This window comes from Emys orbicularis, chromosome 4 (assembly GCF_028017835.1).
Source record: "Emys orbicularis isolate rEmyOrb1 chromosome 4, rEmyOrb1.hap1, whole genome shotgun sequence".
NCBI lineage: Eukaryota > Metazoa > Chordata > Testudines > Emydidae > Emys > Emys orbicularis.
The window spans coordinates 111573861-111642837 of record NC_088686.1 but is presented as its reverse complement, the minus strand read 5'-3'; the positions used below and the strand labels follow the sequence as shown (position 1 = coordinate 111642837).

At 47.9% G+C, this 68977-nt stretch overlaps 1 protein-coding gene across 1 annotated transcript; it reads right to left on the bottom strand.

The window, feature by feature from the left end:
* Positions 1-14228: 14228 nt before the first annotated feature.
* DRD4 (dopamine receptor D4) lies at positions 14229-55147 on the bottom strand. The gene is made up of 4 exons (XM_065404077.1): positions 54821-55147; positions 33047-33159; positions 29555-30108; positions 14229-14431 (listed from the first exon to the last, which is right to left on the bottom strand). The coding sequence occupies exons 1-4, from the start codon at positions 55145-55147 to the stop codon at positions 14229-14231; spliced, it is 1197 nt and encodes a 398-aa protein (XP_065260149.1).
* Positions 55148-68977: the final 13830 nt, after the last annotated feature.

Genomic DNA, 68977 nt, shown 5'->3' with positions numbered 1-68977 from the left:
CAAGACATTGTTTATTCTGCCAAAATAAGATAAAGTGCAACTGTGCCTTTCCACAGCATCTCACACCAGAACACAGAAGAGAGGCTTTAGGTAACAGGAAGATTAGTTTGACAATAGCACCTTTGAGTGTTAGTATTGAAGACTATACATGCACTTTGCTTTGAGACTTGAAATAACTATTTTCATGACTCCCCCCCCCCCCCCCCCCCCCAGGTCAGGTTCATTATATTGTAAGGGACTTTATCCACCACCACAGAGAGAGAGAAATAGTTTCATACTGCTACTGTTGGAGGAATAGACCCATCTGTTGTGATTTACAGAGGAATATAACTGTAAGGAACTGCAAAATAACCTTTCAACAGGGCATACCAAGGCACTTATAAAAGCTACATTGTGCCGTCAGTTAATAAGAATGTAGGATTTTCCATATTAGAATAGCCCACAAGTCCCATATCTTATCAGTGGCCAATATCTGATTCATCAGAGGAAGACAAAATCCCATCATTTACGTGCTCGAATATGTATGTTTCTGCCAAAATGTAAACTGGAGGTGCAGATAATTTGTAAGTAAAGATCTGGTGGCACTGCCTTGTAAGAGTCCTGCTGTTCCCCAGACATTCCACCCAGAAAATTACTAGCTGGTTTGGTTTTTTGGTTTGTTGTTTTTTGGCAGGAATTAAAACTTAACTGCAAATGTCTGATCAAAACATTTTGATCAGTTCTAAAGGTAATCAAAATACCCAACAAGTTTCAACAAAAGATTTTTTTTGTCAATTTCTTCCCCCCAAAACTCAAATTTTCTAGAAAAATATTTGTCAAAAACTGACCATCTGGATCAGCTCTAATAATTTATATTCTTTCCCTAAATTCCTTCTGCAGCTTAATTTGGAAGTGGTGTTTTTCTGCACTTCCTATCCTAAGCTATTGCTACATGAAGTTAAACGAAAGGGAGGCTGCAGGTTTTCAGGAGGGGCAGAAATGATGTCTGGTTTATACAGTCTAGTCTTCTAAAGTACTTTGGCATCCTTTAGTACTTTGTGTGTGTCTGTATAAAAGCTGTTATTGGGCCGCATCTTCAGTTCCTACTCAATCCTTAGTGTAATAGGAGTGTTTTATGAATAAGGACTGTAGCAATAGTGAAGCACTAACAGTTCCCATTTCAAGGCAGGTAAAATTATAATAAATATTGAGCAAAGAACAGTCTGTATTACTAAATCATAAGGGTAGCTTACATGAGTTTCTAGCTGTTGAGTTTCAGTGAATTGGTCAGTGGTGCCTGTATATTATGAAAGGCTAGTGATTTCTTCAGTCTTTTGAGTTGTCTCTCTGGTATCCACTTCCTTCTGACTGGAAAGGCCACCAGGGCCATTAACTGTGTTTGAGAGACTTTGACCTTTATCTGATGGAGATTAAAGATAGCTCATTTTTAATAAGGTTTAAAAGGAGCATTTAGCATATGCGGGAACTACATGTTTTCTGTTCCCATCAGATTTCCCATGATTGGTGTGAGACTCTGGCCTTTATCGGATGGGGACTAAAATTCCAGCTTATTCATGTGAGGTATAAGACTGTCTGTTCAGTTGTAATATGATGGAGGATAAACACAGTATGTCAATGTAGAGCAACTGGAAAAGTGGGCAGAGCATGATGATTTTGTGTGTATGCAATATCTATATTAAGGGGTATAGGCTTGAGCTGAGCTGAAGTCCGGAGCATCCCTGTTTGTGAGAGCCCACAAAATGATTTCCAGGCATAAATCTGAGTAGTTGGCACTTCTAGGCTATCTGATTTGTCCCTGCAGTTGAAATGCAGGCACAAATGGTACCCATGGATGGGTCTCAGGGAGGCCCCCCCTTCTGAAAATCCATTTCTAACTGTGAAGAATTCTTTCCAAGGTGGTGAAATAATTGCTTCATAGAGCACGTGAGGTTTTTTGGCTCTTGTGCCCTTACCAACATATTACACAAATATTTTGAGTTTGACTCTTTTTCATTTTAAAATGCCCAATGCAGTGCTAGAGTATATTGTGCTTTATACACCAGGGTTTTCAAAAGTAACTAGATATTTGGAGTGACTCCGTTTTTGGGTCTCCAACTTTAGACACATTAAAGGATTTTGATTTTTCAGCCAATGTGTTGTGTCCACTATCTGAGGATCAGACTCATTTAAGGCATCTGAAATTGGGCACCCAAAACCATGAATCACTTTTGAAAGTCTTGGCCATAAAATATAGGAAATGTCCTACACCTGGTCCAAGTTGGATAGTTTAAAAATAGCTTTCTGCACATTAGCTTAGCTATTGTATTGTCTAATTTTTGAGATCTTTAAAAGAGTCAGTTTCTGAAAATTTCTCTCTTCTAGTTTTCTTAATGTTAGATCTGTAGGAGTGCAGAGCTCACTCCTTGATAGTGATCAGTTTTTCTTTAAAATGGTTTCTTCTTACACTCACGTCAAATGAAAACCTTTATAATTTAAGCATAACAAATATGCAACAAGGCGGAAAAAAAAAAGTTCTACTGTTTTGCCCCAACACAGAATATCAGTAAGATATTCTAATTTAGCAACAGAGGGTCCTGTGGCACCTTTAAGACTAACAGGTTAGTCTGTTAGTCTTAAAGGTGCCACAGGACCCTCTGTTGCTTTTTACAGATTCAGACTAACACGGCTACCCCTCTGATATTCTAATTTGTTACCATGGTGTAAATCTGGAGTAACTCCATTGAATTCCATGAAGATTATACTCTTGCTATACAGTGCTGTAACTGAGCAGATTTTGGTCCCTGTTCATAGTTATAATAATAATAATAATAGGATAACTCCATATATTATTATTATCTCCTAGAACTGGAAGGGACCTTGAAAGGTCATTGAGTCCAGCCCCCTGCCTTCACTAGCAGGACCAAGTACTGATTTTGCCCCAGATCCCTAAGTGGCCCCCTCAAAGACTGAACTCACAACCCTGGGTTTAGCAGGCCAATGCTCAAACCACTGAGCTATCCCTCCCCCCATCTTGCATTTGTCGACCCTTCCCTGCAAGAGCTTCTAAGCTCTCTGCACATGTGAATTCAACTTAACTTGACCAAGGTATTATCCCTATTTTATAGATGGGGAAACTGAGGCACAGACTTTGAGACTTGTCCAAGCTAACATCGTGTGTTAGTGGTGAAGCCATAAATCGAATCCAGTGGTGAAATGGAGGCCCTGCTGAAGTTAATGGCAAAACTCCCATTGACTTCAATGGGGCCAGGATTTCACCCCTGCTGTTTTGACTCACCCACATTCTCCTGCTCTAACCACTTGACCCCACTGTCTCCTCTGTCTTTTTATTGTTAAAATACTTTCATATCCCTTCATTCCGGCCCCAGTTTCCTGCTTTCCCCTGCCAGGCTTCCCACAGCCCCGAGCTTCTTATTTGCAAAATCACTTGGATAAAAAGGCCGGAAACACCAGTCAAACGTCTCATCTAAATTCAGCGGGAAATAACACCCGGGAGATGCTAAGCATTTTCTGGAACACTTGTGGCACGGCATGAAGTCCCTCCTGCCGGGATGTTGTGGGGCTGCACACTCGGATTAGCTCAGCCGCTACAATTAGCTGCACATAAAGGCACCTGCCATGTTGGGGGAACCTGACGGGCACAATTGTGTCACTCAGATTGCAGAAGGAAAATATTACCACCACCCCCCGGCATGCCACTAATGACTGCAGCGCCTCTGCCCGGCTTCAGGCAGCAAGGGAATTAATTCTGAGGCTGCTATCAGAGTGCCGGTGCACGACAAAGTGGGCCAGACTTGCCCCTGGAACAACTTAGAGTTGCACTAGGGATGGATTTGGCCCACTGTGGCTCAGGAAGCAAGTGTTCTTGTGGTACAGTGGAAGTCTGCAGCCAAAGGGTATGTCTACACTACGGGATTAATCCGAATTTATATAATTCGAATTTGGGAAACAGATTGTATAAAGTCGAATGTATGCGGCCACACTAAGCACATTAATTCGGCGGTGTGCGTCCATGTACCGGGGCTAGCGTCGATTTCTGGAGCGTTGCACTGTGGGTAGCTATCCCATAGCTATCCCATAGTTCCCGCAGTCTCCCCCGCCCATTGGAATTCTGGGTTGAGATTCCAGTGCCTGATGGGACAAAAAACATGGTCGCAGGTGGTTCTGGGTACAGCCTCACCCCTCCCTCCCTCCCTCCCTGCATGAAAGCAACGGACGGCAGACAACCATTTCGCGCCTTTTTTCCTGGGTGAACACTGCAGACTCCATACCACGGCAAGCATGGAGCCCGCTCAGCTCCAGACAGCAGTCATGAACATTGTAAACACGCGCGTTCTCGTGGAGTTTATGCTGAGCCAGGACCAGAAAAACGAGGCGAGGAGGCGGCGGCAGCGCAGCGACAAGCGTGATGAGGACATGGACATGGACATGGACATGGACACGGACACAGAATTCTCTCAAACCGCGGGCCCCGGTGCTTTGGAGATCATGTTGTTAATGGGGCAGGTTCTATCCATGGAACGCCGATTCTGGGCAAGGGAAACAAGCACAGACTGGTGGGACCGCATAGTGTTGCAGGTGTGGGATGATTCCCAGTGGCTGCGGAACTTTCGCATGCGTAAGGGCACTTTCATGGAACTTTGTGACTTGCTGTCCCCTGCCCTGAAACGCCAGAATACCAAGATGAGAGCAGCCCTCACAGTTGAGAAGCGAGTGGCGATAGCCCTGTGGAAGCTTGCAACGCCAGACAGCTACCAGTCAGTCGGGAATCAATTTGGAGTGGGCAAATCTACTGTGGGGGCTGCTGTGATGCAAGTAGCCAAAGCAATCACTGAGGTGCTGCTACGAAAGGTAGTGACTCTGGGAAATGTGCAGGTCACAGTGGATGGCTTTGCTGCAATGGGATTCCCTAACTGTGGTGGGGCGATAGATGGAACCCATATCCCTATCTTGGCACCGGAGCACCAGGGTACCCAGTACATAAACCGCAAGGGGTACTTTTCAATGGTGCTGCAAGCACTTGTGGATCACAAGGGACGTTTCACCAACATCAACGTGGGCTGGCCGGGAAGGGTTCATGACGCTCGCGTCTTCAGGAACACTACTCCTGTTTAAAGGGCTGCAGCAAGGGACTTACTTCCCGGACCAGAAAATAACCGTTGGGGATGTTGAAATGCCAATAGTTATTCTTGGGGACCCAACCTACCCCTTAATGCCATGGCTCATGAAGCCATACACAGGCAGCCTGGACAGGAGTCAGGAGCTGTTCAACTACAGGCTGAGCAAGTGCAGAATGGTGGTAGAATGTGCATTTGGCCGTTTAAAAGGTCGCTGGCGATCATTACTGACTCACTCAGACCTCAGCCAAACCAATCTCCCCATTGTTATTTCTGCTTGCTGTGTGCTCCACAATCTCTGTGAAAGTAAGGGGGAGACCTTTATGGCGGGGTGGGAGGCTGAGGCAAATCGCCTGGCTGCTGATTACGCGCAGCCAGACACCAGGGCGATTAGAAGAGCACACCAGGAAGCGCTGTGCATCAGAGAAGCTTTGAAAACCAGTTTCATGACTGGCCAGGCTACAGTGTGAAATATCTGTTTGTTTCTCCTTCATGAAAATCCGCCCCCTTTATTGACTCATTCTCTGTAAGGAACCCACCCTCCCCCTTCCCCCAGCTTGCTTTCAAACCAAATAAAGTCACTATCGTTTAAAAATCATTTATTCTTTATTCATAGATTATAAAAAGAGGGAGGGAACCCGGGTGGGGTTTGGGAGGAGGGAAGGAAAAGGCCACTAAAAAAAGGTTAAAAAAAATGACAGCCTTTTGCTTGGGCTGTCCACTGGGGTGGAATGGGAAGGTGTACGGAGCCTCCCCCCCGCGTTCTTACACGTCTGGGTGAGGAGGCTATGGAACATGGTGAGGGGGGAGGGGGGTTATACAGGGGCTGTAGCGGCACTCTGTCATCCTGCTGCCGTTCCTGAAGCTCCACCAGACGCCGGAGCATGTCTGTTTGCTCACGCAGCAGCCCCAGCGTTGCATCCTGCCTCCTCTGATCTTCCTGCCGCCACCTCTCATCTCGAGCGTCCCTCCTGTCCTCACGTTGGTCCCTCATGTCCTCACGTTGGTCCCTCCTGTCCTCACGTTCACTGGCTTCTTTCCTATACTTTGAAACCGTGTCCTTCCACTCATTCAGATGAGCTCTGTCACTGCGGGTGGATTCCATGATTTCTGCGAACATATTGTCTCGCGTCTTCTTTTTCCGACGCCTTATCTGTGATAGCCTTCGGGATGGAGGAGGGAGGCTTGAAGAATTTGCAGCTGCTGGAGGGAGGGAAAAAAGGAGAGAATTTTTTTAAAAGATACATTTTGCAGAACAATGCTTATACTCTTTCATGGTGACCTACACTATTCACATTACATAGCACATGTGATTTCTGTGCAAGGTCGCATTTTTATCTTAATATTGAGTGCCTGTGGCTTTGCTGCTAGAGATCACAGATGCAGGTCCGGGCAACAGAATTCGGCTTGCATGCAGCCATGGTAAGCCATTGTCTTTCGGCTTCTGCGCCCTCCTTTCCCACATACCAAGCAAAGCCCGTTGAGTGCTGCCGTTTTCCTGTTAACCTTCAGCAGCAGAAAACAAACTAACCCCCCCCCCCCATCCAATTCTCTGGATGATCGCTTTATCCTTCCCCCACCGCGTGGCTGGTATCAGGGAAGATCCCTGCAGGAACCAAACTAACACCCCCCACCCCGCCATGAATTCTCTGGGATGATCGCTTTACCCCTCCCCCCACCGCGTGGCTGGTATCAGGGAAGATCCCTGCTAGCCAAACGGGAAAAGCTCTGGGCCAATTCCCCCTCCCCCCCCCCCCCCCCGCGCTTGGCTAACTGCAGGGAAGGATTTCTTTTCAGCCACAGGCAAACAGCCCAGTAGGAACGGCCACCTCTGTCCCCTTAATTAAATTCCCGTATTTCAACCAGGTTACCATGAGCAATATCGCTCTCCTGAGGATTACACAGCAAGATAAAGAACGGATGTTGCTTGAATGCCAGCAAACACCGGGACCATACGCTGCCAGGCTTTGTCATGCAATGATACCAGATTACTTGCTGCAAGCATGGCGCGGTCAAGTGTCCTACCATGGAGGACAGAATAAGGCTGCACTGCCCAGAAACCTTGTGGCAAGGCTTTTGGAGTACCTCCAGGAGAGCTTCATGGAGATGTCCCTGGAGGATTTCCGCTCCATCCCCAGACACGTTAACAGACTTTTCCAGTAGCTGTACTGGCTGCGAATGCATCCCAAGTCCTCAGGGCAAAGTAATCATTAAAAACCCTTGCTTTTAAAACAAGTTTTATATTTTAAAAGGTAAACTCACCTGAGGTCCCTTCCATGGGGTCGTGGTCTTGGATACTGGGTTGGGAGGGTTGGGAGGGTACTTCAGTCAGGCTGAGAAAAAGATCCTGGCTGTTGGGGAGAATGGAGTGCTGGGTGCTCTCTGCAAGCTCGTCCTCCTCCTCCTCCTCCTCTTCCCCGTCCACAGAATCCTCAGGTGTAGCTGATGAGATTATCCCTGCCTGGGAATCCACGGTCAGAGGTGGGGTAGTGGTGGCGGCCCCCCCTAGAACTGCATGCAGCTCGGCGTAGAAGCGGCATGTCCGCGGCTCTGACCCGGAGTGACCGTTTGCCTCCTTTGTTTTTTGATAGGCTTGTCTGAGCTCCTTGACTTTCACGCGGCACTGATCTGAGCCTCTCTCCATCATGCCCTTGGAGATTTTTTCAAAAGTTTTGGCATTTCGTCTTTTTGAACGAAGTTCTGCTAGCACTGAATCCTCTCCCCATATAGCGATCAGATCCAGTACCTCCCGTACGGTCCATGCTGGTGCTCTTTTTCGATTATCGGCCTGCATGGTTACCTGTGCTGATGAGCTATCTGTGGTCACCTGTGCTCTCCACGCTGGGCAAACAGGAAATGAAATTCAAATGTTCGCAGGGCTTTTCCTGTCTACCTGGCCAGTGCATCCGAGTTCAGATTGCTGTCCAGAGCGGTCACAATGGTGCACTGTGGGATAGCTCCCGGAGGCCAATACCATCGAATTGCGGCCACACTACCCCTAATTCGAAATGACAACATCGATTTTGGCGCTACTCCGCTCGTCGGGGTGGAGTACAGAAATCGATTTTAAGAGCCCTTTATTTCGAAATAAATGGCTTCGTTGTGTGGACGGGTGCAGGGTTAATTCGATTTAACGCTGCTAAATCCGAATTAAAGTCATAGTGTAGACCAAGCCACAGCAGCATAAGAGCCGACATGGCCCTTCAGGCCACAGTCAAAGTACTTTGGGGCCCTGCAGTGCCTGGGGAAGTCTGTGTTGGGAATGTGGATACATCTTTCTGTTCCCAGCACAAGGGCTAAGAGCGGGGGAGCAGTGGGGAAGAATGTCCTGGGATTCTGTCAGCAGCGAGTGGCAGTGAGAGGTGTGGGGGACAAGGGAAGGAGTCCAGACGGACTCTGGGGGACAGTGTTGGAGTTAACAGAAAAATGTGTCGCAGCCCACTCAGAATGGTAGAGCTGGCTCTGCTCAGTGAAGCGTCCAGCTCTCCCAGTGTAAATGCAGCAGCTGCTACAACGGCCTCCAGCTGCTCAATGTGCACTGGGGGGTGCACCATGCTCGCTCTCTCTCTTCCCTCCCCTCCCCCCAGCTCCCCAGTGGCCACGCTGGCTGCTCCAGCTGTGTGAAAGGAGGAGAACTGAGGCCAAACTGGTACAGGGAGAGGGCCTGGAGCTCCCTCCTCCCACACCCAATGGCCAAAGGAGAGCTTCTTCCCTCTCCCAATAGGTAGGTGAGAGCACCTCCATTCTTTGTTCACTTCCCAGACCTGCCCCACAGGGGACCCACTCACAGGACAACCACCGCCAGTGCTATGGTGAGGAAGAGGGAGCCGTCTCAGTGAGGTACAGGGATGGGGGAAGCATGGTAGTGAAGGGATATTAGGCCAGGGATGGGATGGAAGAGTTGCTGGATATGCAGGGAGGGAGGATTTGATGGATAGGGATGGATTTTTGGGGTGAAGAGGGTCTTACCCAGGGAAGGTCATGTGTATCCCTGGCTGAGGGGGCAAATTGTTAGTGTTTAGCCGTAACCTCACTACGGAAGGTGATGGCTGTAGTGTCTTCAAACTCAGCAAAGACAAAGACCGTATTCCCAGACCTACTTTTCCATTAGCACCAGCCATGGGAGGGAAGGAAAGGAGCTGATTTCCAGCTACTGCTTTACATTGCAAATCTGAGGTTTTTCAGTCTGCCTCTCTGGATTGTTCAGCGCTTGCGTCATTTTAAGCACTGTTCTGCTCACTTCTAAAAGTGAGCTGCAAAAATAAGTAAACGGGCTTGTGCCCTTTTTTTGTGCTGCTTTAGGATGGATAAGCAAGCCTGAAAGAGTTTAATGAAGGGGGGGAAAGTGCTTGCTTTTTACAGTAAAAAACGATCCCCTATGACATAGGGGAAGTCTTCTCCAACTTTCCCCCTAATGGGAATTTTATGCTACCTCCACGTCAGCTGAACCAGTGCCAGCATTGGTGAAAGTGCGAGTCTAGACAAGGCTTTCTGCATCATGAATTAAACTCAGGGAGCTCATAAATTCATGACAGCTTGATGGGGTAGCCTTTGAGAGGGGCTGCTGCTTTCAGTGAGACGTAAAACCTTAATGTCCATTTAACTCCAATGCCTAATTAACACTAGTCTGCATTAAGTGTTCAGTGCTCCTAGCCCCTTCCATTAGGGTGTGAATTTGCCCAATGAATCTCCAAGACACTCCAGCAAAGGCAGAGGAGACCAGATGTGACAGTCCTGATATGTATATGGCATAAAAAGAAACTTTTCGGGGACTGACTGTGTTGGGAGTAAGCCCTAGGGTAATCTGTTATAAAAATGAGATCATTGGTTTATCGCTGAGCCTGGCCCTCTTTGCAAAGACGACAGCTAATTAGAAAGGAGCTTTAGCTAGCCTGCAAATTGGCTTTCCTCCACTACTTACCACCCCTGTGCATTTGTCAGGAAGCAGCAGGGTCCCTCTCATCAGAGAGTTTGCTTAGTATTTCAGGAGCTCATTAGAAAGAATGGAAAATCCAGCTGTGAGAGTTTAGGGGGAAATGAACATCTGGAGTCTAATGAAACGCAAAGCATTTAACAGCTTCATATGCAACAGTCTGATGGCTGTGGTACTGTCTGACTAAAATCCTCTCTCTGGGGCAGGGCAATTCCCTCGTCTCACAGAAGCAGAGCACTTGTATTTTGTTTGTTCTCCCTTTTATTTCATTTTCAGTGCCCAGATCCTAATGCTCAGCATTTATAATCATCACTCACACATGCACACACACTCTCCACTCCCCCTGCCTCCAGTGAGGTAACAAGGATTCTCCCCCTTTCACAGCTGGGGAAGTCAAGGTATCGAGAGGTAATTGTGATCCAGTTTTCAGTGGTGTTGAACACCTGAAGCTCCCATCAAGTTCAAAGGAGAACTTGGGCTGCTCAACATCTCTGCCAAATCAGGCCCCCATAAGGGGTGTGTCAGTGTAAATCAGTGACAGAACTGGGATTAGAACTGGCCTGGTCCTGGCTCCTCACCTGGAGCTCTGTTTGCTAGGGCACAGCTCCCTGACACTGCAGTATGTGGGCTGTGTTGAATCTGATGTTGCTCTTTTTCATGTTTTATCTCCTGTCAGAAACCTTGAGTGAGGCTGGAAGACCAGGTGCCAGCTCTTGCCAAGGCTTCAGGCCTCATCTAAGCACTGAAGAATGCATTGCTGGAAACTAGTCTGTTTCACTCATGTGTTAGTATGTTAGTGTGTTTAGACCTTGATATGCTTGTAAGTTGCTGCATGCATTAATCTCACTTATAATGTCTTTATCACATGCTATAACATATTTAAATTTTTGCTTTGTAACTATGAACCCAGTCAGACGCGATTGTCTCCTGCCCATCAAAACTGAATGGGTCATTTTGGGACATCACACCCATGAAGAGAGAGGTGCAAAAGGGCTCGTCCCATCAGCTTGAATTCTTGCAGAAGGCAATACAAATAAAGAGAGGAAAATTTTCTTGTCAGCTTTTTGCTGTTTGGACTCTCACAGAGCTGGAGCTACAAAACCGAAGCAGAGATCCCCACAGTCAGCCCTAAAAGACATGCAGAGCTGATGGATTACTGCAACTCTGTCACCTTTTGGAACCATAGACTGTAACTCATTTGTGTATATATTAGGGTTGTTGATTAATCGCAGTTAACTCACACAATTAACTAAAAAAATTAATCGTGATTAATCGCACTGTTAAACAATAGAATACCAATTAAAATTTATTAAATATTTTTGATGTATTTCTACATTTTCAAATATATTGATTTCAATTACAACACAGAATACAAAGTGTACACTCCTCACTTTATATTACAAATATTTGAACTGTAAAAATGACAAACAAAAGAAATAGTATTTTTCAATTCTCCTCATACAAGTACTGTAGTGCAATCTCTTTATTGTGAAAGTGCAACTTACAAATGTAGATTTTTTTTTTTGTTACATAACTGCACTCAAAAAAACAAAATATAAAACTTTAGCGCCTACAAATCCACTCAGTCCTAATTCTTGTTCAGCCAATCGATAAGAGAAACAAGTTTGTTTACATTTACAAGAGATAATGCTACCTACTTCTTGTTTACGTCACCTGAAAGTGAGAACCAGCGTTTGCATGGCATTGTTGTAGCTAGCGTCGCAAGCTATTTATGTGCCAGATGCGGTAAAGATTCATATGTCCCTTCATGTTTCAACCACCATTCCAGAGGACATGCGTCCATGCTGATGACGGGTTCTGCTCGATAATAATCCAAAGCAGTGCGGACCGACGCATGTTCATTTTCATTATTTGAGTCAGATGCCACCATCAGAAGGTTGATTTATTTTTTTGGTGGTTCCGGGTCTGTAATTTCTGCATCAGCGTGTTGCTCTTTTAAGACTTCTGAAAACATGCTCCACAGTTTGGCCCTTCAGATTCTTAAGCCTTGGGTTGAGTGCTGTAGCTATCTTTAGAAATTTGATATTGGAACCTTCTTTGTGTTTTGTCAAATCTGCAGTGAAAGTGTTCTTAAGCAACATACACTGGGTCGTCATCCAAGACTACCGTAACACAAAATATATGTCAGAATGCGGGTAAAACCATGGAGCACGAGACATACAATTCTCCTCCAAGGAGTTCAGTCACAAATTTAATTGACGCTTTTTTTTTTTTTTTAAAGCATCATCAGCATGGAAACATGTCCTCTGGAACAGTGGTTGAAGCATGAAGAGGCATACAAATGTTTAGCATGTCTGGCACGTAAATACCTTGTAATGCCGGCTGCAGAAGTGCCATGAGAATGCCTGTTCTCACTTTCATGTGATGTAAATAAGAAGCGGGCAGCATTATCTCCTGTAAATGTAAACAAACTTGTTTCTCTTATTGATTGGCTGAACAAGAAGTAGGACTGAGTGGATTTGTAGGCTGTAAAGTTTTACACTTTTATTTTTGAATGCAGTTATTTTTTGTACATAATTCTACATTTGTAAGTTCGGCTTTCATGATCAAGAGACTGCACTACAGTATTTGTATGAGGTGAATTGAAAAATATTTTTGTTTTTTACAGTGCAAATATTTGTAATAAAAAATGTGAGCACTGTACACTTTGTGTTCTGTGTTGTAATTGAAATCAATATATTTGAAAATATAGAAAACATCCAAAAATATTTAAATAAATGGTATTCTATTATTGTTTAATCGTGATTAATCGCTTGATAGCCCTAGTATATATGTTTGCCTGCTTTAACCTTGTAATAACTATAATTTCTTTTCTTTTAATCTTTTGTTAGTTTATTTACCAGGCTGGCTACAGGCATTGTCTTTGGTTTGAGTTCAGTTGACCTGGGGTAAGTGACTGGTCCTTTGGGACTGGGAGTAACTTGACTATTTTGTGATCTTTGGTGTCTATTACTAAGGCCAGCTTGCCTGGGTAGCAAAATAGAGTGGAAAGTGCAAGGAGTGTCTGTGACACCATAGTAGGACTGTTAAAGTGCGTTAGGAGTTCACACATTTCACCAACCCCATAACAAGTAATTATAGAACATACAACCAGTTTGAGGTCCCTGCTCTGCTTCTTGACAGTCTGCCCTGAAATTGGCAGGAGAATCTGTGATTGGATGGATGGATGCTGGCTGCAACAAAGCAGATAGTTTCACAGTGTGGCTAAGAATCTGCCTTGGAGGCCTGTCCCAGTGCAGTGGGGCTGGAGGGCCCCAATGTAGCAGAGAGCCAGAGGGGGCCAGGATTTCTCCAGGGGAGCAGTAGCTCTGTCGCTTTTAAGGGAGAGTAGCATTCACCTTGCTCTGCACTTGGCCAGCTTCACACTTGGCACAGCAGGGGCACTAACTACACTCCCGAGGAGCAAGGAGTACTTAGCAGAATGGTTTAATCGATATGGCAATCATCAGGGTTTAAAATATTTTCTCTTGTGCTCTAACACATGAACCTGCACTTTCCACTATTTCCCTGATCAGTACATAATCCCCACTGAGTCACACTGCAGCAGTGCCAATAGGGGACGCTAATCTGTTAGTATTTAAACTTGCACCTCCTTCCCTCTACAGTAGGTCACCTGGTCAACTTGCTAAATGCTACAGTGAGCGCCATGGGGCCAGTGCACTTTAATGTCTATCCACCAGGATGCTGGGGTAGCCATCAAAGCAAAGGGGGTGTAGGAAGACATTAGACCCCTCTCAATTGTCTTCCCCCAAGGGTATGGAGAGGCACCGTGTGCCAGTCTCACGTCTTCCTCTGAAGTATCAGGCATTGGCTAGTGGAAGAGCGAGAACAACAGACCATAGGCCACTTTGGCTGTTACATAGTCTCTCTCTTTTGGCACCTTCCAGATCTTTACACTGCAAACTGACCAGAGGCCCAATTTTTATTCACGCATATTAACAAGTGCATCAGGCCGTGGGTACTAGACTCCATGGACAATTCCTCCCAGGATTGGGGCAGGCTGTTGTGCTTTCAGTGTGCATGGGAAAAGTGTAAAACACAGGAACGTAGCAAGAAATCAAACTTTAATGAACTATACAAAAAAAACCAACACTGGGTCATCTTTACTCCCTGCTGTGCCCTGTGCTTCAGTTCCTCCCTGACTCCAACAGGTGCCAACCTTAGCAGAAGACGTGCAAAGCTTTGCGGAAGAATTTCCTGAACTCTGTGTTGAAGATGGTGTAGATGATGGGGTTAAGGGCACTGTTGACGTAGCCCAGCCAGGTGACAATGCTGATGACCTGACTGGGGATGGTGCAGGATTTGCACAGGGCTCTTGTTATGTGTACTACAAAGAAGGGTGTCCAGCAGAAGAGGAAAGCGCCTGTGAAAGAGAACAGACAGCAACGTCAGACACTGCACACAAGTACCATGGGATGGAGTGGGGTGGTATAGGTAGATCGTGGGTTGATAGATGAGGCTGTGTAACCCAGTGGAGGGGTCACAGGCTAAATGAGGAGACCTGGCCCAAGTCACTTCATTTCTCTGTGAAATAGTTCCTCTCAAGACACAAATAGCGGGAGGGTGTCTCTTACAGCGTGTCTGTACCATGAGGTCTAGGCATGATTGTCAAAGACAGATTACAGACTGTACCCTCTGGGTATAGTATTGATACAGACAACAGAGCAGGTGAGCCAACATCTAAAGAGCATGAGAGCCTGTGGCCTTGGCTACACTTGCGAGTTGCAGCGCTGTAAAGCCGCCCCCAGCGCTGTAACTCACTCCCCGTCCACACTGGCAAGGCATTTGCAGCGCTGTATCTCCGTGGTTGCAGCGCTGCATGTACTCCACCTCTCCGAGAGGAATAGCGAGTGCAGCGCTGCCGCTGCAGCGCTGCGGCACCAGTATGGCCGCCCAATGCGCTGTGAATGGCCTCCAGAATTATTCCGCAGTATCCCACAATGCCTGTTCTAACCACTCTGGTCATCAGTTCAAACTCTACTGCCCTGGCCTCAGGTAACCAACCATGTGACCGACTCTTTACATTCCCCAGGAATTTTAAAAATCCCCTTCTTGTTTGCTCAGCCCGGCGTGGTGTGGAGTGCTATCAGCGAATCTTTCCAGGTGACCATGCTTCCACGCGCCAAGCGAGCCCCAGCATGGAGCAATGGCGAGTTGCTGGACCTCATCAGTGTTTGGGGGGAGGAAGCTGTACAGTCCCAGCTGCGCTCCAGCCGTAGGAACTACGATACCTACGGGAAGGTATCAAAGGACATGATGGAAAGGGGCCATGACCGGGACGCCCTGCAGTGCAGGATTAAAGTGAAGGAGCTGCGGAGTGCCTACCGCAAATCCCGCGACGCAAACGGCCGCTTGGGTGCTCCTCCTGCGACCTGCCGATTCTACAAAGAGCTGGATGCGATACTTGGGGTTAACCCCACCTCCACTCCTAGCACCACCATGGACACTTCAGAGCCGGGGGGGGGGGGGAGGAGGAAGAGGAGGAGGAAAACGGGAGTGATGGTGGTGGGCCGGATGGAGACACCCCGGAATCCCTGGAGCCATGCAGCCAGGAGCTCTTCTCGAGCCAGGAGGAAGGTAGCCAGTCGCAGCGGCCGGTACTTGGTGGAGGACAAACAGAAGAGCAGGTTCCCGGTAAGCGGGTTTTTTTTTCAGGAAGGAATTTTTTCGGTGCAGGCTCTTTGGGAAAGGAGGGTTAGGCATGCATGCCTAGATGCGGAATAGTGCATTGATGTGGTTTCACATCGCGGTAATTGGCCTCGGTAATCTCCTCGAATGTCTCATCCAGAACGTGTGCAATGCGCTTGCGCAGGTTTATCGGGAGAGCCACCGTGGTCCTTGTCCCAGCCAGGCTAACGTGTCCGCGCCACTGTGCCGCGAGGGGACCATTGCTGCACACAGGCAAGCTGCATATGGGCCAGGGCGGAAGACGCATTGCAGTAGAAGACCCTCCCTTGCTTCCCAGCAGCGAGATATCGTCCAGGATGAACTCCTGTGGAAAATGTTGGGACAGTGTTCAGTGTAGGTGCCCCCTGAAGCTGTTGGCTCTCCCCAAGGCACAGAAACCCAGAGGACAGTGCAGCCCTGAAACAATCAGTCCCCCTTACTCACCATTTTGAGGCTCCCGTGGGATATGTGTGCGCTGTTTTGGACGGGAAAATTATGCTATTGTGTAGACCCTGTGTGTTTTCTACTCCTTAAGTGCGGGGGGAATCATTACTCTGTCTGGTATAAACAATGCTGCCTCTGTTAAATGTTGCATTTTGCCTATACAGCTGCATCAACCTTGAGACCTCAGCCGTCCCTCTTATCGCCTGCTCAGAGACTGCAAAGACGACATGCTGCAAGAAGTGATGCGGCAATCTATTAAAGAGAATGAGAAAGCACAGGACTGGAGGGAGAGAGAAAGCAGGATCCGCCAGGAAAACGCAGCGCACCGGTGGCAAAGCACCACGCACCGACAGCAAAGCACTGATAGGCTCATAAGCATCCTGGAGCGCCAAGCAGATGCTATCCAGGAGCTGGTAGCCATGCAGAAAGAGGAACAGTACCGCAAACGCCACCCCCCTACAGCCCTTGTCCCAAAACTCTTTCCGTTGTGCCCCACTGTCACCTCCAACCCACTTTCCCCAACTTCCGTGTTCTTCACGCCACCCGCTGCCTCCAACACCAGTATCTTCACCACCCAGCCCTGAAAAGCACGACCCTTACCCTCTACACTCAACCCCCATCACCATGCAGTATAGCTATCCTGAAGTGCAGCACTCACTACACAGCACACCAGACAGGACATACGCGAATCTGTGATTGTACCGTTCCCCACTCCACCCCCTTGTTTCTTTTCAATAAAATTTTTTTTTTTTCTTTTCAATAAATGGATTCTTTGGCTTTGAAAACATTCTTTATTATTGCATAAAGTAAAAGACTCCTTAGCCCAGGAAATAAACAGGCACTGCAAGTCTGCTTGTCTGCTAAGCAGACACTGATTCCTAAAGATTGGAACTACTGCACTTCACTCCCGTGCAGGGCACCAGATATCACTGCTGGTTTTCAGCCTTAAATTGCTCCCTCAAGGCATCCCTAATCCTTGCAGCCCTGCGCTGGGCCCCTGTAATAGCCCTGCTCTCTGGCTGTGCAAATTCAGCCTCGAGGTGTTGAACCTCGGAGGTCCATGCCTGAGTGAAGCTTTCACCCTTCCCTTCACAAATATTATGGAGGGCACAGCACGCGGATATAACTGCGGGGATGCTGTTTTTGGCCAAGTCCAGCTTCCCATACAGAGATCGCCAGCGGCCCTTTAAACGGCCAAAGGCACACTCCACAGTCATTCAGCACCGGCTCAGCCTGTAGCTGAACCGTTCCTTGCTGCTGTCAAGGCTCCCTGTGTAGGGTTTCATGAGCCACGGCATTAACGGGTAAGCGGGATCTCCAAGGATCACAATGGGCATTTCAACTTCCCCTACCGTGATCTTCCGCTCTGGGAAAAAAGTCCCGGCCTGCATCTTCCTGAACAGCCAAGTGTTCCGAAAGATAGGTGCGTCATGCACCTTTCCGGGCCAGCATGTGTTAATGTCAATGAAACGCCCACGGTGATCCACAAGCGCCTGGAGAACCATAGAGAAATACCCCTTCCGATTAACGTACTCGGATCCTAGGTGGGGTGGTGCCAGAATAGGAATGTGCGTCCCATCTATCGCCCCTCCACAGTTAGGGAACCCCATTTGTGCAAAGCCATCCACTATTTCCTGCACATTACCCAGAGTCACGGTTCTTCTGAGTAGGATGCGATTAATGGCCTTGCAAACTTGCATCAACACGATTCCAACGGTCGACTTTCCCACTCCAAACTGGTTTGCGACCCACCGGTAGCTGTCTGGAGTTGCCAGCTTCCAGATTGCAATAGCCACCCGCTTCTCCACTGGCAGGGCAGCTCTCAAGCTCATGTCCTTGCGCCGCAGGGTGGGGGCAAGCTCCTCACACAGTCCAATGAAAGTGGCTTTTCTCATCCGAAAGTTCTGCAGCCACTGCTTGTCATCCCAGACTTCCATGACTATGTGATCCCACCACTTGGTGCTTGTTTCCCGAGCCCAAAAGCGGCGTTCCACGGTGCTGAGCATGTCCGTGAATGCCACAAGCAATTTCGTGTTGTACGCGTTACGCGGCTCGATAGCATCATCGGACTCCTCACCCTCACTCTCACTGTCACTTTGGATCTTAAGGAATAGTTCGACAGCCAAACGTGACGTGCTGGCGAGACTCATCAGCATACGCCTCAGCAGTTCGGACTCCATTTCCCGCAGACAGATCTCGCTGCACAGAAACCGTTGAAAGATGGCGCCAAAGGTGGACGGAAACAAAGGGATTTCTGGGATGCGAAGAGATGCATCACGGGGCATTGGGACAGGACCCAGAATCCCCTGCACCCACGCCCCCTTCCCACAACCCACGGCACCAGAATGGGAAAAGGTGCTCTGTGGGATAGCTGCCCATAATGCACCGCTCCCAATAGCGCTGCAATTGCCGCAAATGTGGCCACGACAGTGCGCTGGGCAGCTATCAATGTGGACAGACTGCAGCGCTTTCCCTACTCAGCTGCACGAAGTCAGGTTTAACTCACAGTGCTGTACATCTGCAAGTGTAGCCAAGACCTGAGATTGTATTGTGCTATTAGAGAATTGCCATGCACCTGTCTGGCTTAGTAGGGTTTGGGGGCTAAAGAAGGCGTTACAGAGATGGAAAGAGAGACATATACACAGACATAAATGGAGGAAGTGGGAACCAGGACAAGCATTAAGCAACCTCTCTAGCCATCTCTTCCTGCATCATTACAGGCACAGATCAGCATCAACTTGCACATCAAAAGGGGGGGATACCAATCAATCACCTAGTGCAGGGGTTTTCAACCTTTTCCATTGCAGGATGGTTAAGACCCACTGACTTTGTCATGACCCCCAAGTTGAGAACCCACAGCCTAGAGGAAAATAAGTATTAGGGTATTGGGTTCAACCTTGTGGTTACAGGTTGAGTGTAACTGCTGCCTTTCATTCAGAATGTGTGTGATTGAAATAGCAGTCTCCAGCCCCCAACCACAGGCAGACGCAAGACTGTCCAGTTCTGCTCTCCTGGGCAGAGTGGTTTGCTGGGTACTGTTGGGGGGTAGGGGGAGTAGAAGCGAAAGAACAGACTGGAGAAGCAGGGTGTGTGTCACACACTGTGTGACCCTGACAGAAGTCTGGAAAAGGGGCTTCTGCTCTGGTGCTGAGGGCTTGTCTACACTACAAAATTAGGTCGGATTTATAGAAGCCGGTTTTATAGAAACCGGTTTTATGCAGCCGATTGTGTGTGTCCCCACATAAAATGCTCTAAGTGCATGAAGTCGGCGTACCGCGTCCACAGTACCGAGGCTAGCGTCGACTTCCGGCGCATTGCACTATGGGTACCTATCCCACAGTTCCCGGAGTCTCCGGCGCCCATTGGAATTATGGGTTGAGATCGCAATGCCCGAATGATGCAAAGCAGTGCCGCGGGGGGTTCTGGGTACATTGCGTCAGGCCCCTCCCCTGCCGTCACAGCAACGGCAGACAATAGATTTGCGCCTTTTTACCTGGGTTACCTGTGCAGACAACATACCACGCCAAGCATGGAGCCCGCTCAGCTCAGCTCACCGTCACCATATGTCTTCCGGGTGCCGGCAAACGTGGGACTGCATTGCTAAACAGCAGCAGCAGCTTACTGCCTTTTGGCGGTAGACGGTGCAGCATGAGTGGTAGCCTTCATCGGCGATCGGGATGCTGGTAGCTGTGGGGCTGGCAGCCGTAGGGCTGCATTGCACCAGCCCCTTTCCTTTTGGCAGTAGATGATTTATTACGACTGGTAACCGTCCTCGTCGGACAAATTTACAGGTTGCCTGAAATGCTCATAGATTATTGTAGCCTGAGCGCCTTTACCGATCCTTCTGGCTACTGCCTTTAACCGTCCTCGTTGGACGATGATGGCTACCAGTCGTAGTATACTATTTTCTGCCAAGTATTGTCTGCTAAGCACCCAGAAAAGGCCGAGGGCGATCTGGGTGCTGGCAGAGATGTGGCTGGCACACGTAGGGTTACATTGCTACCAAGCACCCAGAAAATGCCAAGGGCTATCAGTCATGCTGCACTGTCGTCTTAAGATGTAAAAAATAGATTTGTTCTGTATTCATTTCCTTCCCCCCTTCCTCCGTCAAATCAACGGCCCGCTAAACCCAGGCTTATGAGTTCTATCTTGGGGGGGGGGGGCATTCTGTGTGACAGTTGTTTGTATTTCTCCCTGATGCACAGCCACCTTTCTTGATTTTAATTCCCTGTACCTGTACGCTATGTCATCACTCGCCCCTCCCTCCCTCCCTTCTTCCCCTGGTCTTTAGATACTAGTTTCGCGCCTTTTTTCAGACCAGACGCCATAGCTATCACTGGGATCATGGATCCCGCTCAGATCACCGCGGCAATTATGAGCACTATGAACACCACGCGCATTGTCCTGGAGTATATGCAGAGCCTGGACATGCCAGAGCAAAACCAGGACCAGCTGAGGAGGAGGAGGAGGCGATTGCAGCGCGGCGACGATAGTGATGAGGAAATTGACATGGACCTCTCACAAGGCACAGGCCCCAGCAATGTGGAAATCATGGTGTTACTGGGGCAGGTTCATGCCATGGAACGCCGATTCTGGGCCCGGGAAACAAGCACAGACTGGTGGGACCGCATCGTGTTGCAGGTCTGGGATGATGCCCAGTGCCTGCGAAACTTTCGCATGCGTAAGGGCACTTTCATGGAACTTTGTGACTTGCTTTCCCCTGCCCTGAAGCGCCAGAATACCAGGATGAGAGCAGCCCTCACAGTTGAGAAGCAAGTGGCGATAGCCCTGTGGAAGCTTGCAACGCCAGACAGCTACCGGTCAGTCGGGAATCAATTTGGAGTGGGCAAATCTACTGTGGGGACTGCTGTGATCCAAGTTGCCAGGGCAATGAGAGACCTGGTGATATCAAGGGTAGTGACTCTGGGAAACGTGCAGGACATAGTGGATGGCTTTGCTGCAATGGGATTCCCAAACTGTGGTGGGGCAATAGACGGAACCCATATCCCTATCTTGGCACCGGCGCACCAAGCCACCGAGTACATAAACCGCAAGGGGTACTTTTCAATGCTGCTGCAAGCCCTGGTGGATCACAAGGGACGTTTCACCGACATCAACGTGGGCTGGCCGGGAAGGGTACATGATGCTCGCATCTTCAGGCACTCTCTTCTGTTTCGAAAGCTGGAGGAAGGGACTTTCTTCCCGGACCAGAAAATAACCATTGGGGATGTTGAAATGCCTATTGTGATCCTTGGGGACCCAGCCTACCCCTTAATGCCATGGCTCATGAAGCCGTACACAGGCAGCCTGGACAGGAGTCAGGACCTGTTCAACTACAGGCTGAGCAAGTGCCGAATGGTGGTGGAATGTGCATTTGGGCGTTTAAAAGCGCGCTGGCGCAGCTTACTGACTCGCTGTGACCTCAGCGAAAAGAATATCCCCATTGTTATTGCTGCTTGCTGTGCGCTCCACAATATCTGTGAGAGTAAGGGGGAGACATTTATGGCGGGGTGGGAGGTAGAGGCAAATCGCCTGGCCGCTGATTACGCGCAGCCAGACACCAAGTCGGTTAGAGCAGCACAGCAGGGCGCGGTGCGCATCAGAGAGGCTTTGAAAACTAGTTTTGTGACTGGCCAGGCTACGGTGTGAAACTTCTGTTTGTTTCTCCTTGATGAAATCGCAGCCCCCCCACCCACCCGGTTAACTCTACTACCCTGTAAACCAAGCACCCCACCCTCCCCTACCCTCCCCTCTTCAAGCACCACTTGCAGAGGCAATAAAGTCATTGTTACTTCACATTCATGCATTCTTTATTAATTCAGCACACAACTAGGGGGATAATTGCAAAGGTAGCCCGGGATGGGTGGGGGAGGAGGGAAGCAGCACACAACTAGGGGGATAATTGCAAAGGTAGCCCGGGATGGGTGGGGGAGGAGGGAAGGAAAAGGACACACTGCACTTTAAAACTTTAAAACTTATTGCACTGGAAATCATGTAGGCTGGAGTGATTGGGTGGCCGGAGGCCCCCCCACCGTGTTCTTGGGCGTCTGGGTGAGGAGGCAATGGGACTTGGGGAGGAGGGCTGTTGGTTACAGAGGGGCTGTAGCGGCGGTCTCTGCTCCTGCTGCCTTTCCTGCAGCTCAACCATACGCAGGAGCATCTCACTTTGATGCTCCAGCAGCCGGAGCATCGACTCTTGCTTTATGAGTACAAGTTGACGCCACTTCTCCTCTTCAGCCCGCGTTTCAGCACGCAACTTCTCCTCTTGAGCACGCAACTTCTCCTCTTCAGCCCGCCACCTGTCCTCTCGCTCATATTGGGCTTTTTTAAAATCAGTCATTGACTGCCTCCACGCATTCTGCTGTGCTCTGTCAGCGTGGGAGGCAGTCTGTAGTTCAGTGAACATTTCGTCACGCGTCCTTCGCTTCCTTCTTCGAATATTCACTAGCCTCTGTGAAGGTGAAACATTTGCAGCTGGTGGAGGAGAAGGGAGAGTTGTTTAAAAAAGATACATTTTTGAGAACAATGGGTACACTCTTTCATGTTAGATTTTGCTGTTCACATCACACAGCACATGTGCTTTCGTTACAAGGTCGCATTTTTCCTCTTATATTGAGGGCCTGCCGGTTTGGTGTGAGAGATCACTCACGCAGTGCCAGGCCACAGATTTCAGCTTGCAGGCAGCCATGGTAAGACACAGTCTTTTGGCTTTTTTAACCTTGTTAACAAGTGGGGATGGTTTAAAACAGTACTGCTCTCATTAACCATACCAAGCACCCGTTGGATTGGCCATTTAAAATGGGTTTGCAATGTAAAAGGAGGGGCTGCGGTTTCAGGTTTAACATGCAGCACAAACCCAACTAACTCCCCTCCCCCACACACCCAATTCTCTGGGATGGTCACTTCACCCCTCCCCCCCACCGCGTGGTTAACAGCGGGGAATATTTCTGTTCAGCAGAGCAGGAAGGGGCACCTCTGAATGTCCCCTTAATAAAATCGCCCCATTTCAACCAGGTGACCGTGAATGATATCACTCTCCTGAGGATAACAAAGAGCGATAAGGAATGGATGTTGTCTGCATGCCAGCAAACACCGGGACCATACGCTGCCATGCTTTGTTATGCAAGGATTCCAGACTACGTGCTACTGGCCTGGCGTGGTAAAGTGTCCTACCATGGCGGACGGGATAAGGCAACCCTCCCCAGAAACCTTTTGCAAAGGCTTTGGGAGTACATGAAGGAGAGCTTTCTGGAGATGTCCCTGGAGGATTTCCGCTCCATCCCCATACACGTTAACAGACTTTTCCATTAGCTGTACTGGCCGCGATTGCCAGGGCAAATTAATCATTAATCATTAAACACGCTTGTTTTTAAACCATGTGTAATATTTACAAAGGTACACTCACCAGAGGTCCCCTGTGTGCCCACAGGGTCTTGGGTGAGTTTGGGGGTTACTGCTTCCAGGTCCAGGGTGACAAACATATCCTGGCTGTTGGGGAAACTGGTTTCTCCGCTTCCTTGCTGCTGTGAGCTATCTATGATGTTCTCTCCATCCTCATCTTCCTCGTCCGCTGAACCCGCTTCCCTGTTTCCAGCGAGGGACTGATAGCACACGCTTGGGCTAGTGGTGGCTGCACCCCCTAGAATGGCATGCAGCTCCTCGTAGTAGCGGCATGTTTGCGGCTCAGCCCCGGACCTTCCGTTTGTGTCTCTGGCTTTGTGGTAGGCTTGCCGTAGCTCCTTAATTTTCACGCGGCACTGCTGTGCGTCCCTGTTATGGCCTCTGTCCTTCATGGCCTTGGAGATCTTTTCTAATGTTTTGCCATTTCTTTTACTGTTTCGGAGTTCGGCCAGCACTGCTTCATCTCCCCAGATGGCGAGCAGATCCCGTACCTCCCGTTCGGTCCAGGCTGGAGCTCTTTTGCGATCCTGGGACTGGGACTGGGACTCCATCACGGTTACCTGTGCTGATGAGCTCTGCATGGTCACCTGTGCTCTCCACGCGGAGCAAACAGGAAATGAAATTCAAACGTTCGCGGGGCTTTTCCTGTCTACCTGGCCAGTGCATCTGAGATGAGAGTGCTGTCCAGAGCGGTCACAATGAAGCACTGTGGGATAGCTCCCGGAGGCCAATAATGTCGAATTCCGTCCACACTAACCCAATTCCGACCCCCCTAAGGCCGATTTTATCGCTAATCCCCTCGTCGAGGTGGTGTAAAGAAACCGGTTTAAAGGGCCCTTTAAGTCGAAAGAAAGGGCTTCGTCGTGTAAACGTGTCCAGGCTTAAGTCGATTTAACGCGGCTAAAGTCGACCTAAACTCGTAGTGTAGACCAGGCCTGACTAAAGAGGCTTTGGACTGCAAGCAAAGAAGCTCTCTCGTGTTCAGGCAAACGGGACTTTGTCTGTTGTTTGTAATAAACCCAAGAGCATCAAAGGACTCCCTGCCTCCATTGTCAGTTTCTCCTCACAGAAACAACTCAACACTTTGACTAGATGCGTGGGTTGAATGAGGGCAGGTGAAAAGGTGGAACAAGCGTGGAAACTAGAGGGCAGATACTGCCCTTGGCAACACAGCCTGAGATTGCACGGGGGAGCTGTGCGGCAGTATCTAAGCACAGCTTTTTACCTGTGGTAGGGGGTGGGATGTTTTGGTGGTAGCTGCTGAATGTATTACACACACCTGTGTCAATAGGCAGTATATTTCTCTCGCTGTAACAGGAGGAACGCGACCACGTTCTGCGGCTCACCCTCTGACCTACAGCAGCGCAATGGTGGCTGCTTCACAAGGAATTACCGGCCCTGAGGTTGCAACACTGTGTTTGGTGAAATCATCCCAGGAAGTGCTAGCAAATGCAACAAGCGTGCTCCTTACTTCATCTCATGCCCTACTCCTCCGCTGTGCTTTCCCAGCTTCTACTGCCAGAGAAATGCATGAGCAGGCTGGCACTCCGCTTGCCAGGACAGTGAAAATCAAATGCAGCCCTATTCAGCCCCCACCTAGGGTGTCTGATTCTGCAATCCTGCACCAGCAGGAATTTAGGGCTTCACTAGCCTCTAGGGCAGTCCCTCCCTCCAGGGAGAAGGGCCTATGTATCCACCTGCTCAGGGATGGACAGGACTTGCCCCCATCACAACATACTGGATTTTAAGTGATGAGCTGTTGTTACTCCATCCCCCACAGAGGAGCTGTGCTCCAGGGCCCCTAAGGCAGGGAAGCGGCTGTCCCTGAAGACTGCCCTCCTGCAGAGCGCCGAGTTCAGAGCCTCTTGGGGGATAGGATTTCACCCTCTTCGATCAAAGGGCCAGCTCTGGCTGCCTTGCTGTTTCCAGGCCCTTTTACTGCAAAGAGGGAGGCGCTCATGGTGGGCTGAACTTTACCCCATTTATAGTGACTGATGAGCAGGACAGAACAGGCCCCAAGTAGATGGGCTGAGGGAGGAAGCCTGGGCTTACTGCTCAGGCACTGGCCTGGTCCACAGCAGGGTGGCTTTCAAGTCCCAGCTCTGCTATAACGGACCTGTGTGACCCTGGGCTTGTCACTGAATCGCTCTCTGTGCCTTAGCTGGCAAAGGCGCTACCATCCCTTGGAGGTAGGGTAGTTTAAATTCATAACTGTGTGGCAGATGCTCAGATCCTACAGAGGCCACAGAAGCACTTAGGTCTGTTTCCCCTAGCAAAGGTCATGTGAAGTGCCAGCTTCCAAGTTTCCTCCACTAAAAATCCTCATCTGACCTGCTGACCCACTGGCTTGGTTTGGATTGCAGCCATCCGTGCTCTACCCCTTCATCAAGTTGTAGATTAAGGCCCATTAGCCCATCCAGAGGGCCCTCCTTCAGCTCGGGTTTTGCATAGTTGAGACACAAAAACTACCCTGAGTCATGCTTTGCTAATCAAAGGGCCTGTAATGCCAGTCTGATTACAGTTAACTGGAGTCTTAAACTGGTTTCCTGATCACTGTAAAGCATTTCAGGATCCGAGTCACACAATCTGGTAGTTGGAAGAGCATAAACATTACAATAGGCTGGTGCGTGGATTGGGTCTGGCAGTTCTCAGGGGCCTGGCTTTGTTCCCTAGCTTTGCTGCCTGGAAGGCCTAAAAAGTCAACATTCTCTCCTAGTGCTCTTGAACCAGCGAGAGATTGTTGTTATTAACAACAGTGACTTCTTGAGCATGCAGGACAGAACAGTGGGGGGTTAAGGGGGGGTGGGGGGAGAGAGGGTGCAACCCCACTGTCGTTGTGGCCCTTTGACACACCTGTGATGAGGGTCTCAGTGCTGCTGCAGATAGTTGTACGTGATACTCTCATGGAGTTACTCAAAATCTCTCTGTTGGTTGTGCATGGATCAATTACAAGAACAGCTGGACTCCTGGCCTTCCTGGAAAGCTACTTCAAGAACAAACTGACCCCCACCCTCTAGACCAGGGGTGGGCAAACTACGGCCTGTGGGCCACATCCGGCCCTCAGCTCCAGCCGGGGAGCAGGGTCAGAGGCTTGTCCCGCACCGCGCGGCTCCCAGGAAACAGCCAGCATGACACACCCCCCCCCCCCCGGCTCCACGATTCCCAGCCAATGGGAGCTGCAGGGGTGGTGCTTGCGGACGGGGCAGCGCGCAGAGCCGCCTGGCCGTGCCTTGGAGCCGGACGGGGGCCATGCTTCTGGCAGCTGCTTGCGGTAAGCACCGCCCAAAGCCTGCACCCTGAGCCTGCCTCTGCGCCCCAATCCCCTGCCACAGCCCTGATCCCCCCTCCTGCCCTCCAAACCCCCAGATCCCAGCCCAGACCCCCCCTTGTACCCCAAACCCCTCATCCCCAGCCCCCCGAGAGCCCGCACCCCCCCATGCCCCAACAGCCTGTCCCATCCCTGATCCCCCTCCCACCCTCTGTACCTATTGGTCCCAGCCTGGAGCCCCCTCCTACACCCCAAACCTCTCCCCATCCCAGAGCCCGCACCTCCCCCCCGGTACCCCAACCCGGAGCCCCCTCTTTCTCTCTGAACTCCTCATTTCTGGCCCCACCCCAGAGCCCGCACCACCTCCTGTGTCCCTACCCCCAATTTCATGAGCATTGATGGCCCGCCATACAATTTCCATACCCCGATGTGGCCTCAGGCCAAAAAGTTTGCCCACCTCTGCTCTAGACCCATAGGGACGTACGGACACACCCCCCAGCCTGCATCCTGCCCTTGTGACCAGACAGGAGGCCGAGCAATAACACCATGTCTAAACTAGCAAGCTTACAGCGGCACAGCTGTACTGATTCAGACGCACTGCTGAACAATCGCTTGTGTAGCCGCTCTATGGCAACAGGAGAGAGCTCTCCCGTTGACATAATTACTACCACCTCCACGAGCGGCTGTAGCTGTGCACACTACTACTTATGCCAGTGAAACTTGACGCTTGGGGCGGGGGGGGGGGTTCACACCACTGAGTGACAAGTTTTGCTGACTCAAGTGGTAGTGTAGACATGGTCTAAGTGATGGAATAAGTTGTCCTGCTACATCATCCAATCCCTGCCTTTGTGTACAGTGCACGTCAATAAGAGACAGCTCTTGAACCAAACGTATCTCCTGCAGCATGTGGTGAACAGTCATGATGCTGATGCCTGAGCATTTAGTCCTCACGTGACAGAAAAGCCTCCAAGGAGACAAATAAGGGCAGAAAAGGCCCTTGAGTCATTAGCTTTTGGGGATTCACAGATTTTAAGGCCCAACAGGACCATCTCTTGCCTAGCATGAGCTCTCTACGTCACCTCATGGCTCCTGCAGCAAACCCAGCAGCAGCTTGTGGTTGAGCTACCGCAAAAGCTTTTAGCCAGCAAGCCAACTCTGATTTAAAGACTCCACCACATCCCCACTCCTTAGTAGTAAAAAGCTGTGTCAATTTCCAGTTTGAATTATTCTGGCTTCCAGCCAGGGGCTCTCACTATGCCAGTCAATCACTGCGCTGTCGAATGAACTCACACAAGAAAAGGGTAAAAGACAAACACTATCACCTGTAGGTGAACACTTTTCACAAAGCGATCCCTCTATATCAGACCTGTCAGCCCTCATCCTCAAAGGAAACCTGCACAACAATTTCACAAGACAAGCCTGGGAGCTTAAATTCATTACTCTGCTAGAGCAGGTCTACACGTAAGCGCTACAGCAGTGCGTAGGAACTGATGCAGCATTTTAAGTGAAGACGCTCCTGGCGGCACAGTTAATCTACCTCCCCAAGAGGCGGTAGCTATGTTAATGGGAGAAGTTCTATATCGGGGATTTGACTGGTATAAGTACGTCACTCAGGGATGTGGATTTTTCACACCCCTGAGCGACATGGTTCTATCAATAAATATCTGTAGTGTAGCCCTGGCCTTCATGGACTGAACAGAGACACTGGATTTATGGTTTATTACAACAATCTGTAACCCACTAACCCTCTCTTTTTGTCCTCTGACTGCGGAGGTGTTAATGGACCACTCTACCCTGAATGGTGCCTTACAATATGTGCCAACTACTTATGCTAAACAATTTGTCCCACCTTGTGTTTTGCTGTGATGCTGGGAGTTCCCCTTTCTCAGACCTGAAGAAGAGCTCTGGGTAAGCTCAAAAACTTGTCTCTCTCACCAACAGAAGCTGGTCCAATAAAAGATAGTGTCTATCTATGCCTTCAGCTATCAGATTAAAGAGCTGTAAAGGTTTTAGGATAAGCATCATCATTAGCCATAACAAGAGAGGCCAGCATGGATTTCCATGTGGGAGTATGAGTATTTTCAGACAGGGGAGATGAGATAGGATTACCTCTGGTCAGAGCAGCTTTGCTTCCCTCACTTATTGCATTGCAGGTCACAGCAGTTGAGCCAGGACGGCTAGAGACTCATTTCTAGTTCTAGGTGCTCGATTAGTCATGATGATCAAATCAAACCTCCGAAACTGCAGGGCTAAATCATAGCTCTGCCCTGCACCCCACACAGGGGGCAGCACAAGAAGCTGACTTTGGTGGGGGTGGGAGGAGGAGGAGGAATGCACCTGGCAGGGCATACCTTCCCCTGGCGTGTGCATGAAACACCAGGTGAGATCTTAGTCCAGGTGTTCCGGAGGCAATCAAGTGCTAATCCTGGCTAAAGGGTGGGTGGGAAGAAGGCTACTGGAGCCCTGTTAAAATACAAGAGCCCACCTGGGGCCAGATTTTCAACTGCACTCAGGACCAGATTTACAGGTGCTTAAAAAAGCCAACAATTGGGGGCAGATTTTCAAGACAGCACCTGAATTAGAGACCAATTTTTAAACACAGACAGCTCCCAATGTACCAAGCCTTTCTGAAAATCCCAGCCCCAGTGTAACCCTCTCCCCCCCTCCACTGTTCTAGCATCCACGTAATGAGGACCATCCACTCACCGACCACAACCGGCAGCACCTTCATAGCCTTCCTCTCACGGCCATTGATCTTGGCCTGTTTCTGTTTGTGTCCTGGGTGGGAGTACTTGAGGTGAGGGTAGGAGACAGTCTGGATGCCACTGTTCATCACGTACCCCCTGGGGAAAGAGCACTCGGAGCGGTCATACAGACTGCGCTCCTGCAGCTTGATCTCGGCCTGCTTCCTCTCCATGAGGGGAGGTGGGCAGCACAGCTTCCTGCCGCCCGCATACAAGCTGCTCTTCAGCTTTGCCTTCCTGGCCTCCTCCCACCGCTTGAGTCCCTGGAACATGGCACAGTAGAGGACCAGCATGACTGGACAGGGGATGAAGAAGGAGCAGATGGAGGAGTAGACAATGTAGTTGTTGTCCTCCAGCTGACACAAGGTGGGGTCCCTGTCTGGGACGTTGTTGAGGCCGAAGATGACCGGGGATGCCACGGCGAAAGCAAAGATCCAAGTGGTGGAGATGAGGATCAGCTGCCGCAGGTCGATCTGCTGCCGGTTGTAGTTCAGCGGGATGGAAACGGCGATGAACCTGTGACATAGAGAGAAAACAGGGTCAAGGCTGGTAGCATGGAGCTGCCCTGAGCTGGGAGAGTGGTGCCAGCAGAGCATGTCCTCTTCTCCCACCGATCACTGTGCGAGCTGCCTGGGCAATGACTGACAGTAAATGGAGTAGTCAATGTTCTCCCAAACCCAACCCTGTATCAGGCTGAGATCCTGCTGTTGGCTGGGACCCCTTCTTCCCCAGCACATTTAGGAGAGCGCCATCAGACCATTAGGCCCCATCTACCATGAGGCCATTCCCAGCAGTATCGCTATGTTGATGTACCCAAATCCTCCTCACTCACATGGCACTGGCACAAAGTGGAACAGGCACAAAGTGGAACGTGGGGAGGGATAGCTCAGTGGTTTGAGCATTGGCCTGCTAAACCCAGGGTTGTGAGTTCAATCCTTGAGGGGGCCACTTAGGGATCTGGGGCAAAATCAGTACTTGGTCCTGCTAGTGAAGGCAGGGGACTGGACTCGATGACCTTTCAAGGTCCCTTCCAGTTCTAGGAGATAGGATAACTCCATTAATTAATTTATTTATTTAGCAGCCCAGAGCCAGCTGCACCAGCGTCAACCCCCCATGGCACCTGTGCAGTGTGGCACAATATGGGTTTGTCCTGCTGTCTCTACATCCATGGTGTTTCACTGGTGTGAATTCCCTTAACATAAGCTTCTCTTCAGGACAGGACAAATCTCATCTCATCCCTGGGTGACTTTCTATGACTTGTGCAGGAGCTCAGGCTGGCTGGTCACCCAATGGTCCCTTTTGGCCTTAACATCTATTACTCCTGCCATTTTGGGGGGCCATGTTTGGTGATCAAAGGATGGGAGGGAAGGTGAAATCCAGCCATTTGTTTGGGTGACATTCACTGCTTTGTTCTAGGGTAGCTGCTCCCTCGGCTCGTCCCTGACCCCACTTCGACACCCGCCTCCTTCACCGCCCCATTCTCCATCTAGGGATGCTCATTTCCTTCCCAGGCTGTCACTTCCTCTAGCACACTGGCTGCTGAAGCCCTATGTGGTGGCACTGCCTCTCCCCTCATCATTCCCAAGAATATGGTGCATCATACCCACAAGTGCTACTCGGTGCATGAGCTCCTGATCTCACTGCCACCTCCCATCCCCCGCATGGTATTTATTTCCCACCCTGCATGGCAGAAGAGAACAGCATGGTTCCCCGACAACAGGAAAGGGGCACTTTCTCAGCTGCCTTCCCCTCACCCTAATCATTACTAAGAGTTCCCACAGTTTCCGCTTTCTCCCCTAGAGAGAGGGTGGCCATATCATTCCCAGGTTGGGTTTCCCATATAGCAGTGTAATACACGTCCACACGATCTGCTTTATACAGAATGCCTTGCCTGTGTGCCCCACCACCACCTAGGGTGACCAGATGTCCCGATTTTATAGGGACAGTCCCGATTTTTGAGTCTATTTCTTATATAGGGTCCTATTACCCCCCACTCCCGTCCCGATTTTTCACATTTGCTGTCTGGTCACCCTACCACCACCTGGGATTTTAGCGTTCACCTCACCAAGACTCCCTCAATATAAAGCCTCTGCAGCGTGGAGGGGATAGTGCATTTTACTGTAGGTCACCGAGCATGTGCCAGATGGCGGCGGCCAGGTTATTAATGTGGATCAGTCAGTTCTGAGCCAGCAAAGCTTCTCCTTTCCTCACCTCGGGTTCCAGACAGCTGTTGTCACTTGAATTCATGAGGCAGATGATGTATGTGCAATAACCCATGGTGTTTAAGACACTGACCATGGATTAATAGCCACAGCTTGCAATGGCGATGTAGCGAATGTACTCTCGGACAGAGTTATTAATCCTCCGTAAATAGGTTCTCAACTCTTATTTTGCTGACATGCCATAGCCGGCCTATTGAAATGTAAATGAAATGAGCGCCTGGGGCTGTAATTAAATCTTTTAGGGAGCTATTCTTGTTACACGCGTGCTCCCAGGAGGAGGTCAGGCTGGTGTTTGGAGCACTGGAACCACAGAGCAAAGAGCGAGCTGAGCTCTGCAAAGGGCGCTCTATGACCAAGTGATCACTTCCCAGCTGTTTCTTACTCATCCATTCACTGGCCCGGCTAACGGATTTCTGTTCAGGAATCGACCGTCACCTCCAAATCCCCAGGAAGGACAACCTTCCTGAACAATAAACAGCCTTTTGTGATGCAGCAATAACCTGCCGCTGCCACCCAAACCATCCAGACCTGCTACGCTGGGTTCTGCTCTGCTTATTTCAAAGTGACAGGCAGAAAACCAACACGGAGCCTTGCCACCAAGGAACAGGCGACACCTGACCAGCTTTCCCAGCCTCAAAAACAAGAAGGCATCCAACAGCTGTTTGGTGGCCTGTGTGAAGCGTGTTTGGTCTGAATCCAGCTTCTAATGGACTGGTATCTATTGGCCGTCCAAGCAGAGAGGCCAGGACTGAATGGGCCCTGAGACTTAACGCTCCGCTTACCCCAGCTTGGTCCTCTGAGCTGGGAATTAGGGCAGGACTCTGGAATCCAAGTGGCTGAAGGCTTATTCTAGACATAGTTCACTCTCTCAAGTCAAACCCAACAAGGGATAGCTCTCATCAGCCTGATTTCTGCCTTTGGCATCACTATTAACTGCTCCCAGACTGCTTGGGCTCCAAGCCTTGGAGAGATGAGGGAGCGAATCTCCACCAAAACTGGGGCTGGAGATAGGGGAAATAGATTCAATCCAAGAGAGACTTCCCTAGGGGGAACAGGGCTAGGGATTCCCTGCATGGCAATGAAGAAAGCCCCAGCCAGTCTGACCTCAGCACTGCTTCAATGCAGAAGGCAGGTGGGGAAACATCCCTTCAAATGATTTCCCAGGGGAAGGGCTGTAAAGCCCAGACAAGAGACAAGCTCGGATGGGCTAAGTAGCTGGGGGAAGTGCTTACCGATCCACACTGATAGCACAGAGGTTGAAGATAGAGGCCGTGCACAACATCACATCCATGGTCATCAGAGCGTCACACAGACCTGTGCTCAAGGCCCACACTCCTCCCTGGAACTGAAGGCAAAGAGAGAGGGGCAGTCAGTGCATGTCAGACCCTGACGCCGCACAGGGCTTTGCAGGTCATTATGGGTAGCCAGATTCGCACTCCTCTCTAAAAACAGCTGTGCGGATATTGCAACTCGGGCAGCAGCTTGAGCTAGCCACCCCAGCTCAGATTCAGGGGGCCAGATTGGCTCAGGCCTGTGCGATTAGTAGGGATCTGTGCACCCTGGAACTATAAGTATCACTTCAACATGTTTTAATAGGGGATCCTAGACACATTCACAAGGTCTGGGATTGTCCTAGGGGGAAAGAAAAAAGGTTTAAAATCAGGTAATCCCTGCTCCGTCCTAGCTATAATCCCCCACTGAGATGACGTCCACGCAGGTGGCTTATTCACACGTTATAGATCACAGCTTTGTTATCCCTTAATTTTTAGCCAGGCTGGAGGTTCACGCTAGGGTAAGGTTAATGTTTCCACCCAAAACACCACCCAGCAGAAGAACTGGGATACAATACAACCACTGCTGACTGGAGTGGGGGGAAACCCACCTGAAAGTCATTTTTCATCAGGGTTCATAACCAACACCCCTGAGCCCTCAGAACAAACAGGTAACTGATTTAATCTGAGATGGGTTCCCTAGTTAATTCACAGATCCTGAACCCCAAAAAGTAATTCCTCTTTCGCTTGGTCTAAGTATGAATGCCCCATTTGTAAAAACTATGCAGATAAATTACTACTCATTACTACACAATTATTTTATCCTACCACACTAGGTAACGAGCAAACCCTCTGGGAGTATGCTAAAGCAGTTCTAGTTTTGGGGAAATGAACAACATAATATCTCTTGGTGTGATCACAGCCACCAGCCCTAGAGCAGGGCAGAGGAAAAGTGCCAGCAGCAATTTTCATTCCAGAACTTCGCCACATTTGTCTAGCACAGATTGGCTGGAGTATAAACTTTGCAGAGTATATACCCCACAATGGACCTTCCCCCAGCAGTTGAATTGATCAGGTTGTGGAAAGCATTTATGGGAAATGGGTCCATCCTGAACCCTGCAGAAAGGGGGAAAAACCATTTTGAATTTCTTTATGAACTCATTTTCCGAGTTTTCAACCAGCTTTAAGCAGCCAGCTGGCAATCACCTACAAGGATGGGTGGGCTTGATGGAAAGGAGACATTCAAGGAACTTCGGCCCAACCTTGAGCCGATAAAGATGCTTGCATGGACATGAGCAGTGCAGAAGGGACTTGTCTCTGTAATTGGCTGATGAAGGTGGAGTTTCAGGGTTACAATGGATAACACATTACTAGGAATAATACCCTTCCTAGGAATTAATTTGCAATGCAAATTCTCTTGTCTCAGAGTTGGTCTATGCTAGCAACTTACATGAGTATAACTATGTCATACCCATAACTGTGTTATAGCGACCTAACTCCCCACGTAGACAGCACTAGGTCAATGGGAGGGCTTCTCCCATCACATAGCTACACTACCACCTCTCGGGGAGGTGGAGTACCTGCGCAGGTAGGAGAATCCCTCCCATCAACATAGGCAGCATCTTCACTGAAGTACCACGCAGCTGTTTAAGTGTAGACAAGCCCTCGGTTTTTGGAAAAGTTAACAGTCAGCTAACAGAACCAATGTCCCATCACATACAAAACACTAAGAAGGTTAGCAAACAACATTTGTTATTTCAAATAGTATGGATTATAATATGGTTTTAAATTGAGAGGTTCTGTCATTTACGAGGCTCTTTTGACCTTTCTGCAATATAAGTATTGAGTGAAAAGAACAGGAGTACTTGTGGCACCTTAGAGACTAACACATTTATTTGAGCATAAACTTTCGTGGGCTAAAACCCACTTCATCGGATGCATGCAGTGGAAAATACAGTAGGAAGATATATATACACACACACAAAGAACATGAAAAAATGGGTGTTGCCATACCAACTGTAAGGAGAGTAATCAATTAAGGTGAGCTATTATCAGCAGGAGAAAAAAAACTTCTGTAGTGATAATCAGGATGGCCCATTTCCAACAGTTGACAAGAAGGTGTGAGTAACAGTCGGGGGGGGGGGGGGGGAATTAGCATGGGGAAATAGTTTTTACTTTGTGTAATGACCCATCCACTCCCAGTCTTTATTCAAGCCTAATTTAATGGTGTCCAGTTTGCAAATTAAATCCAATTCTGCAGTTTCTTGTTGGAGTCTGTTTTTGAAGCTTTTTGTTGGAGTATTGTGACTTTGAGGTCTGTAATTGAGCGACCAGAGAGGTTGAAGTGTTCTCTGACTGGTTTTTGAATGTTATAATTCTTGACATCTGATTTGTATCCATTTATTCCTTTGCGTAGAGAGTGAGTTTTCTTTCTGTTTAAACAATAGCTTTAAATCTAATCAGAGCATCAGGGTCACTCAGCAATTCAGTAATGTATTTCTTCTCTTATCGCATGCTGTATGTTTTTTTCTTGGGGGTGGGGGGGGAGGAGAGAGGTTAAAGCTTCTGAAGCCATATAAAACAGATGGCATTCTGGATGGAGTTGGAAACCCCCCCACAAAGGTGACATGGCGTGCTAGCATCACTCCCTAGAATAAACCAGATGTTTGAAGCGCTGAGGTTGTGCTCTCTGAGGGTACGTCTACACTACCCGCCGGATCGGCGGGTAGCAATCGATCTATCGGGGATCGATTTATCGTGTGTAGTGTAGTCGCGATAAATCGATCCCTGATCGCTCTCCCGTCGACTGCTGAACTCCAGCTCAGCGAGAGGCGGAAGCAAAGTCGACAGGGGAGCCGCGGCCTTCAATCCCGCGCCGTGAAGTAAGTAATTTTAATTCGATCTAAGATACACTGACTTCAGCTACGCTATTCTCGTAGCTGAAGTTGCATATCTTAGATCGATTTCCCCCCCCCAGTGTAGACCAGGCCTGACTGTGCTAGGGTAGAGCTGCCAATGCCCCAGCTCCAATAATCTTAGTCCTTATCTTCACACCCACTGCATCTGCTCCTCTCTCTCAGGGGGCCAGGTTATTTTGACCAGTGATCTCTCACTTAGGCCCCATATCTCCAGGCAGAACTGATTCTGATCTCACTGACCAGTATAAGGGCCTGATCCAATGCCATTGGAATATATCGAAAAGACTCCCATTGAAGCCCTAAATCAGGAGTAACTCCATTGAGGTTGATGGAATTACACCAGTCTGAGACCAGAATCAGGACTGCAATCTCCAGAAGTTCCCTGCTCTCCATGACTGTTATTTGCTTCCAGTAGTGCACACGTGTGTGCTAGGTGCTGTACAAACCTAAAGCAAAGCACAGTCCCTGCCCAATTTTCATCCTCACCTGGGGACGTTTATGCTTTCAGATGCAGTCAGAATCTGCGAGCTAGTCCCCACAGGCACTGAGCCTGAGTGCAGACTGAAGTCTGGAAGTCCATATTGACTGCGTGGCTAACATCAGCACAGAGGCTGAATATTTGGTGCCCAATTATTTCCATACGACACCTAATTACCCACTCAGTAACATTCGAGTGTCCTAGTTGCACTTCCCATTGCAGGTGAGCCAATGGCATTTTGAGACCCGAGTGTGGCTGGAGAAGCGGATGATGTGAGCTGAAAACAGCACAGAGTTACACAGATCTCATGGAGTGCTGTTAATTATGACATTTGCTAGGGCACAGCCGCTTGTCCACTTATTATACTGCGGAAACATCCCATAGCCGAGCTGAGGAGTAACAGTCACTCTCTTATACAGCCCTGGTGCAGTGGCTGCCTGAATATCTCATTCAGTTACTGCATTAGCAGGAAGATATTGATGGAACTGGAGGGAGTTGAGAAAACAGCAACAAAAATGATCGTGGGAGCTGAAGAGCTAGAGATAGTGTCTGGGGGAAGATAAAGAGCTAAATATTTTTAAGGAAAGAGCTAAACACCGTTGAGACATGCTAAGGATCTGTATGTGCCTGGGAGATGAAGAGGAGTTCTTTAGCAGGATACGCAAGGGTAGAACTAGGAGCAATGGAATGCTGCTCAGAAAGGAAGGAATTTAGACTGGATATCAGGAACAGCTTCCTGGCACTGAGATATTTTAGCAGGTGGAACGGTTTTCCCGGGCAAGAGACTCCATTGCTTGGGACAGGTGAACAAAATAGACAGCATCAGGAACTACGGGACAGTGCAGGTATCTCATGGGAGGGAGGCTAGAGAGTGACTTGGATCAGGTTAGGAGCTCTCTCTGTAAGACCAGGCCTCATCCCTTATGTCGTTCGTGGGGTTAAAGAAAACCATTTCACTAAAACCTGAGACTCCCAGCTTCCTCGGGAATATCACAGGAACAATCTGGCAGAGAGAGAGGTTGGGTGAGCCAATAGGCCTCTTTCAGCTCTAGCTTCAATGACTGTGACTGAGCCCTGCACGGCTGTGCAAGGAAATCAGGGGACATAAGGTTCCTCCTGCTGTGTAATTGTGCAGGGCTGGCCCAGGAGTGGGCAGGCAGAGCAGCTGCTTCATGTCAGACACTCCTTTCAGGTGACGGTGTGGGCAGGGCCGGAGATGGAGAAGACTGGATGCAAGGTGGCAAGCAGGCTCAAAGGGAACTGAGACTTGGAATCACTTTGGCTTTCTGGGGTGGCAGAGCTTCATGCTTTCCCTTGCTCAGGGCTGAAAGTACACACTCAGTCTTGCCCGTTGTTTGCTATAGAGGGGGACTTTCGCACCAGCGAATCCTTCCCGGCACAGTAATAGGCTATCTCGGAGCCAGACTGGCACGTATGCCAATTGCTGTACATACTCTGTATATCTGAACAAAATTCTGCTCCTTCCCAACCCTTCTCCCCCTCTCTTTGTCCATCCGTCAGTGAAATCTCAAGGCTGATTCTGCAACATTGCAGGTCATTTACAAGATGTGTGTCCCAGACCATGGACAGGGGTCAGAAGGAGAAACTGGGCTGTTTTTTGGTAAAGCACAAACATCTTCAGTCATGGAGGGGGTAGGCAAGGGGCCATCCAAGTAAATACTTTTTGTAAAAATGTCCTTAAAAAAAAATTATATATATACACAATATATAAAAATACATACACTAGTGTCTAATGGACCAATGCACCTTGCACCCTGGCCTCCACGGCACGTGACAGAAGCTCGAGGGGAATTACAATTTATATAATGAAAATCTTGCTCCAGAGTGAGCACCCGCCTCCCCCGAGTCAGATTTTGCCACTGTTACTGATGCTTAGTCATCCCTTTCTCTGGGGTCAAAGTGTGGTTTAACCACAAGCCCTGTATAACTGGCAGCACAGTTGTGCTGCCCCAGGAGCAAACCAGCAACCAAATTATGATTTGTGACAGTAATGCTCTGGTTCCCCCATTCTCCAGACAGATGCCCCTGATCTCGGTGAGGGCCACTATAAATACAAACAATGGGAACTAAACTTTGAATCCCTTCATCTCTGAGCTGAGCTTTGATGTGTGACAGTCTAAACCCTATGCTCATGCACCATCCTTTTCAACAGAAGCAACGACATTAATACCATATCCCTTCGAGTCCCCCAGAATAGGAAGGGACAAAGTTTAAAAGAGAGGCAGGGAAATCCCCAGTTTGAAGCTGCTCGCTGTCACTAGGCAAGTCTCATTCAGGAAACCCAGTAAGCCTCAGTCCAAATAAATACTACATTGCCATTTCTCACGTCTTCCTGCAAAGTTAAAGAGATGCTGATGCCCCATGGAAAACCATCAACAAACATCTGCTGTAATAACTTCGATTTTATTAACTCAGTTTAAGGAATTGTTTAATCCAAAATGCCTCCATCCCAAATTCTGACAACTTTCCTTCCCTTGCTCTAGTTAGAAGGATGATCCATGAAGTTAGGTCTAAGATTTTGCACACGTAAGAACCCTGCTCTCTTTAGAAGTGATAGGTTTCAAAGTCTAGTTCCCATCAGAGCTTTGATTTTATTAACATTGTAGGTGTCCCCTGAGTTCTTTGCAAACTCGAGGTTCTACTGTATTCAGAATCCTTCCCAAACACATACTTTACAAGGGAAGGGAGCTGCACGAGGATTAATAACAACCAGTTGTGATGTCAGTGCAAGGTTGTGATTTCTGCTGAGTAGGACCAGATGGACTCCAGGGAAATGGTTATTTTTGTGCAAACACCCTGACCAGAACCTTGGAGCCAGATCAAGGTTCAGATCAGACTTAACATTTTGAACCTCTCTCTAGAACTGGCCAAATACAAACACCAAACACCTTGTGGTGTTGGAAAGTGTTTTGGAAAGTGTTTTGATTCAGTTCTCAACGTCAAACCCTCAAGTCTTGCCACATTCAGATCCTGGGGGGGTGGGTCTGACTATTAGAAAAATAGGAAGTTTGGATCTGAGGGCCAAGATTTTCAAAAGTCCCTGTGAGTTTTGGGCACCTCATTTTTGGGATGCCCAGCTTTAAAGGGACCTGAATCTCAAAGGGCAGGTGCTCAGCACTTTCTGAAAATCAGACCCCTTTAAGGCACCTCAAGTTGGGGACCCAAAATCGCTAGTCACTTCTGAAAGGTCTCAGCCTGGGGTTTTAGTTCCTCTCTAGTCTCCAACAGAGAAGGAGAGAGAAAATATAAAGGAGAATCACTTCGAAATAGAAAAAGTCTGTTTTCCATGTGGTATTAGCAGCATTTAAGGATGACTTGTTGCCATGCAGCATGACCCTCCGGCTGCATTAGCTAAGGCACCCAACTGCCTCTTGGATACTTGACTGACTTGGAATTAATAGACAGAACTGGCTTCACTAGGTCATGTGATGAATTGCTACCTAATTACAGTAGATTGCAGGAGATTAGCCTGTCAAGGTACACAGTGTAAAGCTTTAAAGATCTTATATGGCTTAGGCTTCCTTTAAATAGTGCTCAAAGGCAACTTAGTTTCCACCCACTTTTATTTTCTGCTTTTTAACAGGGAAAAGTGTTCTGTTTTTTCCATGGGAAACATTGGCAGCATTTCTGCCAAAGCTGGATATCTTTCTAGTGAACATTCTCTTCACACAGAGCAGATAATGGAACTCAATGTAGAAGTGGGTTCCCCCAGCTGCCACTCCTCCCCCCCCCCCCAATACCATACAGTAGGTCTTACAAAATTCTCTAGGTATGGTTTGCACAGCTCTTGCAAGAGTTGCATCAATAACCAGCCTGCTGAAGGCTCATGAGAGGCCAGGCTAATTAACTAGTCTATTAAACTAGTCCCTATTCAAAGAGCTTTAGTTGTCTTAACATCACTTCTTAGAAGATGGACAGCCATAAGTCTGTGTTTGGCAGAGGTGATGCACACTGCCTTTAGCAGGATTCATTTTGACAGACTGTCTGGTGTATTGGAAGGCACATAAAACTAGATGCTTCAAGGCATAAGTCAATCTCTAGTTGACTGGGGTTAGGAAGCAGCTTTATTTATGGGCAGGGTCTTCCATAATGATCCAGTATGGGGTTTCTCGCACCTTTTTTTCAGGGAGGTTTTGAGGCCTGTGCTATAAAGGAGATCAGTCTAGATGATCACAGTGGTCCCCTCTGGCCTTAAGACTCAATTTATGAATATATCAAAACTTCCTCTGAAGCATCTGGTGCTGACCACAGTCAGAAACAACACACTGGACTAGATGGACCACAGGTCTGATCCAATCTGGCAACTCCTATCAGAACACTAGCTGCCAAACCCCTGTTGTATCATGTGCAGCCACCCCAAGATCCTACAACAAATCATGAGACAGGAAAACAACCCAGATTACCTTGATCTCTTGGTTCCGAGACTCCTCTCTGACGAGAGCCGGATTGATCTCGGTGAATGTGCCTTCTCATGAACAAACATGAACCCTAATGTCAGGAGCAATCCCACACTGGCTAGCCAATGAGAAGCAGCAACGCTAACGAAATGGGGGGGAGAGAGAATGAAGGTACTTGTGTCAGCCCCAGGGCCTAGACGCTTTACTCTGCCTTGCCAGGTGGGAGGCCCAGGCTGGACTCCTGGTGGCTTGCTTGCTGGGCTAACAGAAGAAGTAAAGAAGGAGGAGGAGGAGGAAATAAAGGGCTAGATCCGCAGAGGGATTAAGTGCCCAACTGCCACTTTAGGTGTCTAAGTCAAAATTTAGATCCTCAGAACCCCCACTCAGCTGCTGCCTAGCCCTAGAGGTGCCTACATTTCTGCCAGAGGGTGTTCACAAAGCTGCCCAAATCCTGACGCCACCCAACACAGCTCAGCATCGAAGTCCCGGTGGGACCCTCCCAGTAGGCATTTCCTCACCTAACTCGTCCGCACGGCCTGATCTGGCAGGAGCCTGAGGTGGTGGTGCTGCCCCCCTTATCCCTTTATCCCAATGGTTCTATCCCTCACCCAGGGCAAAGGAGAGACAGATGTAAGTTCCCACTCTGCGTGACTGGGAGCAGGGACTTGAACTCCCATTTCTCGGGTGAGTGCTGTAACCACCGGGCTATAGGATATTCTGGGGTGGGTCTTTCTCAATCTCTCCTGTTGAAGCTGTTCCACTTTATATAGACACAATTAAATAGTCATTGAAGCAGGAACTGGAATCTGGGTGTCCTAGGTGAGTGCCCCAACCACTGGGCTATAGAGTCACTCACTCTCTCTGGCCCATCATTGTTTGCAAGAAAGGGATGACCTGGCTTTGTCACCTAACTCATGGGGAGGGTTCATGACTGTGAATCTAACATGGAGGGATATGACCCCCTTCAGCCTGCACTTAGGCACCTAACTCCCTTGGAGAGGAGGGGCATAGGCCACACACCTCACCATGGCATTTCCTCCTGGCTAGCTTAGGTGGCTCCCCACTCAGCATGCTAGTTTTTATCACTCCCATTCTTAGGCGCGTAACGCATAGGCAGCCTGGGTGCTTAGCTCAGGGCTATAGATTTGCAACGTGGCAGGGCACCTAAACGTCAGGCATGGCAATGCTGAGTCTAAGTTCCCTTCGTGGACCTAACCCAAGATGTCCTGCACCACATAACAGTGGCCCCTCTGGATGAATAAGGAGCAGCACTGACGGATTCTGAAAGGAGCTGCCTCTAGTCCTCTTTGACTAGCAATATGGTGACTGCAGTAAGTCGCGTTGAGAGAGAGAGAGGGACTGACATCCTCACAGCCTAAAGGACCATTGCAAAAGTTACACCAGTAAAATGATTTATACACGATCCTTGTGAAGGTGTAATTTACAGGATCTGAGATTCTAAGAATTTCCGGTTTACATGCCAGATGCACTGGGGCAGCCACTGCTGGAGCTCTCTCGTTGACTAACCCGAACAAACTGTTCACTTTAGAAGACAGATATTTTGCACTGCACATCAGAAGACATTCTCTTTCCTCAGAAAAGTATCAACCAGAACCAGCCTCTTACAGGACTGAAGGAAGAGCGAGTTGGCTGGAAGAAACAAGGACCACCAACAATTTGCCCAAGGTGCTTTCTCATGTCTAATCTTTGCAGCCAAGTTTTGTTTTGTTTTTAAGTGACTAGTTAATCTTCAGCTGTCCAACTTGAGACACCTTGAAGGGGCTTGACTTTCAGAAGGCCAGGGCTCAGCACTTTCTGAATAATCAGGCCCCTTTAAGTTGTCTCAGGTTGGGGACTCAAACTGAGGCACCCCAAATATAGTCACTTTTAAAATCTAGGCTTTGGACTACAATCACTAGTCTTCACCACCACCTCAGAACCATTCTGGCTCCAGATTATAAATATCCTTATAATTCTAGGGATGAATGAATTTGTTTGCCCCATTAAGACTGCATTATTCCGATAGAAGCTTTAAGTGTTATCAGTGAAAGAATACAGGTCTCCAAAAAGCCATGGGAAATACTGGAGGGAAGTGCTCTCATTTTTCATCTAGGCCTTCAGGAGAAAAGTTCTCTAATATGTGAACAAACACACATGACACACATACCAAGCAAGATGCTCTTTTATACCATACAGAAACCCACAGTATCTAACCCCAGTCTAAAGGAATAGGTAATAAATGGTTGAGAAGTACTTTGTCCCAAGTATCACCCCAAAGACCCAGAAATGCCTTGGCTCCAACACTGATGACCTGTAGTCGGAGCATGTTAAGTTTAACAGATCCGCTGAAAATCTTCTCCTTTCCTCCTTAATCAATTACAAAGAGCTAAGAGACAAAGTAGTTTACGTAACCAAGCCACACAAATCTGCTTGCCGGTACCACTTCCTGGTTCAGATCTGTCTCAAAACGTGGTCGCTCAGCGTGGATTAAGAAAAACGATCACAGGGTGCGTGATACATTACACTGGTACAGCATGCGTCCAGTCCTGCTCCTGCCCCAGGCACTGGGTAAAGCTCCCATTCATTTCAGCTGAAGGTTGGGCAGACCCGAGATGTCGCATCCCCCTGTCCCTCAGAGGAAATGCAGAAGCCCCTCCATTTGCGCTTTGGGGAGTCAGGTGTTTAGAGATCAAAGCTGGGCAGGGTGCAGACGGAGCAGGGGTACAAGAGATTCTTTGCAGCCTCAGCCAGACTTTATTGGGTAAGAAAACTCTGAGCCTATCAATATTATGGGAAGCCCCCCCCCATCCTTACTTCCAGCCAGCTGCTTGGGGGTTGTAACTCCAGCAGGAGGAGGACACTGTGTGGTTCTTTCCCCAGGACCTCACCCCCAGCCTTTACTGAGGTGCAGTTCCTGGTGAAGCCATGGAAGATAGATCTGGGTAAGGACTGCAGATTTGGGCCCTAGGCACATATGCAAGGAAAGTCATTTGAAAGGCAAAGCAACCCTTTCCATGTATAAAGCGGTCCCTCATAGGTTGACCACGACTGGCTAACTTGCTTTTAAACATCTCTTCCGTTGCCTACACCAGGAGCTAAGTGGGGGTTTAAAAATATGTTCACTGAAGCGTGTTCGTGACCATATTTTGCCATAAAACTCCCAGAGCAGGTAAGCCCCAGGTGTGTGTACCCGTGTTCAAGATGTATGCATGTACAGTACAAATATGTAACACACAGTTTCCATGTATTAGATAGTGATATACATATGATCAACTGCATTTGTCCTGCACACCTCTGACACTTCTCCAGCACTCTGCCCGCTAATCCACTGCCTGACAGAATTAACCTGACATAGAAATGAGTCCCTTCCACCCCTAAGACTACTGGTCTGAGGTGTCTGACGGACAGGCAATAACCTAAGATCCGTTATCTCATGAGCCATTAGGGTGAGAAATGGATGCTTTGTCCCACTGGGGAGCTGGCATTTCCCACTCCTGTCCATCAGGATAAGGCTTCTAGCCCTGGTCAGTTGCAAGATATCAAACCTTGTGTCACAACATTAGGATTTATAGAAAACCTACTCTAGAAGCGTCTCCGCTCAGTTAGTTACAGAGTGTTGTTCTCTCTTGCAAAGCTCTCAAGAGTTGACTCATGGTGCTAAGGCAGGTAAATCCGACAGGAAAAGTAGAGTATGTGGGGTGGAGATTCAAAAAGCTTAAAAACAACCACCACCACCACCCCGCCTCCAATGTCTAAAATAATTCTTTTCTGAAACAACGTGAGACAGATTCAAGATACAAGTGGTGGAATGAAGGTTTTATTGGCAGAGCTTTACAACAACCTGTAGAACTCTTACAAGGAGAAGGATAGTTGTGTGGTTAAGGGACTGGACTGAGCCTATGGGATCTAGGTCCAATTGGCCATTCTGCCAGTGGGAGCTGCGGGGGCCGGTGCCTACAGGCAAGGGCAGCATGCGGAGACCCTTCCCTCCCAGGAGCTGCTGCCGGACATGCCGTCCACTTCCAGGAGTGGCGCGGGGCCAGGGCCTGCCTTAGCCCTACCGCGCCGCTGGACTGTTAGCAGCCGATCTCCCGGTTTGGCTGCAGGAGGGTTGGCAACCCTATGATTGACTGGTTGATGGTGGAGCCTCTGACAGTGGAACTTAGTCTCAGTGATCTACCGGTTGGTGACCACTGCCTTACATGCTATGTTACTGTGGCTCACAGCCCTGACACCAACAGCCAGTTTTACAAGCATGTAGGTCACACCCTGGCTTCCACCGCCCAGTTACTTTTTACAGGATGACCCCAATACCCTCCCAGTTCTGACCTTCCCCAAAACCATCTGACCTGTAGTGTACAGCCCTCTCCTGGAACAGTCACAGAAAGAACCTTCTTCATTGCTCCTTTAAAGAGACAATACTCTGCAGCTCATTAATTTAACTGCAGTTGGACCAAAAACAACACTGTATTGTTTTATCATGGAAAGAAAATAAGTTTATTAAACAAAGAGCCATAGGTTTAAGTGATACCAAGTATAAGATAGAACTACTCAAGACAGTTAAGTCCAAAGCAGACTGCGAAGAGCTACAAACGGATCTCACAAAGCTGGGTGACTGGGCAACAAAATGGCAGATGAAATTCAATGTTGATAAATGCAAAGTAATGCACATTGGAAAACATAATCCCAACTATACATATAAAACAATGGGGTCTAAATTAGCTGTTACCACTCAAGAAAGATCTTGGAGTCATTGTGGATAGTTCTCTGAAAACATCCACTCAATGTGCCGCGGAAGTCAAAAAAGCAAACAGAATGTTGGGAATCATTAAGAAAGGGATAGATAATAAGACAGAAAATATCTCATTGCCTCTATATAGATCCATGGTACGCCCACATCTTGAATACTGCGTGCAGATGTGGTCGCCCCATCTCAAAAAAGATATATTGGAATGGGAAAAAGTTCAGAAAAGGGCGACAAAAATGATTAGGGGTATGGAACAGCTTCCGTATGAGGAGAGATTAATAAGAATGGGACTTTTCAGCTTAGAAAAGAGACGACTAAGGGGGGGGGGGGGGAGAATATGACAGAGGTCTATAAAATCATGACTGGTGTGGAGAAAGTAACTAAGGAAATGGTATTTATGCCTTTTCATAATACAAGAACTAGGGGTCACCAAATTAAATTAATAGGCAGCATGTTTAAAATAAACAAAAGGAAGTATTTCTTCACACACATGGTCAACCTGTGGAACTTCTTGCTAGAGGATGTTGTGAAGGCCAAGACTATAACAGGGTTCAAAAAAAAAAAAAAAACCTAAATAAGTTCATGGAGGATAGGTCCATCAATGGCTATTAGCCAAGATAGGCAGGGATGTGTCCCTAGCCTCTGTTTGCCAGAAGCTGGGAATGGGCTACAGGGAATGGATCACTTGATGATTACCTGTTCTGTTCATTCCCTCTGGGGCACCTGGCATTGGCCACTGTCGGAAGACAGGATACTGGGCTAGATGGACCTTTGGTCTGACCCAGTATGGCTGTTCTTAGGTTCTTAAGGAATAAAGATAGAAAGGGTTACAAGCAAACAAAAGTAAAAATACACTTCTAAGACTAAAACTTAATTTCAGCAAGTTAAAATCTTTGCCTAAGCAGGTTTCTCACCTAAACTCAGTTCTCAGAGACTTCAACCACCTTGGTTGAAGGACACAGCATTCTGTGATTTCAAGAGCTCTGGCCGCTTGAGTCCCCCAAGTGATGGACAACTATGGAGTCCTTACCCCTACTCCTTTTGGGTTCAGTAAATCTTTGAAATCATGTATCCTTTGTCTGGAGAAACTTATTTATCAACTCCCCCTGAAGTGCATGGTTTAAACACATTTAAGTCACGTATTTCAGACATATATCTATAACGGGTCGAAAACCTTTGAGAAGTGGTGTGCCAAGTCTTCATTAATTTAAGGTTTCACATGCCAGTAAAAGGTTTTGCGTGCCAGACTGGCGGCGCGAACGGCAGACGGAACCCAGACCAGCAGTGGGCTGAGCCGCTCAGCCCGCTGCCGGTCTGGGGTTCCATCCACCAGCCCCTACTAGCCAGGGTCCCGGCAGCCGGCCCTGCTCAGCCCGCTGCTGGCCGGGTTCCATCCATCCAGGCCGGCAGCGGGCTGAGCGGGCCTGGCGGCCGGGACCCCGGCTGGCAAGGGGCCAGCGGACGGAACCCCAGACCGGCAGCGGGCTGAGTGGCTCATCCCACTGCTGGTCTGGGGTTCCATAATTCAAGCCAGCAGCAGGCTGAGCGGGGCCGGCAGCTGGGACCCCGGCTGGCAGCAGCGTGCCACTAAAAATCAGCCCGCGTGCCACCTTTGGCATGCGTGCCGTAGGTTGTCAACCCCTAATCTATAAAGTCCTTTATGGGTTTACCATACATACATCATGCAAGAATATTAATGATCAGTGAGTTTGTAGTTTTCCAACGATGTATTACATGCCACCTTTTGGGTAAATATCATGACAACAGTGTGTTAGGGGTAGTGAGTATGTCAGGCCTTACAAGAGTTGCTGACACAGAATAGTGAACCACCAATGGGCCTCTGTGTCACATGGCCTCTCGACATTACTGAAAAAACACCACATTTCGCCAACCATGAATAATGCAGTCATCCCAAACTCCTGGCCATAAAACCTTTACCGCTCACCACCGTTACATCAATCTTTTCTTTTCTCAGTTATTATAAACAGCACAGGTAGGAAAGCTAGGCAACCTTAACATTATAAGACCCCATTTTCAGTGTTTCTAACTCTGCTAGACAAACTATTTGAGCTGATTTTATATATATATATATATATATATATATATATATATATATATATTTCTGTTAAAATGGTTAAGCTATTTCTCAGAACAATGTTATTTCCCCTAAACTTGTTCTGAGAAACAGCTTTACTGTAACTGTAGACCTAGGTATTGTTAATTTTTTTTAAATTCAGCCTGAGGCAGAGGGCTGCACACTTCGGCCTTGGCTACACTGGCGCTGTACAGCGCTGCAACTTGCTGCGCTCAGGGGTGTGAAAAAACACCCCCCTGAGTGCAGCGAGTACAGCGCTGTAAAGCGCCAGTGTAATCAGCGCCTGCAGCGCTGCATGCTCACTCGCAGCGCTGCAAGCTACTCCCCTCGGAGAGGTGGAGTACATACAGCGCTGCGAGAGCTCTCTCGCAGCGCTGGCGGCGCGACTACACTTGCGCTTCACAGTGCTGCCGTGGCAGCGCTATGAAGTCCCGAGTGTAGCCAAGGCCTTCATTGCTTCTGTAGGCTGAGCTCTATGGGTTAGCCAACTTTAAGTGCAAATGGCTTTTCAGGTTTCCTGAAAACAAAAACAAACAAAAAAACAGTTTATGCATAGAATCTATGTATAACCTCTAGCAATTTTACAGAATGCTCAACCAAACCTCAATTTGATTGTGAAGTTGTCTAAGATAATCCTTTATTTTATTTTATTTTTGCATGATGCTTTTGGTCACCTCGCAGAATTGGATTTCAATATCGTGTAGTTTCCATGGCACTCATTGGCAGCTCACTAAGGAGGAGTTTCACATCAACAGCATTTGGATTGTCACTTAGTCTTTATAGGTATCAGTTTTGTTTGTGGTATGATATAGGTAGCAAAGTGTAAAATTCAAGAAATGATGAATACATCTATGTAGGGACTTACTTTAAACGCACAATTTAAAAGTAGTACTTTCCATTCTTTTTACACTCCCCCCCTCCCCCCCCGGGGTCATGGATCAGCATTCCCGTCGCACTCCCCCAGGGCCGGTGCAAGGAAGTTTCGCGCCCTAGGCAAAACTTCCACCTTGCGCCCCCCCCCCCCCCAGCCCTGCAGCAGCTCCCCACCCCCCCGCCCTGAGGCGCCCCCCCCAACAGCAGCTCCCCCCCGCTCTGAGGCGCCCCCCCCACCCCGTGGCAGCTCCCCACCCCAGCTCACCTCTGCTCCGCCTCCTCCCCGAGCCCGGACCAGGATTTCACCCCCAATTGTGTCTAAATCTTTTAGTCAGCGCTGTAAACCTCAACCACATTATCCACAGAACCACTAATGCCTCTAAAAATCTGAAATAAGAGGTTCCTGCATTTCAACAAGAAACTGCAAGCTGCTCAGGCCTGTCCTGTTGAGGGTGGGGAATCCACACTGATTTATTTAGATGAAGGGAGATTTGTGTTTCTGCTCCCACTGAACAAAAGGCATAAAAGCTCTCAGGAGGGCTGCCTCAGCTAACCACTGATGATTCACTCATCGCTGCATGGGATGGAGGCAGGATCTAAATTCAAACTATTGCATGCTGGTGTCACCACACATCAAATACCAATAGAATTTACACTGGAGGCAAGAGAAAGCTACTGAATTTTAAAAACAGATAGTGATAATTGCTTCACACTCCACTGCCTCATCTCTCTGACCTGCAGCAGCGTCTGCTCACCTTTCCTTCCCTAAGTGACATGTGAAACAAAGAAAGACCATGACAGCATTAGTTTCTATGGCAAGTGATGTATCTGAGCTGAAAGATTCAGATCCAATTTTTAATCTCCACTCCAAAGTGTGGGATTCTTAGATTTGATGTTTTCCTCACTACACAAAACCTACTCAGCCAAAACTTGAACTGTTACTCCTGGATTTACACCAGTGTAACACCACTGATTTCAATGGGTTACTGCCATGATTTACTCCAGCATATAACTAAGCATAACTTGGCCCACTTTGGTGGGCCAGTTTGAATTGACCTGGACTGAAACGGGGGGGGGGGGGGGAGGGGGAAATCAAGCACTGAAAATCAAGCACCCCATATTCATTCTCACACCATCCCCCATGTAACTGTATCCTCACACCATCCTCCATGTAACTGTATCCCAGCAAGATAATGTAAGAAACAAACCTCTAGATGCACTGATATCTGGCTGTGATAATGTAACATAGACTATCCCTATTAAATTGACCCAGTTTAATGAAAGTTGTCTTTTTAAACTGGTGCAAATTTGCATGTAGACAAGGCCATATTCTGAATGTGAGACAACATAATCACTAATTTAGAGCATGGGACTGGGAGGCAGAAGACTTGGGGTCACCTCTTGAACAAGTAGTAGTGGGGACTTTTCAAAAGCCCCTTTGAGCACTCAGACAACAAAGTAAACTTTGAAAACAGAATGTGGGTGAAGGTTTTTCTTGGAAAACCTGCTCCCACTACTGTGTGCCCTAGCTGTCCAAGTACTTCCAGCCCAGCCAAAGGGATTCTAAAAACCTTGCTGCTCTATGATGCTCTGCTGTTTCAGTACTGCTGCTGTTCTCCCTATATCTAGATGTTACACACTCATTCCAAAAAGTCACTTAACATACTTCAGCAATGAGACACCTGTAGCCTGCTGGAACAGTCTGGTGTTCGCACCAGCACCTGAATTGCTAGAAAAGCCTCTGAAATTAGACTGGATGTGTGGGGTACGAAAAGGGTGGTCACTGATTGTTTTAATATTACTTTAAAACAAACAGTTTTCCCATGCTGCTTTCAAATGCTGTAGGAATGCAGCAAGAGGCAGATAAGGGACACTTCTAACAAACTCCAGCCTGATTTTAAATGGTGATATTGATTTGTGGATGGTCAGCACCCATGAAGCATCAACATTTTCAAAAGCTTGTGGAAGCACAACTAGTTACTGGGGTCCCCATCGAGGGGCTCACATGGGAGCTGGGGAATTTTCAAAATGGGTATTTGGTTGCACCCAAGTTGTCAGTGTCCAGCACTCATGGGATTTTCAAGTGCATCCAACGCAAGGAAATTCCCCAGGTACTCTGGGCTGAATGGTAATGCCTTCTAGATTCACAGACATATGTAAACTAGCACATTGTACATGCTAATGAGGCCTAGATCTACAGTGTAAGAGCCAAGCTATTTTCAGGCAACTTTGGTGAGGGTTCAGTGCACAGCATCTGGAGCTGGCACAGGTAATGGGGAAGACTACAGAGAGGACGAGGGAGCCAGAGAAATCCCAGCTCCAGAAACTGAGACCATAATTACAGAAGTGATACACATACCCCCTGAGAATGAGCTGGTAGGTGCTCACATACCCTCTCACCAACATGAAGCTCAGGGTTCAGGCTGTAAATTGAGTGAACAAAGGAGGTGACAATGGCAGAACATACAAGTAAATGCATGATTCTGTAGGGATAACAAGTGGGGTTCCGCAGGGGTCTGTTTTGGGACCGGCTCTGTTCAATATCTTCATCAACGACTTAGATATTGGCATAGAAAGTACGCTTATTAAGTTTGCAGATGATACCAAACTGGGAGGGATTGCAACTGCTTAAATAAATAAATAAAATACATTAATTAATGGAGATATCCTATCTCCTAGAACTGGAAGGGACCTTGAAAGGTCATCGAGTCCAGCCCCCTGCCTTCACTAGGAGGACCAAGTACTGATTTTGCCCCAGATCCCTAAGTGGCCCCCTCAAGGATTGAACTCACAACCCTGGGTTTAGCAGGTCAATGCTCAAACCACAAAATGATCTGGACAAATTGGAGAAATGGTCTGAGGTAAACAGAATGAAGTTTAACAAAGACAAATGCAAAGTGATACACTTAGGAAGGAAAAAAGTGATCACACATACAGAATGGGAAGAGACTGCCTAGGAAGGAGAACAACAGAAAGGGATCTAGGGGTTATAGTGGACCACAAGCTAAATAGGAGTCAACAGTGTGATGCTGTTGCAAAAAAAGCAAACATGATTCTGGGATGCATTAACAGGTGTGTTGTGAGCAAGACACGAGAAGTCATTCTTCCGCTCTACTCTGCTCTGGTTAGGCCTCAACTGGAGTATTGTGTCCAGTTCTGGGCACCGCATTTCAAGAAAGATGTGGAGAAATTGGAGAGGGTCCAGAGAAGAGCAACAAGAATGATTAAAGGTCTTGAGAACATGACCTATGAAGGAAGGCTGAAAGAATTGGGTTTGTTTAGTTTGGAAAAGAGAAGACTGAGAGGGGACATGATAGCAGTTTTCAGGTATCTAAAAGGGTGTCATAAGGAGGAGGGAGAAAACTTGTTCACCTTAGCCTCTAAGGATAGAACAAGAAGCAATGGGCTTAAACTGCAGCAAGGGAGGTTTAGGTTAGACATTAGGAAAAAGTTCCTAACTGTCAGGGTGGTTAAACAATGGAATAAATTGCCTAGGGAGGTTGTGGAATCTCCATCTCTGGAGATATTTAAGAGTAGGTTAGATAAATGTCTATTAGGGATGGTCTAGACAGTATTTGGTCCTGCCATGAGGGCAGGGGACTGGACTCGATGACCTCTCGAGGTCCCTTCCAGGCCAACCATCACAGCTGTCAACACTAGGTTTGCATTACATACAGCCATGCTATTCAAGGAATAGGTGTATTTCCTAGAGGCTGCATTGTGTCAGTCGTCCATCCGCGCTCCCTCCCGCCCCCCAAACACACACATTGCACTTCATTATGCCATCTACAATGCCCAGTATAGAGAGGAAGCTCTCTGCAGCATACAGTTCCTGCTGTCGTTGGTGTTGGGCTCTGCCAGTCCACAAGGAAACTCGTGCTCATGTAACCCTGTGGATCATAGTAGTTAGGAAGTCATCTATGCATTTGCACACACAAGCAGCAAACTGGCAGGTGCAAGCAGTATCTCTAATGGTCCTTTGCAAAGACCCTGTGGCAAGATGGTGGAGTGCTACAGGCCCAAATTTTTAGTTGTATTTAGGAGCTGCTCCATTCAGCATTGCAAGACCTAACCCAGACAACGAAGTCCCATTTTCAAAAGTGACTTAAGCACTTAGGAACCTAAATCTCATTGAAAGTCAATGGGACTTAGGGTCCTAAATCAGTTTTGAAATGGCACTTAAAAGGCTAAGTCACTTAGGCCCAGATTTGTAAAGGTATTTAGTCATTGCTGTGCTCAGCATTACAACACATAGGATCTAGACTCCTAAATCAGTTATCAGCTGTCATTAGAATTTAGGCTCCTAAATGCCTAAATCCCTTTTGAAGATTAGATTTAGGTTCCTAAATCAGTTAGGCATTGCAACAATGAGTGCAGCAATGCCTAGATACCTTTAACAATCTGATCTGCAGTGACGCTGTCTGGGAAGCAGAGCACGGGGCTCTTCTAGGTGAGTGTCATGAGCTCACACCGGTGCTGGATGGCTTTGCAGCTGAGCTTGCACTTCTGAATGACCCTTGCCTCAGGAAGATCAGAGAAAGTGCTCAGCATTCCATGGACGTTGCAAGGAAGGTAAGGGCACCCCGAACTCTGAGCTTCCTACCTCCTTTCCCTGATTTTCCTCGTGATATACGACAGATCCAGCATGGTCAGGTGCTGGATGGCAGTGTCTCCTTGCCTGCAACCTCCAGTTTTCCCAACACCCTCAATGTCTGCCCCAACCCTGTCCAGCTCTCCTAACCCCCACTTTAACCCTTCTCCTCCAGCCCCATGCTAATCCTATAATCCCTCAGTAAAGCCTCTGTGTCTCTCACCCGTGTGTGCGCATGTGGGAGCCCAAAAGTGTTCTCACTCCATGTGCTGTGTCCTCAGTGATTTCAGACAACTGGGGGGGAGGATGCGGCTGCTTGATCACTTTAACCTGGGCTTCCTGGCCTTACTCATGTCTCCAAGCCCTGCAGGGCCTTCCAGCAATTCTCTCTAGGCTGCCCTCCCCCACAACATGCACCCTTGGAGCAAAAAACTGCTGCCTCTCAAACGATTTGGGCACATCCAAACACTAGCTTGAGTGCCCGAGCATTGACTTTTATGGGCTGTGGGAGTCTTTCCATTGACTTTAGGGTGACCAGACAGCAAATGTGAAAAATCAGGACGGGGGTGGGGGGTAATAGGAGCCTATATAAGAAAAAGACCCAAAAACTGGGACTGTCCCTATAAAATAGGGACATCTGGTCACCCTAATTGACTTTGATGAGCTTTACTGCAGGATAACTATTTCTATTCACACCTGCAAGGCAAAAACATCCCAGCTCTATAGCTTATCCTTCTTGTGTATGCTACAACTAAGCTTAGGAAAATAAGGACTCTTTTTAATCATAACAGTTCTGTTGAGATAACGTAATAGTATCAGGCATGTGCTGTATCAGAGTTTCTAATTAACACAGGCCTGACATTCAGTCTGTTCCACATTTGCTACCCTTCATTCTCCAGCCCCACGCAGAGCAGAAAAGTTACTCTCTCAAAGTATTTTTGGCTGGGCTACCACTAGGAGATTTCTCCTACAGACACGGATGTCAGACATTCCGCAAAACCGGCCACCACTCATGCAACCAAAATAATAATCGTCCATCCAAATATCTACAGCCAGATCCTCACTCCAATTGCTGAGAAATTTCATCTCCATGCGCCTGACCTTGCATTTCAGCGGGGCAGAGTGGACACATCTTGAAAGAGGCTCAGGAAACTGTGTTTTACTTCTGATTTGGAACCCTAAACAAACAAACACGACACTAGGGGCAAAATAATCCCTCACCCCAGCCTGGTGGAACTGCAGATCAGGCCTGGGCTCTGACTCAGGTTTGATCCCAACCCCCCACACACAAATCAATCTGACTTGAGACAGCAAGCACTCAGGCCCCAGCTTCTAGGGGGATCATCCCACATTCCAGCTATGACTGGGGTCCAAGCCCTGTCATTTTGCAGTGTGGACGCAGCTCAAGCCGCTGAGCCGAGTCAGAAGAGCTGCGAGGCACAGTGTGGCCGCACTAGCAGGGCTGGGAGAGGGGATGCAGCAGTTAAAAACCCAGGGACCCAGTGGAGGCGCAAGGCGGCTGGGAAGCACCCAGGGGGCACAAGCCAGGGTGCCCGGGCTCTGTGCCGCGCAGAGGTCCCCGGCGGGCAGCCTGCTGGAGGAGGCTCTGACTCACCTCGGAGTAGACGTAGAGGGGCAGGACGAGCAGGGCCAGCAGCAGGTCGGCCACGGCCAGGCTGACGATGAAGTAGTTGGTGGTGGTCTTGAGGGCGCGCTCGGAGCAGACGCTCAGGCAGACCAGCAGGTTCCCGCCCAGGACGCAGAGGATGAGCGAGACGCCGAAGATCAAGGCGGCGAAGTTGTAGCCGGGCGCCGCTCCCGACGCTGTGGCGTTGCCCAGCTCCCCGCTGCCGTTGCCCGGCATGACGGCCCGCCCGTCCCGGGGCACCCCCCTCGCCGCAGCCGCCGGGCCGAGGAGCAGCTCCGGCCGGGAGAGGCTCATGGGGTCCCCCCAGCCCGCGGAGCTGCGTGCGGGGTCTGTGCACCGGCGGGGCTCACGGCGCCCGGCTGCAGGCAAATCAGCCCGGCTCCTTCCTCCGGTCCCCGGGCTAAGGCGGCGGCAGCAGCCCGGCGCGACGCCTCCTCCCCGCAGAGTTCCCGCGCCCGGAGAAGTCCCTGCCCCGCAGACGCAACTTTTCCCTCCCCGCGCTGCAGGCAGCGGCCCCGGCCGCACGCGAGTGAGCCGCGAAGGCGGAGCTGCCCGCGTGTCCCCCCCAGCCAGCTGATTCCAGGGGTGGGGCGCGGCCGCCGGCTCCCAGGCGCGCTCCAAGCCGGGCAGGGCTGAGCCCGCCCTCGCTCGGCGCTGCACCCCGTGACCCCAGCCAGCGCCCCCAGGAGCGGCGGAGGGGGCCGCGGCAGGTGCCAGGGCTACAGGAGCCGCTGAGCGCTGCTGGCTTATGGAAAGGGCTGGGGCGGCAGCTCCGGCTTGGAGCAGCGAGGGTGACCGCCAGCCACGTGGGCGGATGGGCGGACGAGCCCTCGGGAGGAGAGGGGGCGTTGTACAGCTTCATCCCACAGTAAATCCCCTTCTTCTGCAGCCAGCTCGCTGCTACCTGCCCTGTGTCAGTCCCAGGAGTCCCCTGTGCCACGACCTGGGGCTCTTCCCTTTCCCCAAGGGGGAGCCAGAGGTGCCTGTAACAAACACGGTGCCTGTAACAAATCTGCGGCAAAACCCTCCAGCTCTTTCCGAGATCTTAATCCGTGCTCCACGGCATCCTATCCCCACATCTCCCGAGGCAGTAACGGGGCTAGCGCAAGCAGACTTGGGGTCCGCTTTACCCACCACATTCACACAAACGGAACGAAACACTGATCACTCATTCGATTGAGTGAAAATCCATTTATATTGTCTCAGTCCTACTCCGGGGCAAAACTCCTCGTGCAGCCAAGGGGAGCCGTATGTAGTAAAGTGGCCTGAGAATTATTCTGTTGTTAATTTCTACCTAAATTACCTTTTTTCCTAACCTTCCATCTATCCTAAAGTATTTATATAGCTCCAGTTCCCATAAAATCCAGACTCATTACACTTTTTAACCACGCAGACAAAATATCATGCCAGCGTTTTACTTCCACACTGCTGTTATTTTTATTGTTATTATGTTGTTACTTGAATTAGCTGTACTTTTCTGTGTATAGCTATTAGCACCTCTGTATTCATTACTCATTAATTCCTAGGCCAAGAAAGTCTAGTGTCAAAATATATCATTGTCTCCTTTGTGGATGGCTGAATAATGAAACAAGACAATATTTGTATTTAAACTGAAAAATGCCAATGAAAAACAAATGCAAAGAAATTATAGAGGAGATTTGCACTACTGGTGAACAGTTAGTGTGATACCTCTTTAAGCAGCATGAAACTTGCTCATTACACTCTGAAGGAGGCTATAACAGAGGAAACTGAATATCCTCATTACATGAGATGTTGTGATTATTGTTCATTACCACACTATGTCAGTACTTACGCCCCCAATTCAACAAGCTGTTCTGTGCAGGGAAACTCCTATTCCCCATAGAGCAGGCTGCAGGATCAGGGCTACAGGCATCACTGCAATAGGCTTCTACACTTCCCTCTGCCTCCGTTTCCCCAGTTTGAAAGAGGGGATCATAAGAACAGCCATATTGGTCCACCTGGCCCAGTCTCCTGTCTTCTGACAGTGGCCAATACCAGATACTTCAGAGGAGATAAACAGATTAAAGTTACCTTCCTGCGAGGAAGTGCTTTGAGCTCTACAGATAAAGAGTGCTGTCCAAGAGCTATGGTGAGTCAGTAAAAAGCCCAAAGAGCTCACTCTGAGCCAGATCCAGAGCTGGGGGGTGTGGGTTTAGCTCCATTGAAATGAACGGAGCTGAACCTATTTACACCAGCTGAGGATCAGGCCCTTTATAATCAGGGAATTCTCTACACTGTGGCATGGTCTACAGGTTCTCTTGGCAGGAGTCTGAGAGAACCACGTTATGCAGGAATGGCTAAATCACAAGAGAAGCCATCCTGAACAAGACAACCTCGGCCTCCCATCATGCGTATTGCATATGCGGGGCCACCTTAAGGCAATCTGTGGCCCTAGACACTCCATGACACTCCATGAGGAACCCCCTGGCTCCATCCCTGTGTGCCGCCCCCCACTCTTTGCAGTGGTGGTGGGGGATCCTCTCCTCCCAGAGAGGCAGGGGCAATGGAATGAGGCCTGGCTTCCCCCTCAGCAGCGGTAGGGATCTCCTTTCTCTTAGAGCGGCACAGAGGCTACCCAGTACTCAACCCACCAGTTCTGCTTTAGTGGGTGGGCTGGGCCTGCTGCTTTCTCCTCCAGCATCCTCCTCTATGAGGGTGGTGTTAGCCAGGGCCTCAGAGTAGTAAGTCTTCAATTTAATGCCCCACTGAGATGCATTGGACAGTTTGCGCTTTTCAGAGCTATTGGTTTGGGCTGCCAGCAGACTCAGGCAGATGTCACTGCACCAGTTACACCTGAGTCACTTTTCAAGCTTTTCTTCACAGTCATGTTAAAAAACAAAAACAGGCTGAGATTCTGACACAATCCCATGACTCTGGGAGCCGAGAGGGCCATAGTGCCTCTGGCTGGGTGGCTGTATATCCCTCAGATTTTATCCCCAAAAATCTGACACCTCCTGTAGAATGCAGCATTTTCTATTGGTACAAGTTTTTCATATTTTTCTGCTTCTGCAGCCAGGCAACATAGGACCATGAGGCCAACTAGGCAGGGCTTGGAGGGAGAGTGCAGTGATAACCAAAAATATGGTTCAAGCTTGATAGAGATTCTCTGTAAATCCGGATTTTTAAAGCCTGGTATCTCACACTCTCCCAGGGATAGATGCACAAGCCTCGTGCCACTAGAAAGTGGAGATTCCCAGCTCCTATTTCTAGCCATGATAATTCAGGAGATATTGGACTTGAAGGGCTCAATCCAAAGTCCTTTGAAGTCAATGGGAGCCTTTTCCATTCACTTCCATGGGCCTTGTCAGAACCTGAATCTGTCACTGGTCCAGGTCTGAATGATGGCCATCCCATAGTTCAGACTAGTGAAATCTAGGGGAATGGTGGCGTGTGAGAATTCTACATGGGGGGGGGGGGGAAACACATTAGTGGCAGTTTTTTGGGGCGGCGGCGGGGTGTGTGTGTGTTAAATAGTGGCTGCTCAATGCTGCTCACAGATTTTATATTAAATATTTATGTTGCTGGATGTGAGACTGGTGGAACAGAAACTCTTGTTAAAAGAAACACTGCAAAGTGCGTAGCATGAAAAAGCCAAATTATGCAGTTATCCTCCACATTAAGTCCATCAGCAGTCAGTGTTTTAAGATGAGATATTCTGAAATTCTCTTTCATCAAGTTGTCCAGGCCTTGACACTTTCTGAACACAGGAGGTTTCAAAGATGGGGTTATTTCTGTTGAAGGCTGGGCTACTGGCTGCTCAGATGTCCCAGTAATGACACTTGACTTGTTTCATAACCTTTCCAGCCAGAAGGGACTGTTAGATCTACTCTGACCTCTGGTGTGCCGTAAGCTATGACTGTACCTTTAACCCAGCTACCCCTATTGTGAGCCCAATGACTTTAGTTAGACTAAAGCATTTCAATCCTGAGGAGATTAAATATATGATTTCTAAATCTTGTCTGAAGGTTTCTTTGATGATGATGATGATGATTGTTACTGTGTATTTAGGAGCTACTGAATGAAAATCCACACCAAAAAGAGTTCTGTCATAATCTTGGTTGGTATTTTACTCTTTTGAGTATAGGATGGATGGGGAAGCTATGAGTGTGTTCTTCATCCACCCATCCATCCTATTCTTTACCTATCCTTAGAAAGTGCTTCAATCTCCATGGATGAAAGACACTGTGTAAATGCAAAGTAATTACCCTATTGCACTGGGTACGCACTTCTTCCATCAACTGACTCGGAATAAGAACAGTCCTGTCTTCCCTAACATTTGAGCTACACATGGCTAATGTAAGCCTTAAAATTTACCTCTTTTGCAATGCCTACAAAACCATTTACAACGAATAGGTAGCTGATGTGCTGTGACCACTGTTTATCACATCGATCAGTCAATGCATTGTTAATGTGTCCTCCGCCTTCCCTCCTGTCTGTTCACTTTATGCACCTGTTGTCTCTGGACAAACACTTAGGACTAGCTTGTGCGCCCCTTCCTACCCATTGGTGAGCCGCTACAAAAGTAGTTCCATTGACTTTAATGGGACTGTGGTGTGAGTGACTGCTCACCAAGATGACTAATGGGTTCATAAGCTGGCCCTTCAATTGTAGGTACTGTGGGGCAGGAACCAGCTGTTCATTCTGTGTGCGTGCAGCGCCTAGCCCCATGGGGCCTCTAGGCACTTCCACAATACAAGGACATAATAGCAACAACAGTGAAATGCATAACCGTGTCATGCTTCTGTGAGTTATATATAAAAAGATGACAACCATCTGACCCTCTGCAATATCTGGTGCTCAGCATGCGTTAAGAGGCTCTCCGGAGAAAGAAGCATTTGTCTTCTTGTCTTAAAATATGAAAGAACTTTCTTCGGATCAGTAACAGGCTGAATTCCTTTGACATTTAGAGTGGCTGCCCTAAAATAATGACAAGCTATTAGTATTCCAATGCCCAAACTACTAGACGGTGACCTTTGTCCTAAGGACTGTCCCCCCCAGGGACTCAGAATGGTCCCCATTTGAGTGATGGAATCTGGGGCCCTGTCATCTGTTGTGTTTTTTTTCTCAAGGAAGCCAAGGAGTGTTCTGTACTGGGACAGTTTGAGGGGATCAGGAAGATTAAGTGATGATAGTGCATGTTTACAAGCTCACAGGGGAAGTGTCCTGAAGCGGTCAGAGGTTTTGAACACACCTTTCTGCTTTGATATACCTCTTGCAAAAGGATTTAAGTTTCCATTAGGCTGTGACCTGGCAGGATGGCTCAGGGCAAAGAGATTCTGGTGAGGGCACATATCGCTGCCTCTCTTAACAGGAGCAATGTTCACACTGCTGATGGCGACATGTACTGTACAGCAGAGTCTCCCTAAGCCTGGAATCAGACCCTACCTCTACCTCAGTTTCCCCATTCTTGTGTAAGGCAGCAGGCAACTCCCCAGCCAGCTGCATCAATGAAGCTTCCACCAGTAATGGTATTTCTTCCCCATTTACCAGAGATATGTGTGCGGTTCAAAAAGCAGACACATCATTATCAGCCAAAACAGGGAAACCAGGCCTGGTCCCTCCTAAGGCCTCTGCAGCTCCCTACACAGCAGATATTCCGAGCCAGGCCTTTCCTTTAGCACGCGTGGCAAGGCCCTTTCCCTGATCCAGGGTCTCCTGCAGCTCTCCCTTCAACTGAGCTGCTTTTTGGCCATTTTTCTCCCCCACAGGAGGCTGGTTAGTCAAGGCCATGCCCCACTATCTTAAAGGGATTGCCACACCCGGTGAAAGGCTGGTTCGGGGCCTACCCATACTCCCCTTTCTCCATATCACACTTCAGTAGGTCACAGTGTGCCCTAGGGACACAGAGGCCAGGATGTCTGTATGTGCCAGGGCAGGATGCCAGCTCCCCCCCACAATGTGAGACCATCCACTTCCCTTCCTTGTTCACGTGCCTGAGGTCAGAACTTCAAGCCAGTGCAAATCAGCACAGTTCTACTGAAGGCAATAGAACTTTGTTGATTTCCACCAGCTGAGGATTTGACCCCAAGCCCATACAGAGAGAGGCAAACCCACCCAGAAAATCAATTTACCATGTAATGAAACCTCGAAAGCCCAAAAGACACAGGCTTCTTCCTCAGCTAGGAGAAAACTAGTTTAGGTTCAAGTGGGGAAGGAGACTAAAGACCCACAATGTATATGATTGTGATTTGTGTGATGTGAATGTCTGTCCACAAGAGCAGGATTGAAATTACCACAATTCATTCCCCTTAGGCCACCAAACAGCCAACAGATGATAACTTTCAGTCTCTTCCCACCTGTGCTCAATTTGAATCAGTAACCTCATTGTGAAAAGGCTCTACACTCCCATCAATATCACTTCCTATCTTTGACATCATTAATGATTAGAGTTCAAAGGAGCACTGAGACCTTGCCTGGCAGATTCATCATTACAGACTCCTAAGGGCAGGGGTAGTCAATAGGCAGACTGTGGGCCAAATCCAGACAACCAGACACTTTTGAACAGACCTTGAAATCTTTTTATTGAATTATTATTCTTGTTATTTTTATTATTTTCTCTGGAGTCTGGATCTTCACTATACCTTGACCAAGAAATTTGGACCTTGACAAAAAGTAATTGACTACCCCTGCCTAAGAGAAATGGCTGGGAGTGCACAAAGTATTCTGCAACAGACTCTTAAAAGTCAACATTGTCAAATAGGGTGAAATTTACTTCTGTGCATTGGGCCAGCACAAGACCTGTGCCTTCAACATAAATCTTAAGAAGGGCATAAGTGGTGCATATGTCTTCTGCTAACCCTCTGCACAGGGATGAATTTCATCCAAGGTACTGGGGGACAAAAAATAAAGGGGGGGGGTGGGTTCCAGGATGGATACATTTAAATCAAAGTGATTTAAATCATTGATTTTAATCAGCTTCAGTGTAGACACTGCCTGCACCAATGAGAGAGGTTCTTGGGCTGTCAGTGCCCGGGGGGGAGGGGAGAAGAGGGCAGCTGTGAGCCCCATGTGGGGCTGAGACTGTCAGCCCCAGGGCTGCCAGGCTTCAGCTGTCAGTGCCCCACTTCAGTCAGTGGAAGCGCTCCTGGTGGGATGTGCACCGCTGACAGAAGGAGCAAGTGTGGACATGAACCACCGCTTTCATTAGTGCGGTGGCTGTATATTGACTTAAATCGACAATTTTTTAGTGTAGACAAGCCCTCAGGTGCAAACCCTCACTTGGAGTTAGGGACCTACACTGTTTTAGCAGGAAACTCAGGGTGGGGGAACCTCCCTTATAATGCCCGGAGGTTAGTGTACTCATCTGGGATGTGGGAGACTGCTGGTTCAAGTCCCGCGTCCAGCTGCGAGGGAGGGAGGATTTGAACAGGGGATCTCTCCCAGCTCTCAGGTAAGTGCTTTAACCACTGGGCTCTGGGACATTCTGACTTTGAGCACATTCAGTCTCTCCTGTTGAAGCTGTTCCACTGTGAATAAATAATGAAAAATCATTGGGGCAGAGAGAGAGAGAAAGAGAGCAACGCAAAAAAGCAAACAACTTTGTAGCCAGGTGGGTAGAGCACTTAGCTTGGAGTGGATAGAACCAGGATCCAGTCCCCCTGCTGCTCCAATGACTTTTTAAAATTATTTGCCCACAAAAGTGGCAGTTAGGCCCCTAAATCCCTTTGTGACTCTATCCCCTATGCTGGATTTTAATCATAGACTGGACGAGGAAAACAAGTTTTCCGACTTTTTCAACTCCCAATTGGGTTCTTAACTTTGAATGAACGAGTCATTATACTGAACTGTCAAATAAACTGAAATGAAGAAAATATTCTCTCTCTACCTGCAGAAGGGGTTCCTGCTGTGAAAAGCTGGTTTAGCACTTCAGCAATCTCTGGCTCCAGGTACTTAGCTAGTGACTTCCACCGGTTCGGTGGGGTGACTTTCTCTAAAACTTGGCAGCAAATATATACTGCTTAATATTATTTTTTCTTTAAATTATTTTAATAGATTGTAATCAATGTAGGTCTTAATGTAGGTTGTCAATTTCAAATTTAATTTTAAATAGGGTTTTCTAAAAAATCAAACTGTATATAATTTAAATAAAAAATCAGCTTTTAAAAAAAAAACACCAACTTTTATCCCCCTGATGGATTCAGATTCTCTAATTTCAGATTCTCTAAATTAGACAATGTGGAAGTAGAATATGTTGGGGTAGTATAGCTATATAGAGGTCTAGCCTGCTATGTTTAACAAGCAATGCAGCGTTCCGTGATGTTGTGGCATGATTAGTAATTATTATTAATTATTAATTATTATTAAATAATTGTATTGGATGAATGGATTCTCCCATTGCTTCGACAGATGAATGTTCAACTAGTATTGGCTTGGGTTCTGGGTTTATTGGTTTTTATGGCTTCGCATATGAGATACAAATCCAATCCTGGATTTGCAAGTGCGGTTGCATGTCTTGCAAGTGTAGTCGCTGTTGGCGGGAGGGTTTGAGGTATTGACCTTATGACGTATTCTTTTTTCCTGCAGAGACCTCACATGCCACTCCTCGAAAGTGGACATGGCCTCATGGCACCGACCTCTCCATCTGGGTCTATGCAGTGCAACATATTCCCAGGTTTTAATGTCTATCTTGCATGCACTGAGGTTGGCCTTCAAGGTGTCTTTATATCTGAGGATGGGTCGACCCTTAGAGCGGGTTCCCATACTCAGCTGGCTACAGAGAAGCACTTTCAGTACGCGGGACACCGCCATGTGGGTCACCGCCATGTGGGTCACATGTATCCCAGCAAAGTTGAGCCTGATGAGCATGCTGTCTATGCTGGGGATTTGGCACCTCTCCAAGACTTCAGTGTTGGGGATCCTGTCCTGCCACTTGATGTTGCAGATGGATCTTAGGCAGAGAAGGTAGGTGGAAGCTCTCCAGCTGTTTGATGTGGCATCTGTAGAATGGCCATGTCTTGCAGCTGTAGAGGAGCGAAGTGAGTACAACAGGTAGATTTTTATCTTGGTTCTGAAGCAGACTCCATGCTTCCTCCAGAGCTGCTGTGGGTGAAGCTGCCAAGCTGGCCTTTGCCAGGCACTGAATGATCTCCGCCTCCAACATGGTGGTGCTGGAAAGTAGGCTACCCAGGTAGCAGAATTTCCTGATGGCGTTGAGGGGTGTGTTGCCAGCTGTGATGATGGGATCATGGTGCTCATGATGCTGGTGGTCTGGTGTTGGCTGGTACATGACCTTTGTCTTTTTCAGGCTGATTGTGAAACCAAAGCATTTTGATCCCATAGGCAAAGTGGTGCAGGATAAGCCAAACTGTATTACAATAACACATAAAGGCCTCAAGCCAGGATTGGGGGCCCTATTATGCTAGGCACTGTATAAACACAGAAGAGAAGACCAGTCTTGCGCCAAAGAGTTTACAAGACAGACAAATAAGTATATATAATGAGCTATTGCTTTACTAGTGTCGGAGAAAAACTGAGTTCTCACTCTTTTGTTTGGGTACAGCAAGTCAGAAGCTTTATTCACTCTCACAATTGTGCAGAGGGAGAGAGCCAAGCAGGTCTCTCTCTCTGATACCTAATTACAACAAGCATTTATACCTTTCAATAATGAGGGACAGCTGCATTTTGTTATACATAAGCCATCTTGATATCTTATTTCTTAATTGTTTTGACTCTTGCCAACATACAATATTTCCTATACCTTATCTACACAAGGTCTTCTACACCTTATCTATACAAGGTCACAATAACTTCTCACACAGTACTTTCTCACCCGCCTCACACAATCCTCGCTTCTACAAATCTCGCGTTATCAGGGCTACAGTTAGCCTGACTCTTGCTAACAAACTGTCATGCATTGCAGTTCTTTTCTGACAGTTCTTTTTCTGCTTCCACAACCCCCCCTTTTGTACTTCTAGTACAACAAACATTCTCAAACCTCTATTTGCATCAAGTCCTGGACTTCAGATTCTATATCAGATGTTTCAATTTTAGCGGTTCTGATTGGATGTAATGACAATGCATGATTAGCATGAACATGAAAGGTATTACTATTATTACGTCTTTTACAACAACAATAACATAATCCTAAGGTAACTAATAACAATACAAGCAATAACATTCCCATAGCAAAACTATAATGGGGTTGTTGTACAGCCTTAGTTACAAAGCACAATACATCATACTTAGTACATAAAGTGGATACTCTATAAGCAGTCTGAAAGGCATACTTTTCAACTTGATATATGTTTTGAAGCATGTGAATTTGCCCTTGTACTTCAGAGATTTTCTGAATCTCTGGTAACAGTGAAAACAAATTCTGAAATCTATCAGGTACTAAACTAGTCCAATTAAAGGGTATCTGGAACCTAAGGGCTACTTGGAAAGCTCTATCTGCAGGCCAGTAAATAATATGATTGCCTGCAGTGGTAGTGAGATTAAAATGTATGTCTTGTAATGTGGTGTCATTAACATACACACAGCTATCGTTAGCTTGAAAAAGTAAGTGTCCTGTCAGGGTAGTTCCTTGTCCCCTACCCTCCCAGCAAACGTAGTCATAAACAGTGACAACTTCTCCTGGCTCCAGTTTACGGTTACACTGAAGCTGTGGGGTTCTAATGGCCAAAATGTCCACTGACTTCCTAACCCCATCCAAATGTGAGGTGTAATCCCAGGAGCACTGACTAAAAATCGATTGGGCATATCAGGTGGTCTAATTTCCCAGATGTCTCGGTGAATTATCCAATCCCACATGCATCCTCCCCATGGACCCGGCAGGATACGGTATGTGGGAGCCCACACCCCCTTTACCGGTCCATATGCTTGGAAGGAGCACTGAGAACATCCGCACTTCCATCCAGAAAGTTTCCAAGTAAGTCTCCATGGCCACAGATCAGATGGTACTCCTGATGTGTCTGTAAGGGCAGTGGGCCAAGCCTGATGTTCTAGATCATTCCGAATGGACATCAGCTGGTCATTCAGGAAATCCTGAGTCTCTGAACATGCTAGATCCCACTGCAATGCCTTCCCAGCCTCAGTGATATTCAATACCATCTCTGTCAGCAACTTCTGGGTCATAGAACTAAGGGCGGAAATAACATGTAACTCACCAACTCCAGCCTGTACCTGGGTTAGTTGTGCTCCAGAAACAAGGCCAATGGCCTTCTCTAGTTGGCCCAATTTCTCATCATGTTCCTGGTTCTTAAAAATATTCCACACTGCTGCTGCACTATTGGCCCCATCCCACAGGGATCCGGTCAGGTCTCTCTTCTTTCTAGAGGAAATAACCCAAGCCCTCTGTTGTGCTAATCTAATGGCAGCCCCCTGTGAACAATTTGGGTATTTGTCTGATTATTCACTAATTGGGTGACCAAATAACAATAAGGGCCTCTCTCATTTAACACAGTACAAGTTCCAGGAACAACCATCATATCTACTTCACTATAGAACCCATCAATTGCAATTATTAATTCTTGGGGTTCGCTGGTAGTGATATCATGTATTTCTATCTCTACTGATCCATTTGTTTTCCATTCAATTGTTTGCTCATATACATTATCCTGAACTTTAAAGAATAATTTCTCTGAACAAAATTTCAGTAAATCACTAAGATTTGAAAGCCTTGGCCAATGGGTTTCATTGGAATATACAGTACGGTTTGTATCTGGGTAAGTTACAGTGGTGGTGGCAGGGGTCAAGGGACTAGTGGGTGTAGTCCTAGTGGTGGCAAGGCGGTTTTGATATTCATCTTCTGAAAGCCAATTAGGAAGGGCAGTGCACCCTGAAGGTACCTGTCCATAAGCACAAAGTCCTGATCCTGGAAAGAATCCACCCCACCACTGGACCCCGCATTCCCAGGAACGGTCCCCACAGTTCCCTCCTTGCCAATAAACGATGCTCCGTCTTCTCCACCAGGGCCAGTTCTTAATGTCTTTTGTAGTCAGGAATTCCTGGACTTTGGTGGTTTCAGCAGAGCGAGTGTTTCTTCTTTTCTTCTTCAAAAGCAGTTGTGATTCACCATAGTGCAGGGGAGAGGTTACTAGCACTTCACCCTGTACTGGTGTGATTCCTGTAAAAGAATTCAAAGGCATTGTAGATCTGTCAGTGGACAAAGGAGAGGTTACTAGCACTTCACCTTGTCCTCCTTCCCTGCTGTCCAGGAGGCACAGCAGAGCTAGCAGGAGAAATAGGCTGATCAGCAGCTGGAGAATCCTCTCCAGGTGGAGGGGTCTTTTTGCAGTAAGAAGCATGGTTCCAGGTGGGCAGTCCTTGGCACTTTACAGCGGTGTTGGTGGTTAACAGGACTTGGAAAGGGCCTTTCCAGCATGGAGCCAAAGCAGTCTTTCGTTGATGGACTTTACATAGACTCAGTCTCCTTGTTTCAATGAATGGCAGGGCTGCTAGGGTCTTTGGGTAGCACTTCTTTTATCTGTGAGAAAAGAAACCTAACACATTTCATTAATGCCTGGCAGTGTTTTGCAGATATCATAGTTGTTGGGCACATTCAGGCCCCCCCTTTTCTTGGCTGTCAGCCAAGTCTTAGCTGTGGGTAGTATCCTTGGATGGGGCCAACGTCTTATCTTTGGACTGAGCTTGCTAGCTATTTTTTCCTCAGTTAACTCATTCTGTTCTTTTTCCTTCTCCCCTTCTTGGCTTCTTTTAACCTACAAAGGAAACTTCCACTCTTCACTCATACACCTTTTCCCAACAATGAACACATACACATTGCCATTATACAGTACATTAGTCTTATTATTCAATGTATGCCATGTACACCCTTCCAGTAAAATAACTTTATTACAGAGCTTTGGAGCAACAAACCAGGACAAGCACACCCACTTTTGAGGAGTTCACTCGGTACAACCTCAGGTGTCCAATAGCTTTCCTCCCTCCCCAGCCCTCTGGCTAGAAATCTGAGGTAGCCAGAAGGATCCCATGGGCAATATGGGGAGTGGGTTAACCTTCCATGTCCTTGCTTCCAAAGACTGTTGGTATGCAAATTTTAACAACCATTTTTTTCAATTAAAAATCTGGCCAATGAAGTTTCTTTTTCTTACTTAAGCAAATATATTAGACTTTAGTATATCACATTTTCCTGATTTATCCAAACACTTTTTGTATTCCAAGTTGAATAAAACAAGTATCTGCTTTTTGATTTAACCCTTCTATTTAATTTTGAACTAGACTGTCTTATGAAAATATTAAACCCAACAATTCTGGCCACAAGACAAACACCACAAGACAGGACAAAGAACACAAAAATAATTCCTATTGTACCAGTAAATGCATGGTACATTGAATGCTGTTCAGCTGGCATCCGTTTTCTCTGATGATCTGAAAGACAAAAGAACAGAGGTCTACCCCTTCTGGGTAGTCAGTCATTGCTTAATATATTTCCTTTATATACACATACTCTTGTTGATTTTAGACAAAACAGAGGAATTACCCCATATTTCCTTGTATTTGTTTCATAGGCAGCCCAGGTTTCAGTGGCTTCTACCTTATTAGTTAGAAAATTGCATTAATACAGATGCTTTCTGGCTTGCTTCCAGATCCAAAGCTATCCACAGCTTAAAGATTCTTACTTTAAAAGGGACACAATTAACTTTCCCAGACTTTTGATTGCCTTTTACTTCTAGCTCCTGCTTTCAAACACCCAGTGATCTGAAAAAGACAACACAACCTATACTGGTAGGTTTGCATTTCTTTTACCTCTGCTACAATATACACTGCACATGTTCTGGGGAAAATGCACATCCTCTCCACAATTCAATTTCCATAACACTAGCCACATCAATTTCTACACAAGGTGTAACTGTTTCTTTTGTGCTTACAAAATCTCCATGCACCCCTAGTAAAGTGACAGCTCGACCACACAGAGCCAGGGGCACTGTCCTTCTCTATCTTTTTACCAGATTTTTTATCTGCTATTTTGTTACCCAAAAACAAATTCAAATCTTTTATTCTCCTGGCTTTGACTACCCTGCTGCAGCCACAACCTTTGGTCTTTAGTTAAAACATTTTAAATCTTGTAAAGCATTAAGTCACCTTAAGGATTAAATGCTAAACACCATATTAAACAACACTAGTTTCCTGTGTCTGGCAAAA

Coding starts and splice junctions, on each gene's coding strand:
- DRD4 (XM_065404077.1), bottom strand. CDS start 55,147: ATGAGCCTCTCCCGGCCGGAGCTGCTCCTCGGCCCGGCGGCTGCGGCG. Junction 33,160..54,820: donor CCCTCTACGTCTACTCCGAG/GTGAGTCAGAGC, acceptor CTTTGCCTTCAG/TTCCAGGGAGGAGTGTGGGC. Junction 30,109..33,046: donor TGTGCTATCAGTGTGGATCG/GTAAGCACTTCC, acceptor TCTATGTCACAG/GTTCATCGCCGTTTCCATCC.